We start from the raw sequence: 72,089 nt of genomic DNA, 5'->3' as shown, positions 1-72,089 counted from the left end.
CGCTTATACAATTTTTATTTTTTTCTCTTTGCAAGAACAGCAGGAGACTGAGAGCAGTCGATGGATGGCCTAATGATGCATAGTAGCAATTTCACCCAAAATGATGTTGTACGTTGGTGCTGATGGATCATCAGGAATGTAGCTTCAGCAGTGCTTAATTTGAGCCGGTGCTCGGCACCTGCTCTTAATTGGATTTTAGTCCTCGGCACCGGCACTTAATTGTCATCACCACTCATGTGACACTCTGCCATATGGTAGTGCTGCTCATCTAATTTATAGATAAGCAGAATAGCAGTTGTTTATGAATACAATAAACACCAAAAATACTAACACCTTTAGCTTTGGGGACCAGGAATAATCTGAATTTTCACACTTGCAGGCAAGAGAGATGGTTAGTAGTTGTTTTGGTACCACCATTGGCAGAGATGATGGGGCAAAGGGAAGGTACACGCTGCAGTGGCCTCCTCGTCAGGGTCTTGGCACTTATTATTTTATGAATTAAGCACTGAGGTTGGGGGTTGTTGGGGTGTTACACCACACCAATAAATTCATTTTCTGCTAAATAGTCAGGCAAAGATGCTTTGAGCAGTGTATGATGAGGTGTTTGTCAGTTTTCACCAGAAACTTCTACACACTCACAGACAAAAACACACACACACACTCACTATCTCTCTCTGTTTCGAAAGTGTTCAAAAAATATGTTAGCATACTAAATATTGTGTTTTCTCTCACTTAGGGGTATATTATCAAGAACGGCGTTAAAAATTATCACCAGTTTAGTGGCAGAAAACTGCTGATAAAGCGGCTATAATGGGCTTGATAACATGCCCTTGTGAATTCCCATAGAAGCCCATGTTCTGGTGTGAACATGGGCTTCTATTGGAAGTCTCCACGGTATATTATCAAACCCATTTGCCGCTTTAGAGGGGTTTTCTGCTGCTAAACCGGCGATAAATTTAACACCGTTCTTGATAATTTGCCTTACCAATCCGCATTCCTCTCCCTTTCCACTGCCCCCTAAGCCCTTCTCATGCATTCTGCTGTCGTATAATGTATTTTAACGTTATATACCAGCAGGATTGTTGGAAAAACTGAGTTTCACCCCTTCCAGTCTTACTGCTCACAGTGTAAATATGGAATATTTTAACACAGACTACTCAGTAAGCTGTACAGATGTGTCTATAGCTCGTGCTCTGTATTGTGCTGTCATGCAATGCCGCAGGAGCACTGTCGTAAGGCATAGAGTCCTAATCCCCATAAAACCCTGTATGTTGCTCCCCCTTAATACACCACCGGAGTAGAAATGGAAATAATAAATAGTGGAATGTATAACGGTGCATAGTGTTTTATATAGTGCAGTGCGTTAGCTACTTTGGGTCTATTTTAGTGGCTCCACTTTTTGTTTTCATATTGCAGAGGCTCTGCTTGAGATGTACATTCAACCTTGAATATTCGTCTATGAAACATATGTAGACAAGATTGTTGACTACAACATTCTCTGCCTGGACCTGACTATACACATAGATGCAGACATTGCCTTTGTTTCAGTGTGATGTCCACAAGAACAGTTTCACTCCTCTAGTGTGGTGTGGTCGGGCTGTCAGTCATTGGTACTGCCACCGTGGCACCTCAGGCAAAACAATCAAAGAAGGCACTGACAATGAGGTAAAGCCATTCAATGTTTGTGCTTATGTGCTGTGTTGCATTTTGTTATGGTGGTGGTATATTCTGTTGTTTGGGCTACTGTGTGTTTGTGCTGCATTTTTGCAATGTCATCCTGCTGTGTTCAACTGCAGTTGCTCTGGTGTCAGTTTTGATTGTTTTGTTCCAATGTAGTATGTGTTGTTAGGTTGCTTTTTGCATGATACTGTGTTATGTCATGTTGTTTATATGTCAACATATGCTGCCATTTTACCTGCCAAAAGCAGTGCATTCCTTGATCGTTTTTGTGGCAAGCAACTATGAACCACTGTCCAGGATAGTAAAATAGCGCTGTTCCCGCTCTTTATCTACTCAAGACACTAGCCAACACAAATATGTGTCAGAGGCTGGGTCTTCATCTAGGTCTCCCAGTGCTCAATGTATGTGATACAGCACAAAATCATAAATGAACTGATCACTAATCCTAGACAAACAGAAAATCATTTTAATGAGATATCAAGGTGGGATTTTAAATAACTGCTACTACACAACTGGCAATTGGAGCCCCCTAACTAAGATCACTGCTCACCGGAAAGGTGTGAAGACAGCAGGATACTGTTCGAAACACAGTGACCAGTGTGGGGAGGGTGACACAGGGAAAACGTACATATTTGACAACATAAAGCAACCAGTGGCGGCTCCTCCGCTAAGGTGGAGGTGCGCCGCCCCACTTCTTTTAAGCTGTGTGACAACGGAAAATAAAAATGATAATACCTTGTTGTTATTATCATTTTATTATTTCCAGCTTTTTCACAATGGGCGGGGCTGCTCTGCTCCTAGAGCAGGGGAGGAGTGGTTTTCTCACTTCAAGTGCACATGAATGCTTGGCTGGCCCTTTCTGGGCCAGCCAAACAGTTGTGCACATTTTGCATGTGCTCCGTGCAGACTACATGTAGAACATGCTCAGGCCCCCAGTCTCCATTTGAGCGTCGAATCACAGTGCTCAGACCAATCAAAATAGTGCACTTCAGCATTGTGATTGATCAGGGGGAGCCTGGGTGCTCACCAATCACAACCCTGAGCCTGGGTGTGCTTTGTGTTTTCTGTTCTGCCGAGTCCCACGGAGGAGAGACGAAGCAGAGAGGTGGGATTCGGTAATAAGGTAAGTGGTTACATTCTGGTTTTTTTAGCATTCCCCTTCCTCCTCAAGGCCTCTATTTCACTCTGCAACATGCTATTTTCCATTTCTGCTGACATGACTTTCCCTTGCACACATTCACATACATTGTTAGTTTGAGAATGCAGACAGCACTGTATTAGTGATCAACAACCTGAAAAGAAGATGGAGAACCAGAGATTAACTGAAGAGTCCTATTTAGCAATGTTGCCACAGGGGTTTGGTGGAGCAAGGACGATGTGATTCCCATGTTTAGTGTAGGATATCTTGCAGATGTTTCACTTTACAACGAGAAAATGTAGAAGGGCAATGTAACCCCCGGATGACGTGAACAGAGCATTGTTATATGAACAATTTTAGTGTGAATAACTAGAGTCTACACATTACCTTGGACCTTGAGAGGTTTAGACCTCTTTGCTTACTCCCTTTGATTCTTGCTGAGTGTGGCTTAGGTTAATACTCACAATTCCCTTGGTCAAAGAAGGCTCTTGACCAAGCTTCTGCAATGCTGACACCTTCCTATACTTCATTTTTCACACTTCCCTAGATTTTTTAATTTTTTGGCACTTCCCTGGGTTTTGAGACACCTTAGACTAGTGAACAATCCTCTTAGTTTGAACTTTAATGTAGATGATTCTAGATTTACTCATGTCTATAAGAGAGGACCGAAAATTATCTCTGAGCATCAGATATTATTGTTAATCTTTTGTATTGCTGTAACTGAACTTTTTGTTTGCTTATTATTGGAATGCCTAAAGATCTTTAGCAGGTTGGGTTTCCCATTTGTTATCCTGTTTCTTTACAGCATAGTACTGAGATTTGTGTACCTTAACTCGATTGTATTAATTTGCAATAAATCTTCTTAATCTCAGTTACCGATTCCTCATCCTTATCGTGTAGCCAAATGGGTTACACTGTTAATTGAAATTGATTGTTGTAATGTTACTCTCCTCACTTCTCATTCAGATAAAAAGGTCCACCGGAGGACAAATGATAAGAGGATGGGCCCAATATGCTAATCAGTGTTAACACATGCATTTAACATGTGTTTGAAGCAGGTGGTAAATGCATGCAAGGACCGCTGGGTGAGATGGGGGATGTGGAAGGTGGGTGAGCAGCAGAGGGATTGGGAAGGTGATTTTTTGCAGAAGAACGAGGGGCTTGCCTAGTACTGCAGCAGAAGCATTATGACATATTGTAATTATTGTCTGAAAATACCAGGTTTGGTTTAATCACACCCTGAAAAACAAGTGTGGAGACACCTAGCACCCCAAAAAATAGGCAGAGTGAAATTTCATCCAGCGATTTCCCAATGCTTGATTGTTATGTTATGTTATGTTATGGGTTCTTTTATAGCGCATGACTCACCCAAGGGCATCTCAGCGCTTTACCAATGGAGTCCCGCACACATAAACAGAAAAAGGGTTATAGCATGCCCAAATTAAAATAAAAATGTTTTTAATTGTTTCCTGAAAAGAATGTAAGTGCTAGATTGTCGTAGAGCCACCGGAAGAGAATTCCAATATTTGGGGGCGATGTATGAAAAGGCTATACCGCCTGTACGGGTTAGCCCAATACGCGGAATCTTCAGGAGGGCTAGGTCATTCGATCTTAGGTTACGTTCATGTACTTGTTTAGAAAGTTTATTGTAGAGATATGCTGGCCCCTCGCCTCTAAATGCTTTAAAGGAGAGGCAGCATACCTTAAAAATAGATCTCTTTTGGACAGGGAGCCAGTGTAACTGTCTGATCAGAGGAAGGGAAGGGGATCCGGACGGCGAATTCAGAACCATTCTGGAGGCGGTGTTCTGTATAACCTGTAGTTTTGCCAGTGTGGTGGAGCATATTTCCGCCAACACGGCATTAACATAGTCTAACCTGCTCACTACCATTGCCTGTACAACAGTTCGGCGATGTTCTAGTGGAAGGTAAGGACTAATTCTCCGTAATAGGCGTAGGTTATAGTAGCATGTCCCTGCTATGTTGTTAACATTGTCTTTCATATTGAGCAGGGCATCCAACTGGATTCCCAAGCTTTTTACTGAGTGGGACAGTGTAGGCGCTTCTCCCAACTGGGAGGGCCACCATTCCGGCATCCAAAAATGGACGTTCTTCCCTAAGAGCATAAGCTCTGTTTTCCCGGGGTTGAGTTGTAAACACCGCTCTTTCATCCAATTTGCAATCGCTAGCATTCCACCCGAGAAACGGAGTTTCTCATCCATGATGAGTTTTCCTATGGGGAATAGTAGCTGCGTGTCATCGGCATACGAGACTATCTCGAAGCCAAAGGATTGGACAATCTTCGCCAAGGGGGCTACATACATGTTAAAAAGGGTAGGGCTCAGACAGGAGCCCTGAGGTACCCCCTTGTCCATCAGGAATTTATTTTTTGAGACAAATGGTCCAAGTTAGGTAGTCTGCCATCTGTCCTTTAAAAAATTGGTCAACCACTGAAAGGCTTTACCCCCGATGCCACATTCAATCAGTCTCTCCGCTAGCCGTTGATGAGATATCGTATCGAACGCTGCAGAGAGATCTAAGAGCGTCAAAATTGAAGATCCCCCGGCATCGAGGGTGCGCCTCAGTGAGTCAGTAACAGCCAGAATTGCTGTTTCTGTACTGAAACCAGTACAAAATCCTGATTTGGAGGGATCCAGTATGTCACTGGATTCCAAGTACTGACTGAGCAGGGTGTTTATTGAGGATTCTAATAATTTCGTAGAGGTAGCAGGGATATTGGCCTATAGTTATTCAGCTCCTGAGGGTCTGCAGATGGTTTTTTCAGAATGGGATGGACAGAGGCTTCTTTCCAGGCAGTTGGGATAAGGCTGGTGGAAATAGATGTATTAAAGATGTTTTGGATGATGGGGGCGCAAGTTGGAGATAGGAGAGCCATTACACTGGGTGGACAAATGTCCCTTGGTGAGCCAGATTTTGCTGTTAGTAATAGGTTGTTTATTTCCGCAAGTGAAATGGACTTGAACTGTTTTAGTGTACCTTTGGTGGAAGTTCAGATTTAGACAGGGGATGTTGGGGTTACTAATGGGGAAGTTATCATAGATTTTGGAAATTTTATCATGAAAGAAAAGTGCTATGGAGTCACATAATGATTGGGATTCAAGTGGAATTTGTTTGCAGGCTAAAGGAGAGGAACAATCCTTGACAATCTCAAACAAGGCATTGATGGAATTCCTAGATTGTTGAATTTGTGTGTGGAGATATGAGCAACGGGCTATTTGTATTGATTGATGATATTGGGATAAGGACGCCTTATAGATTTTCCTATCTTCGGGTAATTTATCCTTTCTCCATCTTCTTTCATGTGCTTTGCACTTGGATTTGAGAATTTTGAATTTGCATGAATACCAGGGTGCTGAGGGTCTTCTCTGCGGAAGCTTTCCGCTTTTTAGTGGGATCACTATATCAAATGTTGGGCATTCAACTTAATGTTAAGTGAACACTGATCAAAAGTTTCCTTGAAACTGTCCAGAGTAAGATTGTGCCATGGCCGTTTGTTTTTTGCCATTTTTAAACGTAGGATTAGGCTTGTATTCAGATCCTAATTGCATCTGAATAGAAAATTAGACCATATACTGATCAGACCAGACAAGGGGGAGTGGCTGTGACACTGTCAGTTGTTCTGAGCTGGTAAAAATAAGGTCAAGAGTGTGGCCCGCCATGTGCGTCGGTCCAGACACCATCTGTTTAACCCCAAAGTCGCTCAGATTGGAAAAGAGCCTCATTACATTGGGATTTTTCACTTCCTCTCCGTGAAAATTGAAATCTCCAAGGAGAATAAAGTTATTAGAAGCCATGGCCTGCATGGCAATAAATTCCGTGAGGGCTGTAGCGAAATTGAGTTTGGATTTGGGTCCAGGTGGTCGATAAAGCAAAGCCCCATACCAGGAGGTTGTCGGGGACACAGATGCTTTAAAAATACCCAATTCCATTATATCATTGCTGATAGAGGAGGTCCATAATACATTAAGATGGGCTTTAAAGACAATTCCAATACCTCCTCCCGACTTTCCCTTCCTATCGAGTCGGATGAATTTATACTCCGTAGGTATTGCGAGGTTAATGGCTGGAATGTTAGTGGCATTAAGCCAAGTTTTGGTTAGGAAACATATATCAGGGGAGAGGGTTGAGATAATATCCCAGATTTCAATGGAATGCTTTACCAGAGAACATATATTACATAGGATAAGCGTAAGTGTCAAATGGTTTTGAGTGAACTTAGTAACTGTATTGCTTGTGGAAAACTCCCCCTGGAGGCTTTGAAATTGACATGTCATACATGATGCAGGACCCTCCAAAAGGACCGGAAATTAGTGTTTAAACCGACCTCCTGTGTTGGGTCTGCTGGATGTATTAAGTTCTATTTCCCGCAGAACTGCTCCGGAGTAAATATAGGGCTTAGGTACACAGGTGCTGTTCATCGCCGGGGCAGCATCTCCCGCCTCCCGTCGGGTTCTGGCGCGGATGGGCGCAGACGGGCTCGCCGTTGGCGCACCACCGGCGCGCCCTCTGCGCGTCCGGGCAGGTAGGCTTATCATATAGAAAAGTGAGTAGTTCAGATGCTGTCCCCACAACTAGCCCGCTGACCCTGCACCCACCCAAGATGGCGACTCTGAAATTGCGCGGTCGTTCCCCGTGTTCCAGCAGCCCCAAATCGGCTATAAGGAAGATCAGGAGGGTTGGGTAAGGAGGCGTGCACAGGAGGGCCTCTAACGGTGCAGGCAAGCAGGGCAGGTAAGACAATTGCGGGAGAATAGTGCAATATTTAAAACCACGATTCAAATTTTAAAATTAACTAAGCTGGGTCCCGGCTTCCGCCTCAGGACTCCCAAAGGTGCTGGCGAGTGCAGTGGCTCTCTATTTATGCCACTCACTCAGATGCTGTCCCCACAACTAGCCCACTGACCCTGCACCCACCCAAGATGGCGGCTCCGAAATTGCCCAGTCCTTCCCTGTGTTCCAGCAGCCCCAAATCGGCTAAGGAAGATCGGGAGGGTCGGGTGAGGAGGCGTGCGCAGGAGGGTCTCTAACGGTGCAGGCAAGCAGTGCAGGTAAGACAATTGCGGGAGAATAGTGCAATATTTAAAACCACGATTCAAATTTTAAAATTAACTAAGCTTTGTCCCGGCTTCCGCCTCAGGACTCCCAATTCAGCTTTTAGGCTCTCATAGGTGAAGCCTTGCCTTTCAAAATAATTAAGTGGCATATTTACGAACCCCTTGCGCTACTTGAATGTCATTTTTTGTGACACTCCGGCATCGCAGATTACAAAATCATACCTATGCGGCCACTCAAAGCCTCTTTGAGTGGCTTGGAATGGCCTCATAGATATGGAGCAAGGCAGGGCAGCATAACTTGCTGTGTTGCCGTCCTCTACGCTTGAGAGGCATTCCATTGGCATTACAGTGGGTTTTCCCACACAGCACCTATGGGCTTTGAAACTTCCCCCTCATTTTCAAGAACATGTAAACCTGGGAAAGGGCCAACACCTTACACCTCCTGAGGTGAGGCATAACGAAGGGAGTTATCTTTATTTCTCCTTGTTTTTTCCTCTTTCTATGTGTGCTGCATTCTATATAGAAAGAGAAAACAACTCTTAGTATTGTTTCTGCGCAGGAAAATGCCCCTTTCTGCACAGAAACAATCCTGCTGATAACACAGGCACCCTTGCACCATGGTGCAAGGGTGCCTGCATTGATGTAAGGCTGCCAAAACTGCTCAGCACAGTGGGAAAGGAGAGGAATGCACCATATTGTATGAAAACAGTGCATATCTGCCCTTTCCCTTTGTCGTAGTTCTGTGCAGCAAGCTGAATTTCTGCGCTGCCCTATGCCAAATCCCCATAAAGTAGGGCCTTATTGTTTTGAGAGAATATTCTGAAGACACTTGAGAGAGAGTGCTTGATTTGATGTTGAAACAGTGGCTTCTTTGCCATCTGGGCACCCGAGAACAGTGATACCTTGTGTGGCCTCATGGTTCCTGGGTCTCAAGAAACATCACATTTAGCTTGCAAATGTGGGCTGTGGGCTTTTCTCACCTAGGGCTGCCTTCACTTCTGCCTTTGGGCTCTTAGTTGATGCTCCTTGCTCCTCCTGCTCTAAAATGGCAAACAACTGCCTGAGGGTGAGCAGCTGTCTTTTAAAACATATAGTCAGTTCAGATTTTTGATTGCTTTTCCATTTAATTTTCCAATATAATTGTACCTTCCTTGATTCCTTTATTGTTTTCCCAATCATTTGTGTTTCCTGTCTTGTGATGTAATTTCCTTTTCCTGTTCTTTTGCTATATGGAGACTTCAGTCAAGTCTAGTTGGAGGGTGGATTGTGATAAAGCAGTGTTTTTCGCTTCTTTCTTCTCTCTGTCCACTTGCTGAACCTAACCTTTTACTTCTAAATATTTCCACTAAGAGATTCCAGAATCCTGATTTTTCTTCAAACCTCTGAAATCACCAGTCTCCAGCAAATAGGTTTCTCATGCATTTGGCTTTTTCTTCCTGAGAAGATAGCAGCTTCTTGAGAGCACTTGCCTACCACATATTCTAGTGTGTGGTGACAACATGGCTTTCAGAAACAGATGCCTGCACAGTAGAAGACCTTGAACCGGATTACTATTAAGCATCAAGGCCTGAACAGTTGAAGAATAAAATAAGGGGAACGTGGCTTACACCCAACGAAGATGTTTTTAAGCATTTCTCAGCAAGTTTGTTTCCCCACAACACCTTCTCTCACGCCGTTTCAGGGGTGTATAAACTTAACATGAAGCCTGCCATTTAGTTTAATTTAAATGCAGCAAAGAAATGCTTGTTGGCAACAGAGTCCAGTCTCCAATATTAATATTGTGTAGGTTTAAACTTGATATAGTTCAGCGCTTCTCACTATTGTCTCCTCAATAGCTTCTTCTCTGCTATATCTCAAGAGGAATTACACTCTATATAAAACATTAAACTTGTCATTCAGCTCAAATTAACCCTGCCAAGAGGAGCCTGTCTGTTATAAATGGGATTTTTGGTTGGCTAAGGCATGCACATCAGCCAGGTAGAAACCACCACTCTAGTCAAGGCAAGGGAGTTACATACTAAAGATAACCCCTGCTCACCCCCATGGTAGCTTGTCAGAGCAGTCAGACTTATCCCAGAGGCAATGTGTAAAGAGTGTGCGCAACTCACTCACACAGCAGCGACACACTAGGCACACCACAAAAGAAACTCCACACACGGTTATATAAAAATAGACTTGGTATTATGCCTAAAAAAACATTAGAACACCATCACATGTATACACTGTGCCACCAGGCACTTTTCATGACTTTACAGGGATGATATAAACCAATAGGCCAATCAGGCCACTGTCATAATCATCACAACTCACAGTTAGTGAGGACAACCAGTAACTACTGTTAAGAGTGCACATAGCCCACCAGTTTAGGAATAAAATATCATCAGCAGTGCATCATAGTAAATATTAGTAATGTGTACATATTATTAATATGGGGTGGCGAAGTGAGCTATAGAACAGTGATGGATTAAACCCAGATCAGTTGACTGGGGGTGAGTGTTTGTATTGTCAACGCTCTGTCCATCATCACCTTTGGTTTTTCTTTGTTCGCCCTAAGTTGGCAGGGTATGCTCAGACGTGAGTCCCTTCCTCACTTTGCCACTGGAGTCAAGCAAGCCCGGCTGAAGACGGCTGTAATGCCAGAAACCGGTCATGGGAAGCTTGATTCCGGTCCAGGGAAGACATGGCTTGGCAGTTCGGGCTGGACTGTTCCCATGAGGCACAGGGTCAGACTGATTTGCATATGGCCATGTCTGAACTGGGGTGGCGAAGTGAGCTAAAGAACGGTGATGGATTAAACCCAGATCAGATGACTGGGGGTGAGTGTTTGTATTGTCAACGCTCCGTCCATCATCACCTTTGGTTTTTCTTTGTTCGCCCCAAGTTGGCAGGGTATGCTCAGACGTGAGTCCCTTGCTCATTTTGCCACTGGAGTCAAGCAAGCCCGGCTGTAATGCCAGAAACCGGTCCTGGGAAGCTTGATTCCGGTCCGGGCAAGACATGGCTTGGCAGTTCGGGCTGGACTGTACCAATGGGGCACAGGGTCAGACTGATTTGCATATGGCCATGTCTGAACTGGGGCGACGAAGTGAGCTAAAGAACGGTGAAGGATTAAACCCAGATCAGTGACTGGGGGTGAGTGTTTGTATTGTCAACGCTCCGTCCATCATCACCTCTGGTTTTCCATATTATAATATCACCTTTACAGTACATCTCTCTTGCGTAGGCCACAGAGGCACCAAATCCTCACAGTGTACTCAGGACCGGATCATGAGGCCAGTAGGGCCAAAACACTTTATCATACCCAGTTCGTACCTGCTCTGATACCACAGTTCATACGATATTCAGCCTCTCTCGTGTAGGCTCCTGAGCCATCAGCCCGCTTACAACTGGGAGTGCTGTAACTCCCTTGCACACCTGCCCTTCCAATAGCAGGGCGATACTACATGCTTATACCCACCTCATAGACCGCCGACTGTTGGGCGCGCCAATCCAAGCAAATGTGGTAAGTCCCAGCACCGTGGCGTCACTTGATGATCTGCAGGAAACAAGAATCACCAGCAAGGCAGCTACTCGCGATCACGTTGTGTGGCTGCCTGCCAAATGCAGGGAAGGATGAGGATTCCACACTGGCCTCCACTGGCCGGGACACCCGTCTCCTTGCAGCATTGGACCCCGCCCACAACCAGGCACCGTCACGCCTGGCTTCCATTTGATGTCCTCTCTCTCAATGGAGCCCCTCCCGCAACCAGGCTCAGTCAGGCAGCCTGTCTTCTCTGCCTGGTTTCCGGTTGCAGCTGCAATGAGCGGTGACTCCCTCCTGGCACAAGAATGCAAGGTTGGCTCCCACCCAAACTTTGCATCTGCGGCATCTCCTGCCACAATTTAATTTGAGTGAGTGAGCCCACTTCTTGGGCTTTGGCACTAATTTCAGTCCCAACCATGTGGTGGGTTGTGCAAGTCACCAACGGTCACCACAATGTCGAGTTACCGAGCATGCAGCCCTCCTGTAGACTGCAGGTGCTGGTTTATCTTTGCCAGACTTGCAGCCTGTGCTCAGCAACTCCTAGCACCTAAGAATGCGAGGAAAGGAGCTAGGCGCTGTAGGAAACAGGTAAACAAGAGTGCTCCACCCTTTTCCTGAAGCATGAGCCCACACCTGGGGCTCCAGCAGACTTATTCCTAGTGGTACAGGGCCATGGACCAAGTCCAAACCAGGACCACACTTAGAGGAACACTCATCTACAGGCCCCCAGGCACCCGATCTCAATTCAGTGACGACATCACTGACTTCGTCAGCCCGCACGCCCTCGCCTCCGAGAACTGCATTCTTCTAGGAGACCTCAACTACCACCTTGACAACATTCACGACAACAACACCACCACCCTTCTGGACAACCTGTCCAATCTCGGACTCAAACAACTTGTTGACACCCCCACTCACATAGCCGGACACACGCTCGACCCTATCTTCACCTCCAGCAAGCACATCTCCTTCGATCATACTACAGCCCTCCACTGGACGGATCATAGCTGTGTTCACTTCAGCTACAAAACAACCCTGACCCACAACCGTCTACAACCCATTCCCCGAAGAAAATGGAACAAAATCTCCACCGAACAACTCCTCACATCACTCAGCCAAAACATTCCCACCCTGGCAACGGACCCAGACCTAGCGGCCACCAACCTCAGGCAATGGATTACCCACAGTGCGGACGAACTAGCACCCCTGAAAAAACACCAGTCGAAATCATCCAGCAAAAAAGCTCCCTGGTTCAATGATGACCTTAAAAAATCCAAGAAGACATGCTGCACCCTGGAGAAGAATTGGAGAAAAGAACCAACTTCAGACAACATGGACTCCCTCAAGACAGCCACCCGCAAACACCACCAACTGATCCGATCCGCCAAGAAATCAGCACTTAAGAACCGTCTCGACAACAATTCTCATAACAGCAAGGAACTCTTCAATATCGTCAAAGAATTCACCAACCCTCCCGCAGCATCCAATGACATCACTAACTCCCAAGACCTCTGCGATGCGCTATCCTCGTTCTTCTACAACAAAATTGCCGACATCCACAACAGCTTCAAGAATACTCCCAATGACCAACTCACCCCACCCACTTCAGATCCCACCCCTCCAACTAACTACCTCAACTCCTGGAACCCAATCACCACTGAAGACACCATTCGCCTCATGAACTCAATCCACTCTGGCTCACCTTCTGACCCCTGCCCCCACTTCATCTTCAACAAAGCTGACTCCATCATCGCTCCCCAACTCCGCGATGTCATCAACTGCTCCTTCGACTCCGGCACCTTTCCAGAAATATGGAAACACGCCGAACTCAGCGCCCTTCTGAAAAAACCAACAGCAGACCCCTCAGATCTGAAAAACTACCGACCCATTTCCCTACTCCCTTTCCCGGCCAAAGTCATCGAGAAAGCCGTAAATAGCCAACTAGCAGCCTTCCTTGAATCCAACAACTCCTTGGATCCCTCACAGAACGGCTTTCGAGCCAAACACAGCACCGAAACCGCCCTCATTGCGGCGACCGACGACATCCGAGCACTCCTGGACAACGGTGAAACAGTGGCCCTCATTCTACTCGACCTCTCCGCCGTCTTCGACACTGTCTGTCACAACACCCTCATACAACGCCTCAACAACATCGGCATACAAGGAAAAGCCTTGGACTGGATCATCTCATTCCTAGCCGGGAGAACACAGAGAGTCCGACTCCCCCCATTCTACTCAGAGCCCACCGAAGTCATCTGCGGCGTACCTCAAGGCTCCTCACTCAGTCCCACCCTCTTCAACGTCTACATGAGTCCCCTCGCCTCCATCGCACGTCAACACAACCTCAACATCATCTCCTACGCCGACGACACCCAGCTAATCCTTTCCCTCACCAAAGACCCCAACACCGCCAAAAACAACCTTCACGAAGGTATGAAAGAAGTAGCCGAATGGATGAAACAGAGCCGCTTAAAACTCAACTCAGACAAGACGGAGGTGCTCATCCTAGGATCCTCCCCCTCAGCTTGGGACGACTCCTGGTGGCCTTCCGCTTTGGGATCTGCGCCCACACCCACAGACCATGCACGCAACCTTGGCTTCATTCTAGACTCCTCCCTCTCAATGTCCAGACAAGTCAACGCCGTATCGTCCTCCTGCTTCAACGTCCTTCGCATTCTCAAAAAGATCTTCCGCTGGATCCCCCTCGAAACAAGAAAGACTGTCACCCATGCACTGGTCACGAGTCGACTGGACTATGGCAACACACTCTACGCCGGAATTACAACAAAATTGCAGACAAAACTCCAGCGCATCCAAAACGCATCAGCGAGACTCATATTAGACATCCCGCGTCAAGAGCACATCACCGGTCACTTAAAAAACCTCCACTGGCTTCCCGTCAACAAAAGAATTACTTTCCGCCTTCTTACCCACGCTCACAAGTCCCTTTATAATCTAGGACCCGAATGCCTCAACACCCGACTGTCCTTCTACTATCCCACCCGCCAACTAAGATCATCCAATCAAGCCCTCGCCGCAGTCCCGCGCATCCGAAAAACCACCATGGGTGGCAGATCCTTCTCCTTCCTAGCTGCCAAGACCTGGAACTCACTCCCCACCCACCTCCGCCTTACTCAGAATCACATCTCCTTCAGAAAAGAACTGAAAACATGGCTATTCGATAAAAAGTAAACCCCTCCCTCCAGCGCCTTGAGACCCTCTGGGTGAGTAGTGCGCTTTATAAATACATGAACTTGAACTTGAACATAACTTATAAAAATGCAAAAGTATTTAACAGGAACAAAATAGTTGAAATATCTGGGCAAAACACAATAAAAAACAATCAATTGCAAAAACATTTTCTAGAAAACTTTAATGAGCAAAATGACATCAAAACAACAAAAATCCAATAGGGGATAATTTAGATTTTAAAGATTTAAGAGCAAAAAATACCAGGGTTGATGATTCCCTTACTAGGGCAAAAGTGGTCCTAGGATGCTTGTATTACAGTTCAGGGAGGACCTAGACTAGTAGTTCAGACTGGATTGTTCCCATTGAAGCAGGGTGAAGACTGATATGCATATCCCTGGGTCCAGACTGAGGTGGCATGGTATGTAAAATAACAATGTACTGTGATGCAGCTTTAAGAATTTACCAGTGACTGAAATTTCATTGCACCCATCACTTTTTATATAATTCAGTGTTACACCCTAAGTGCAGTAGGTATGCTTCAGAAGTGTGCCAATGGAACCAAGCTACACACAACTGAAGAGCCCTAACTAGGGAAAAATCGGTCTTGCGTTGTTTGTGTTCTGCCTCAGGGAGCATCTGGCCTGGCACTTCAGGCTGGATTGCTCTTATGGTGCACAGGTGTGTGTGTGGTGCTCGACTCCAGATTGTGTGCTAGGGAGAGAGTAGGATAGTCCATGTCTCTGTAGATATACCCCCAGATTCATCATTGTCCTCTTTTGCGAGTCCTTAATAGCGATTATTAAGGAATCGCTATTAAAGACTCGCAAAACGGGATTCATGTAGAAATCGCAATATTATTTGCGATTTCTACAGCTTCCTTATTTGCGATTAGCAAATTGCTAATCGCAAATAAGGATGCGATTTCAAGGGGTGTCCAAAGGACACACTGTAGCACCCCTGAAATGTAAATGTAGACTGATGTTGCGCACACACATGTCCAAAGGACATGTGTGTGTGTAACATACAACTTAGAAAAATGCACTAAAGTGCATTTTTCTAAGTTTTCGCTATTTACCACGAAGTCAGACTTCGCGGTAAATAGCGGCCAAAAATAGCGATTTCGCAATTCTAAAATGGTTCATGAATTGCATTTAAGGAATCTCAAATAGAGATTCCTTAAATGCAATTCCTCGCTGTTAGATCTGGGGGTCTCTAGTTGGCAGAGGTAGGTACCACTGTCCAAATAGGGACCCTTGCTTCTAGTCAGGGCAAGGAGATAACCCTCTGAGATAACCCCTGCTCACCCTCTAGGTAGCTTGGCACGAGCAGTCTAGGCTAACCAGAGGCAATGCGTAAAGTATTTGTACCAACACTCACCGTAACACAGTGAAAACACCACAAACTGACTCCACAACAGTTTAGAAAAATAAAGGTATTTTTAATCTAAACTACACAAGACCAAAACGACAAAAATCCAACATATACAGTTCAAAAATATGGTTTCAAAAAGAGTTCTTAAGGTTGCGTTAAAATTCTTTAGGTTGCGATAGAATTCTCTACGTTGCGATAGAATTCTCTACTGATGCGTGAAAAGTTCACAGTTGGGTCACGTTTACTCACAGTACCTTTTAGTTGCAACAAAGTTCCAAAAGCAGAAGCTGGTGCGGTGGAAAACAAGCGATGCGTTGCTCCTGAGACCCTGGGGAGGCGATGCGACAGCCCCGCTGCAGCAGCGGGCATGTTGTGGCGAATCCGGTCTGTATGGGGAGGAAGGCCACTTGTATGGATTCTGGTGCGTAGGTTCCGTAGGAAGTCTGTTCACGCAAAGGCACGATGCGACGATCTCGTAGGGGCTGCGACGATCTCCGGGGTGACGATGCGCGGTCCAGCGGTGATCCTCTCTCTCGCAGCTCCTCGATGCGATGGTTCTGCGACGATGCTCGCAGCGACGTGATGCGGTCCGCAAGCAAGCGGTGCGGCGTTCTCACCCAGCGACGACAGGCTCTGCGACGATACTCGCAGCGATGTTCGATTTTCCCGCACCGGTCTGGTGCGTCCCGCAAACGAAGGATGCGACGTCTCTGGCAGCGGCGTCAGGCGCTGCGACGATCTCGACCTCCGTAGCGGCGGGAAACTTCTCGCACTGTCGGGGATGCGCTCCGCAAGCGAGCGATGCGACACTTTTCAAGTTCAAAAGTCACTCAAGCTTAGTTTCAAGCTTCCCAGCTCAGGTACAACTTCCAGAGGCCCCACAACTGGATCAAACACTCTAAGAAGGACAGAACTCTCTCAGCAGAGTTCAGGGAAGCTGGGGATGAAGTCCTTTTGTTCCTGGGACTTCAAAACAGGGAGCCAGCTCTACTCAGGCCCTTGGAGATTCCTTCAAGACAGGGGACACAGCTCAGCAGCAAAGTCCTTCCCCTCTCCTTGGCAGCAAAGCAACAGGTCAGTCCAGCAGAGCAACAGCAGGACAGTCTTCCTTCTTCAGTTTCAGCTTCCTCCTTGGCAGAGGTTCCTTCTTGATTTCCAGGATGATCTAATTTTCTGTTGTCAGGGGTCCTGTACTTATACCCCTAAAGTCTTTGTTCTCTTGGTGCATGTGGGCCCTGAGCCCGGCCTGAACCAGTTCTGGGTGGATCCTGAGCACTTTGTTTTGCTGGCTGCATTTTTCCTTTCAGAGTGAGGGGCAGGGTCCTCAGCCGCCCAGCAGGGGGGTGGAGCCAGCATTGTGGAAGGCAGGCACAGCCCTATTCAGCCCAGGTGCTAACTCCTCCCACCACTCCAGTTGCAAATGCAGTCATTCAGCCTAGTGCTGACTCATCCATCCTGCTGGGGAATTCCCCAGCCCCTGTCACTCACAAACCAGACAGTCAATACACAAACAGGCCCAGGCACACAGAAGGGTCAGACAAGAGAACAGCAACTTTCTAAAAGTGCTGTTCTCAAACCCAGGATTTAAAAACAACCTTTCCTAAAAGATGTGTTATTAAATTCTGAGTTCAGGGATACTAGATACTTATGTCCTATCTTGTTCCTATGGGAAGAAATGCTGTTAACCACTGTAGCCAGCATCCCCCATGTTAATCTATGGAGCAAGATAGCCTTACAATAGTGAAAAACGAAAATGGCTGTAATTCACTACCAGAACATGTTACCTGCACCAGTACATGCTCTACCTTTCACATACACTGCACCCTGCCTAGGGGGATACCTTGGGCCTTCCATAGGGGTGGCTGATGTGCACGAAAAGGGAAGGGTTAGGCCTGGTCAGTGGGGACACTGACCAGGAGGATATGGCAGTTCTAAACTGCCCATAGGCACTGCAGTGGCAGGCCTGAGACACCATTTTAGAACTACTCCTGTGGGTGGCACAATCCGTGCTGCAGGCCCACTAGTAGCATTTGTCATCACCAGCCCTGGCACACCCAGTGCACTTTACTAGGGACTTCATGGTGATACAAATATGCCAAACATGTATATTCAATCAGAATAACAATTTACACAGGGAGCACTTACACTCTGGCACTGATCAGCAGTGGCAGAGTGTCCAAAGTATCTAAACCAGCAAAAACGAAATCCAGCACAGCATCAAAAATACAGGAGGTAGAGGCAAAAAGATAGGGGGAAACCACGCCAAAGATGCCAGGTCTAACACTCGCAATTTAGCGATTTTGCAATTTGAGATTTTTGCATTTGGGGTGATGAATCCCAAATGCAAAAATTGCGCTCGCATTCTGAGAATCTGGCCCTTTGCGAGCCAATTTTCCGTTGATGAATCTGGCTGATAGTGCTTTCCTGCTGTCTCCCTGTCATGCAATGAAGCACAGCAACTGTGAGTGTTGCACTGCGTTCTGTGTCATCTCTGTAAATCTGTACAACTGAGAATCTCCTGAAGGAAAAAAAACCTCTCAGTATCTTGTTTAGGGACACAGTAAAGATATATCAGCTCCCCTTTAACCAGAAAACATCCAGCTCAGTATCTTGTTTAATAGATGCAGTAAAGATATGTCAACTTCCCTTTACACAATATGCAAAAAGTAGCAAGTCAACAGTGGAGTATATCTAATGCAAGTAGTTCTTCTATGCATGTCAACACAAACTGGAATTATTCATCACAGTAGACAAATAAAAGAAGGGTAAAAAACAAATCACACTCTCCTGCTGTCAGAAAAAAGATCACCAAAGCAATGCTTTTTTTTGAGTCCCAGTAGTGATCCAAGACAGGCTGGAGACGACCGAATTATATAGTCCTTCTTGTCTTCAGAGACATTTCCTTGAGAAAAATACTTGCAAATCCTTCCGGTTTGGTAATTGTGGTGGTCGCTACATCAACCTTTCGGTCTCAAAACATCTCAGAACCCCTGAAACCATCCTCAGGACAAAGCATTGGGTTTTCTAAAGGTGTGTAGACCCTTGTAAAGCAGTGTAACAGTGAGTATAACTGTAATCCTTTCCCTTGCACTGGCGCCCTTTTGTCAGGCGAACAACCATGCATGGCACCTTTGCACCATGGTGCAAAGGTGCCTGTTTGGCATCCACAATTGTTTTTGTGCAGGTAGGGGCACGTTCCTGCATAAAAACAGTCCTGGGAGGCATATTCCTATTTCCATGTGTGCTGCAGAATGCAGCACCCATAGAAAGGGAAAGAAACAAGGAGCAATAGAGATATTTATCCTTGTTACGCCCCCACTCTGTTGGTATATTTTGGGTATTTCCAGGTTTACAAGTTTGTGGAAATCTGAGGATGTGTCAAAATCCATAGAAGTTGTGTGGGAACACCCACACAATGCCCATGGAATGCCAACTCAGGGCAGAGTAACGCAGCAGTGAGTTGTGCTGTGTTGCATTACTCCAGGTTTTTGAAGCCAGTCAGAACCACACAAAATGGCTTCAAAAGTCTGACTTAGAAGTTTATGTCACATATTTACCACATTGTGTGGTGCAAATGTGATGCAATTCTCTCATAAATAAGCCCTCAACTGTGCAGTGTTGAAAAAGGGACATACATTTGAACTGAATACACTATTTGACAGTCACGTTACCACAATGAGCTCTGTACATGATATCAGTCCGTCTCTAGCAGGCACTTTATGTGGCTTTTTAAGTGCTGCTGTGTCTTGCAGAATATATGAAGATAATTAAAGATGTGAGAATATTGAGCACTATCCCAATTAAACAGTACTGTACAATCACTTTTTTAACTCAAATATGTGGAGTGACTACAAATATGACATACACTGGTCTGGTCTTGTGATTCATTGGCTTAAATGCTGAACACCATACTCTACAGATGACACAAATAAACCCTAACTGGGCCAACTTGGAATGTTATCACTGACGCATTGAAAAGCCAAGGAATAGAAAAAGGGAAGTGAGACATCATATAAAAAAACTGAGAGCCTCAATAAGGAAAATGACGCATCACTGCGAGAAAACAGCGATGCGTCACTTTTCATTGCACCCTCCTTGCGACACCAATAACACGTCATATTTACAGTATGACGCATCATGTCGTTACAGATACGTCAGTATTTCTGACGTATCTGCAGGCACAAAAATGACACATTGCTGGAATGTGTCACAAAAATGACGCAAATCTAGCAATGGGTCATTACACATGGGCAAGTCCCATGGTAAATGTTCCTGCATCAGTCTTAAGCCTGCCATGAGGCAGGTGTAAGATATTGACGCATTTCAGTCCTAGAAGTGGCGCAGTGAAATCTTATAGATTTCACGGCGTCACTTCTACAACCCTTTCTTGCAACGGAAAGCCCCCCCAGCATACATTATACCAGGCACAAGTATAATGAGGTGCAGGGGTTTACAAAGTGACGCATCTCCCTAGATGCGTCACTTTGTAAATATGACGCAACATGGAGCATTTTTTTACACCGCTGATGCGTCGCAAAAAGTGACACACTGGCGGCATAAAAGTGACGCACCTCATAAATAAGGCCCTGAGATTATAATTATTTACATTACTTTGAAAGAAGATTTTTGATGATGTATGTCAAAGAACTCCGTCCAAATAAATGACTCAAGCTAAGTATGCCTTCTGACAACGAAAGACTTTCGGATTGAATTTCATGTAACTTCTTTTCAAAGAAGTTATGCAACGCAAGTCCATCATTGCCCTCAAGCAGGATGCGAAGCCTTGACAGAAAACTTTCATTTTTTTCCTCCTGTTTTTGAGAGCCTGGCGATTCTTCAATTGAATTTGGCTTGCTGTGTCTTGGGAGATTTGACAAAACCTTAGCAAAGGTCAGGAGTGCCTCACTTGGCACTCTATAAAAAGGGCTATCTGTAATAGTTTTACAGGAAACATTTGACAACAGTCACAAAAAGCGCACATAATTTATATATGACACTTTAAAGTGAATGGCCACAAGGGTCCGACAGCAAGAACCGAGGGAGGGAACTGGAGGGAGCCTTGCTTTAATCCCATCTTTTCCTCCTTTCAACACTGTTGCCTTAACTTTTATTTTCGATAAAACTGTGAAGAAGTGCTCAAGGTCATAACCACATTCACACTTAAAGTGGTGTCATCTTCCGGGGGAATTTCTGCCGTTGTATGCTTCTCATTTGCTAAACTCTCGCTGATTTTACACCTCAGCAATATTGCAATGTATTTTACCATTTAAAATTTAAAACAGCTTCACATATTATTATTTTTAATATTTGAGTCTATTTTGTAAGCAAACACACCATAATCCATCTTTGATACCTTTGACACTGTATAGATTATAACAAATGTAGCGAGTATGTGACAGACAGCACACTTTGGCTAAGGTCTAACAAGAAATGCAAAACTTATTTTCAGTATACTGCCTGATTTAAGTTTGCATGTTAATGTATGATATATATGCATAAGGGTACGTTTAGGTGTCTGGTAATCTTTACAAGGAAAAAATCCCTGTACCACAATCATTTTGATCTCATTACTTTGTGAGATACAAAAGGACATATTTTAAAGAACACGCGCAGGGCAGAGACGCAATTTATTTTGCTGCGCTGCCCTCTGCCAATTATAAGATACAGTGCATTCCTGTCCTTTCAGCCAGTCCCATCGCACAATTAGCAAATGTGCACCAATACAGGCACCCTTGCACTATAGTGCAAGGGTGTCTGTGTTTTTGGCATGATTGTTTTTTTTTGTAGGAATAGACACTATCCTGTGCACAAGTTTAAATAGGAGGTGTTTTCCCTTCCTATGTGAGCTACAAAATGCAGCACACATGGAAAGAGGAAAAACGAAGGGAAATAATGTTATTTTTCTTTGTTACGGCATCGCAGGGGTGGCGCACGGTTTTAATGCATTCCCATATTAACTCCATTTTGAAAATCTGAGAGTATGTCAAAACCTGTGGCCATTGAGTGGGAACACCCACTACAATTTTCATGGCATGTCTCCCCGATGAATATGAGGAATGCAGCGAATTGCGCTACCTCACTCCATAACTACAATGCCATGAAATGCCACGCAGGCTGGCTTTACTTGGCCTTGGGAGTATGGCTAAGCCCTGCACGCCACAGGAATGTCACAAAAAGTGACGTTTCGGCAGGGCACAGGTTTTGTAAATAAGCCCCAAAGGCTGCAATGAGCAACATTCCAAATGAGAAAAAAAGGTAACCATTCCAAACAGGAAAAAAATGTAACATATAATGATTACAAGTTGAAACTCAAATGCAAGAGAAGGAGAAGGGAGTACCTTAACCCCTTCGATGCTGATGACGGAGCGGTTTCGTCATCAGCATCGGTTGGGCTGTGCTGATGACGGAACCGCTCCGTCATCAGTACAGCCCTCGGGGGGAGCGCTGTCGCTCCCCCCCTGGGGCTCCGATCGTGTTTGTTTTTTGGGGGGTGGCAGCGGAAGACTTCGCGCTGCTCCCCCCGCCCCCCCCCGCACTTCCTGGTGACGTCAGTGCGCTGTCGCGCACGCCGACGTCATCAGGAAGTGCTGGACGCGCTGGAAGCCATTTCTTTCCAGCACGTCCAGCTACAAGGTAGGTTTTTGGTCTCCGGTGGGGCGGGGGGGCCATTTCTCGGTGCCTTGAGGCATCGGGGGGGAGGAAACACTGTTTCCTCTTCCCTGATGTCCCAATGCAGGGCATTCCTGGTTCAGGATCGCGCACAGCGTCGCGATCCTGCACCAGTAATGCCCCCACTAGACACCAGGGATGTTTTTGTCTGAAAAGGAAGCGACCCCTTGGGCAAGGGTCGCTTCCAGGGGCTACATTTTTGAAAGTCAGACTTTTCTGCCCCCCCCTGGGTCGAGATTGCTCGTTTTAGCGAGCGATCTCGACCCAGGGGGGGGGGGGCAGAAAAGCCCACTAGACACCAGGGATTTTTTTTTAATAAAAGGAAGCGACCCCTTGGGCAAGGGTCGCTTCCTAGGGCCATAATTTTGTAATTCAGACTTTTCTGCCCCCCCTGGGTCGAGATCGCTCGTTTTTGCGAGCGATCTCGACCCAGGGGGGGGCAGAAAAGCCCACTAGACACCAGGGATTATTTTTTTTGATAAAAGGGTCGCTTCATGGGGCATTTTATATTCATTTAGACTTTTCTGCCCCCCCTGGGGGCAGATCAACCATTTTATTCGGGAATCTGGACCCAGGGGGGGGGGGCAGGAAAGCCCACTAGACACCAGGGATTGTGTTTTTATTCGTAAAGGAAGCGACCCCTTGGGCAAGGGTCGCTTTCAGGGCCATCAAAATGTAGTGTAGACTTTTCTGCCCCCCCTGGGGGCAGATCGCCCATGTTAGCGCGTGATCTGGACCCAGGGGGGGCAGAAAAGCCCACTAGACACCAGGGATTTATTTATAATTGTAAAGGAAGCGACCCCTTGGGGAAGGGTCGCTTCCTAGTGGCCCATCATTTTTTTTTAGACTTGTCTGCCCCCCCTGGGGGCAGATCAGCCGTTTTATGGGCCACATCTGGACCCAGGGGGGGTAGAAAAGCCCACTAGACACCAGGGATTTTAGTATATTTATAAAGGAAGAGACCCCTTGGGCAAGGGTCGCTTCCAGGGGGCATTATAAATATTGTAGACTATTCTGCCCCCCCCCCCCTGGGGGCGGAGTGGCTGTTTTTTTACAGTTTCTGGTCCCAGGGGGGGGGATAGAAAAGCCCACTATACTCCAGGTTTTTGTTTTTTATAGGGAGCGACCCCTTGGCCAAGGGTTGCTTCCTTGGGCCCATTTGTTTTCTGTATGTTCTGCCGTGTCTTTATTTGGCCTCTCTGCCCTCCGTAGGGTTGCTTCCAGGGGGCCCACGTTTATAATGATTTATAATCTTACCCCCTTGTGGACAGACACCCCATTTGTGACATACCCTGTGACATAGCCTGTTGTAATGTGTGTTGTTTGTGTTTCTTCTAATGTGTATTGTTTTTTTTTTCTCTTTAGATTGTTGCAGTGTGCGGTTCTGTTACTGGTGGTTCTGTTGTTCTGCTGTTTCTGTAGTTGCATGTGTTTGGTAAGAGACCTTTTTTTGTTCAATTGTAATGTAATTGTTTATTTTGCAAAGTGTGTAGTAATACGAGTATGTTTTGGTTCTGTTTGTTGTGATTGTAAAACATGTTTTGCATTTGTTTTTGATGTGTCCTTCTGTAGATGTAAGTTTTTTTTTCTTCTTTCTAGTGGGATATCGTTGCCTATTTGCTGTGTCTTTGCAGAGTAGATGCTGGTGAGTGTAGTTGTGTCTTGTAAGTGAATTGTATATTTTTTCTAAATATAGTTTTTTGTGAAAAAGTCTTACATTTTTTATCTTACTTTGCGCAGTGTTGGGGTTGTTGAGTTGTTTGTGCAGACTCCTTTATTTGTAAGGATAATGGCTAGCCGCCGGATTACTGCTCAGCAAGTTGTTGGAATGCTTTTTGATTCTTCCTCTGACCATGGTCCAGAGTCTGACTCTGATTCTGAGCCAGAGGTGGGAGGTGAAGATTCAGGTAGTGAGTTTTCTCAACACATGGCTTCATCTGATGATGAAGACACTTTGAGTGCTGATGAAGCTACTTTTGGTGTGGATGATGTGCCTGTGGTTGGGGAGGACATTGCTGTGGTTACGGTTTGGGAGGACATTGTTGTGCCTGTGGTTGCGGAGGACATTGATGTGCCAATAGTGCGGCAAGAGACATCTGGGCTGCAGCCTGGGGCTGCTAGACTTCCAGTTGGTGTAGTGAGACAAGGGGCAGCTGGGCGGCGGCCTGCGGCTGCAAGACTTGACGATGAAAGTTCTGACCTCTGGGTTGCACCAGGCATGGTGCAGCCGGCATTGCCTGAATTTACTGGTGTTCCAGGGTGTAGGGTGAACACTGAAAACATTTTGCCTATTGATTTTTTCAAGTTGTTTATGGATGATGTGTTTTTGGCAGAGATTGTAGAGCAGACTAATTTGTATGCTGAAAATTTTTTGAGGGTGAACAGTGCCAGCCTTAAGCCCCACGCTAGAGCTACCCGGTGGACTCCCACAAATTTGGAGGAGATGAAAAAGTTTTTGGGTTTAACTTTTTTGATGGGCTCGCTTAGGAAACCATCAATGGCTTCATATTGGTCTACTAGTCCCTTGATGGCAACAGCTATATTTCCGGCAGTCATGAGTCGTGATAGGTATTTGCTTCTGCTGCGGATGATGCATTTTGTTGACAATAGTCTTGCTTTGCCATGAGATCACCCTGATTGTGACCGTCTTTTCAAGATTCGGCCTGTCATTGATCATTTGGTTGATCGATTTTCTGAGATCTTTTATCCTGGTAAAGAAATTGCAGTGGATGAGTCTTTGCTGTTGTTCAAGGGCCGATTGGTATTTCGGCAATACATTCCTAGTAAGAGGGCACGCTATGGAATCAAACTGTATATGCTGTGTGACAGTGAGACTGGATATGTCTCTAATTTCAGGGTGTACACTGGTAAGGAATCCTGGATTAACCCCCCTGGTTGTCCGTCGACTTTTGGAGTGACTGAGAAAATTGTGTGGGAACTTGGTCGTGGATTGTTTAACAAAGGCCATCATTTGTATGTCGATAAATTCTACACTGGTGTGCGGTTGTTCAGGGAATTGGCCAAAGTGGACACTGTTGCTTGTGGCACAATCCGCTCAAACCGTAAAGGTTTCCCAAAAAAACTTGTTTGTCGAAAGCCTGCTCGGGGACAGTGCAGTGCATTGCGTTGTGAGGAGCTTCTAGCTGTGAAGTTTACAGACAGGGGAGATGTCTACATGTTGACTACAATACATGATAAAAGCACTGAACCGCGGACTGTTTGGAGTCAGGTTGCAGAAGTGCGCAAACCTGTGTGCATACTGGACTACAATAAGTACATGGGTGGTGTTGACAGAGTTGATCAGAGGTTGGAACCGTATGCTGCTCTTCGTAAGGCTTACATTTGGTACAAGAAGTTGGCTATCCATCTTTTCCACTTGGCAACCTTTAATGCTTTTATTGTGTTCCAGAAATCTTGTCCCCAGTCAAAGTTGTCTTTTGTAAAGTTTCAGGAGTCTGTAATAGGCAGCCTTGTTTTAGTGGAACAGGCAAGTGTTCCTAGAGTTGGAGTGGTGGAGGATGTTGCCAGATTGAAAGATCGCCACTTTCCTGATACAATTCCTCCTACAACCTCAAAAGACTTTCCCAGTGGGAGATGTAGAGTCTGTTGGCGAAGAGGTTTGCGGAAGGAGGTTCGCATGTACTGCCCCGACTGCCCTTCAAACCCCGGGCTGTGTGTACCTGCTTGTTTTAGATTGTACCACACGCAAAAGAATTTTTGGGAGTATCAATGAGTGGTAAAGTGAACTGGTTGGTCTTTATTCTGTAAAACTTATTGTTCAGTTTCAAAGTTTGTATTTGTGTAGTCTTTTTAGATTTAGTTGTCGAGTTAGTAGATTAGTATCAATTTGCAATTTGTTTTTGTTTCTCTTTTATTTTCAAAAAAAGCTAAAGTATGATGTTGGTTTGCGTGTAGTGTCCATTGTCTGACTGTGTGCATGGTTTGGCGCTTGGCTGCCGGTGTCTGTGGACTGGTGCTTGTCTGGCGGTGTCTGCGGACTGGTGCTTGACTGGCGGTGTGCGTGGTCTGGTGTTTGGTTGGCGGTGTGCATGCTGTTGCGCTTGCCTGGTGTTGTGTTTGGATTTGTCTTTGGCTGGTGGTGTTCGTGGAGTGGTGCTTGGCTGGCGGTGTGTGTGGAGTTGTGCTTGGCTGGTGGTGTGTGTTGAGTGGCGCTTGGCTGGTCGTGTGTGTGGAGTGGCACTTGGCTGGTGGTGTGCGTGGAGTGGTACTTGGCTGTCTGTGCACGGAGTGGCGCTTGGCTGCCGGTGTCTGTGGACTGGTGCTTGTCTGGCGGTGTCTGCGGACTGGTGCTTGACTGGCGGTGTGCGTGGTCTGGTGTTTGGTTGGCGGTGTGCATGCTGTTGCGCTTGCCTGGTGTTGTGTTTGGATTTGTCTTTGGCTGGTGGTGTTCGTGGAGTGGTGCTTGGCTGGCGGTGTGTGTGGAGTTGTGCTTGGCTGGTGGTGTGTGTTGAGTGGCGCTTGGCTGGTCGTGTGTGTGGAGTGGCACTTGGCTGGTGGTGTGCGTGGAGTGGTACTTGGCTGTCTGTGCACGGAGTGGTGCTTGGCTGGTGTTGTGTTTGTGGAGTGGTGCTTGGCTGGTGGTGTGTGTGGAGGGGCGCTTGGCTGGTGGTGTGCGTGGAGTGGTACTTGGCTGTCTGTGCACGGAGTGGTGCTTGGCTGGTGTTGTGTTTGTGGAGTGGCGCTTGGCTGGTGGTGTGTGTGGAGGGGCGCTTGGCTGGTGGTGTGCGTGGAGTGGTACTTGGCTGTCTGTGCACGGAGTGGTGCTTGGCTGGCGGTCTGTGTGGAGTGGCGCTTTGCTGGATGGTGTGCGTGGAGTGGTTCTTGGCTGTCTGTGCACGGAGTGGTGCTTGGCTGGTGTTGTGTTTGTGGAGTGGCGCTTGGCCGGTGGTGTGTGTGGAGGGGCGCTTGGCTGGTGGTGTGCGTGGAGTGGTACTTGGCTGTCTGTGCACGGAGTGGTGCCTGGCTGGTGTTGTGTTTGTGGAGTGGCGCTTGGCTGGTGGTGTGCGTGGAGTGATGCTTGGCTGGTGGTGTGTGTGGAGTGGTACGTGGCTGTCGGTGTGCGCTGAGTGGTGTTTGGCTGGCGGTGTGCATGGTCTGGTGCTTGGATGGTGGTGTGGGTGAACTGGCGCTCGGCAGGCGGTGTGTGAGTAGTTACTTTCTGTTGGTCACTACACACACTGCTAGTTGAGTGACACTCAACACAGTCCATCATTTTGTGTAGTTGCAGTGTCAGAAATGTGGGCGTGTGAAAGTGATGGGCCCTTGAATGGCGCTGTTTGCTGGTGTGAGTGTTGAAATGTGATGGGTCCGCGGCTGGCGGTGTGAATGTTTTGTATGTGTCACGCGTACGAAAGGTGTATGAATGGCCTCTAAAGAGGTTGGTGCCTTGACGTGGCTTTACAGCTCACGAGCTGTGAGTCAGTGGTTCAGTTTATCATACTTTCTATTATACACAGTGTATTTCATTTTTGTGAAATTACTTGCGTATACAATTGTATGTACTGAATCATCACTCACCCTCGTGCGAAATCCAACCAGTATGTGTGTGTGCTTGCGGATTAGATGGGTGTGCAGTAATAATTGTTTTTTTTCTCTTTCTGCAGTAGGGTGTACCTTGTCCCTTATTGTGATTGTTGTTATGTGTTGCTTTTCCATTCGGATGGTGTCAATGGTCTGGTTTGTATCAGGTATGAAAGGTGCGTGAATGGCCTGTAAAACGGTTGGTGCCTTATCTTGGCTTTACAGCTCACGAGTTGCGAGTCACTGGTTCAGTTTTTTTGCATTTATTTATTGACAGAGCATTTCATTTTTTTGAAATATCTTGTTAATAAAATTTTATGTACTGAACCATCACTCGCCCTCGTGCCAAATCCAACCTGTATGTGTATGTCTTTGAGGAATAGATAGCCGTGCTTGAATGTTTTACTTTTGAGTAACTCTGTTAAGGTGTGGTATCATTTTACTCGGGAGAACAAGGGGAACGCTGGGTGGTAGGACATTTTTGCCGGCACGGCGATCCCACGCCAAAAAGTTTTGAAAAGTGCAATTTTTACCTAATTTTAAGGTTTGCAAGGAGTTCTGGGTAGGAAAACATTGGGGGACCCACGCATGCCATACCTCCCTGGACTCTCCCGGGTGTCTAGTTTTCATAACTGTTTGGGTTTGCTACTTTCCAAAGAATTCCACCCAGCCCCGGGCCAAAAACCCAGGTGCCCCCCCCCAAAATCAAAGTTATATTGCTTCAGGGTATTTTGAATTCACCACCGTATGATTTGGACCTTTTCCTGTTGCAGCCACTATGGCTACCCACGCAAGTGAGGTACCGTTTTTATCGGGAGACCTGGGGGCACGCTGGGTGGGAGGTAATTTGTGTGAGCCCACTGATGCCACGCTTTCCCACACTAAAACGTGTGAAAAAATAGATTTTTTCCAGCTAAAAATGAGGTTTGCAAGGGATTCTGGGTAAAGGAACGTTGGAGGATCCACGCAAGCCATACCTCCTTGGAAGCCCCCGGGTGTCTATTTTTCAGAAATGTGTGGGTTTGGTAGGTATCCATAGATGGCTGTCTCGCACGGGGCCAGAAACCCAGGTAACCCCTCTTGCAAAAGCTGGTGAATTTGACAATGGTGACAATGTCAAGTCCACTAGCTTTTGCAAGAGGGGTTACCTGGGGTTTTGGCCCCGTGCGAGACAGCCATCTAGGGAAACCTACCAAACCCACACATTTCTGAAAAGTAGACACCCGGGGGCTTCCAAGGAGGTATGGCTTGCGTGGATCCTCCAACGTTCCTTTACCCAGAATCCCTTGCAAACCTCATTTTTAGCTGGAAAAAATCAATGTTTTCACACGTTTTAGTGTGGGAAAGCGTGGCATCACTGGGCTCACACAAATTACCTCCCACCCAGCGTTCCCCAAGGTCTCCCGATAAAAATGATACCTCACTTGCGTGGGTAGGCATAGTGGCTGCTTTAGGAAAAGGCCCAATTCTTACTGTGAAGACCAAAAAATGTCCTTTAGCCAAACAATCTTATTTTTTGAGGGGGTCACCTGAGGTTTTGGCCCGGGGCTTGGCGGGCATCTTTGCAAACTACCAAACCCAAACAGTTCTGAGAACTAGACACCCGGAGGAGTCCAGGGAGGTATGGCATGCGTGGGTCCCCCAATGTTTTCCTACCCAGAAACCCCTGCAAACCTTAAATTTTGGTCAAAAAACCCACTTTTCCGTACTTTTTTGGGTGGGATCTCGCTGCCGGCACAAATGTCCTACCACCCAGCGTTTCCCTTGTTCTCCCGAGTAAAATGGTACCTCACTTGTGTGGGTGGGCCCAAGGCATGTGACTCAGGCTGGGGGGCTTAATTTGTAAAACTTAAATACTACTTTTTTCACAATTCATTTTTGGCGTGTTCTGCTTTGGGGCACCCACACAAGTGAGGTATCCTTTTACTCGGGAGAACAAGGGGAACGCTGGGTGCTAGGAAATTTTTGCCGGCACGGCGATCCCACGCCAAAAAGTTTGGAAAAGTGCTATTTTTACCTAATTTTAAGGTTTGCAAGGAGTTCTGGGTAGGAAAACATTGGGGGACCCACGCATGCCATACCTCCCTGGACTCCCCCGGGTGTCTAGTTTTCAGAACTGTTTGGGTTTGCTACTTTGCAAAGAATACCACCGAGCCCCGGGCCACAAACTCAGATTGCCCCCCCCCCCAAAATCAAGGTAGTTTTGCAATAGGGTAATGTAAATTCACACCGTACGATTTGAACCGTTTCCTGTTGCAGCCACTATGTCTATCCACGCAAGTGAGGTACCATTTTTTTCAGGAGACCTAGGGGAACGCTGGGTGGGTGGAATTTTGTGGATCCAAGCAGACTCCAGAACTTTCCACCACAGAAATGTGACGAAAATGTGTTTTTTTGGTCAAATTTTTCAGTTTGCAAGGGATTCTGGGTAACAGAACCTGGTGGGAGGCAGTCGAGTCACCCCATCCTGAATTCCCCTGGGTGTCTAGTTTTCAAAAATGTATAGGTTTGCTAGGTTTCCCTAGGTGCTGGCAGAGCTACGGCGCAAAAACAAAAGGTAGTCTTTTTGGCCAAAACGTGCTAGATTTCACTGGGAAATTGAGGTGCAGCCATCTTGCGTATTGCGCTGTTTCATGTCGCAGCCACTATGCCTACCCACGCAAGTGAGGTACAATTTTTTTCGGGGGAACGCTGGGTGGGTGAAAATTTGTTGATCCACGCAGATTCCTGAACTTTCCACCACAGAAATGTGAAGAAAATGTGTTTTTTTTGTCAAACTTTTAGGTTTGCAAGGGATTCTGGGTAACAAAACCTGGGGGTAGGCAGACCAGTCACCCCATCCTCAATTCCCCTGGGTGTCTAGTTTTCAAAAATGTATAGGTTTGCTAGGTTTCCCTAGGTGCTGGCAGAGCTACGGCGCAAAAACAAAAGGTAGTCATTTTGTCCAAAACGTGCTAAATTTCACTGGGAAATTGAGCGGCGACCATGCTGCGTTTTGCGCTGTTTCATGTCGCAGCCACTATGCCTACCCACGCAAGTGAGGTACCATTTTTTTCGGAAAACCTGGGGGCACGCTGGGTGAGTGGAAATTTGTTGATCCACACAGATTCCAGAACTTTCCACCACAGAAATGTGAGGAAAATGTGTTTTTTTTGTCAAATTTTTATGTTTGCAAGGGATTCTGGGTAACAAAACCTGGGGGTAGGCAGACGAGTCACCTAATCCTGAATTCCCCTGGGTGTCTAGTTTTTAAAAATGTATAGGTTTGCTAGGTTTCCCTAGGTGCTGGCAGAGCTACGGCGCAAAAACAAAAGGTAGTCTTTTTGTCCAAAACGTGCTAAATTTCACTGGGAAATTGAGGTGCGACCATGCTGCGTTTTGCGCTGTTTCATGTCGCAGACACTATGCCTACCCACGCAAGTGAGGTACCATTTTTTTCGGGAGACCTGTGGGCACGCTGGGTGGGTGGAAATTTGTTGATCCACACAGATTCCAGAACTTTCCACCACAGAAATGTGAGGAAAATGTGTTTTTTTTGTCAAATTTTTAGGTTTGCAAGGGATTCTGGGTAACAAACCCTGGGGGTAGGCAGACGAGTCACCCCATCCTGAATTCCCCTGGGTGTGTAGTTTTCAAAAATGTATAGGTTTGCTAGGTTTCCCTAGGTGCTGGCAGAGCTACGGCGCAAAAACAAAAGGTAGTCTTTTTGTCCAAAACGTGCTAAATTTCACTGGGAAATTGAGCTGCGATCATGCTGCGTTTTGCGCTGTTTCATGTCGCAGCCACTATGCCTACCCACGCAAATGAGGTACTGTTTTTATCGGGAGACCTGGGGGCACGCTGGGTGAGTGGAAATTTGTTGATCCACACAGATTCCAGAACTTTCCACCACAGAAATGTGAGGAAAATGTGTTTTTTTTGTCAAATTTTTATGTTTGCAAGGGATTCTGGGTAACAAAACCTGGTGATAGGCAGTCGAGTCACCCCATCCTGAATTCCCCTGGGTGTCTACTTTTCAAAAATATATAGGTTTGCTAGGTTTCCCTAGGTGCCGGCTGAGCTAGGGCTCAAAAACAAAAGGTAGTCTCTTTGTCCAAAGAGCGCAAGATTTCACTGGGAAATTGAGGTGCAACCACGTTGCATTTTGTGCCGTTTCCTGTCGTAGGCACAAGGCCGACCCACACAAGTGAGGTACCGTTTTTATCGGGAGACCTGGGGGAATGCTGGGTGGGTGGAAATTCGTTGATCCACGCAGATTCCAGAACTTTCCACCACAGAAATGTGAGGAAAATGTGTTTTTTTGGTCAACTTTTTATGTTTGCAAGGGATTCTGGGTAACAAAACCTGGGGGTAGGCAGACGAGTCACCCCATCCTGAATTCCCCTGGGTGTCTAGTTTTCAAAAATGTATAGGTTTGCTAGGTTTCCCTAGGTGCTGGCAGAGCTACGGTGCAAAAACAAAAGGTAGTCTTTTTGTCCAAAACATGCTAAATTTCACTGGGAAATTGAGGTGCGACCATGCTGCGTTTTGCGCTGTTTCATGTCGCAGCCACTATGCCTACCCACGCAAGTGAGGTACCATTTTTTGCGGGAGACCTGGGGGCAAGCTGGGTGAGTGGAAATTTGTTGATCCACGCAGATTCCAGAACTTTCCACCACAGAAATGTGAGGAAAATGTGTTTTTTTGGTCAAATGTTTATGTTTGCAAGGGATTCTGGGTAACAAAACCTGGGGGTAGGCAGACGAGTCACCCCATCCTAAATTCCCCTGGGTGTCTAGTTTTTAAAAATGTATAGGTTTGCTAGGTTTCCCTAGGTGCTGGCAGAGCTACGGAGCAAAAACAAAAGGTAGTCTTTTTGTCCAAAACGTGCTAAATTTCACTGGGAAATTGAGGTGCGACCATGCTGCATTTTGCGCTGTTTCATGTCGCAGCCACTATGCCTACCCACGCAAGTGAGGTACCATTTTTTTCGGGAGACCTGTGGGCACGCTGGGTGGGTGGAAATTTGTTGATCCACACAGATTCCAGAACTTCCCACCACAGAAATGTGAGGAAAATGTGTTTTTTTTGTCAATTGTTTAGGTTTGCAAGGGATTCTGGGTAACAAAACCTGGTGGTAGGCAGTCGAGTCACTCCATCCTAAATTCCCCTGGGTGTCTACTTTTCAAGAATGTATAGGTTTGCTAGGTTTCCCTAGGTGCCGGCAGAGCTAGGGTGCAAAAACTACAGGTAGGCACTTTGCCAAAAAAGGGTCAATTTGTAACTGCAAAATTTAGGTGTGACCATGTTGCATTTTGCGCCGTTTCCTGTCGCAGGCACAAGGCCGACCCACACAAGTGAGGTACCGTTTTTATCGGGACACTTGGGGTAATTCAGATTTGTAAATCAACTGTTATTACCAATTGAGCTTTCATGCATTTCTCCCTTTCAATGAAAGACATTGTGTAAAAAAAAAATCTTTTTGAAAAATGACCAATAATTCTCATGCTAGTATGAGTATTCCCAATTTTGAAAATGTGCAATTATATACTGTTTCTGAAATCTATAATTTGTATCCAATTCAGAAATACATAGGTGTCTTTCATACAGATTATTCCATGTATACATTTTCCAAGACAAAGTGCTCTATACCCAGTAAATGAAAAAATACAATTGCAAGTTGCTGCTCAGTTTTTGGATCTGGGTTCGTCGGGTTCTTGGTGAAACTACAAGTCCTATATATCCCCACAACCAGGAAGGTCTAAAAAATGTAACGGTATATTGCTTTCCAAGAGCTGTTAAAATTAGAAAAAGTTATAGGTGAAAACGTTGATACAAAAGGCTGTTTTTTTCAACAAATATTCAATTATTCCAATATCTAACTGTTAGTTTCTATAAGGAAACCTTCATGGATTTAGACAAATGACCCCTTTCTGAATTCAGAATGTTATCTACTTTTCGAAAATGTAAAGATTTCCAGGATCCATTATTGCTTTCAAACTCATTTCTACCATTAACTGGAAGGAGGTGGAAAGCTCTAAAAATAGCAAAAATAGGCTATGTCCCAGAAAAATGCCAAAACTGAGTGGAAAATTTCGGTTCTCTGACAAAAGACTGTCATTCCCTAAAAGCTGAGAAAATGGAGATTTCTGCCCCACAAACCCTTTTTTGATACCATTTTCAGGGAAAAACCCAGAGGCCTTCATTTGCAGCCCGTTTTTCCCATTTTTCTAAAAAAAAAAAATCACTATATTTTGGTTAATTTCTGGGACCCCTCCAAGGGAATCCACAAACCCTGGGCGCCTTTAGATTCCACATGATGTTGGAAGAAAAGGACGCAAATGTGGCGTGGATACCTTATGTGGTCAAAAAGTTACAAGGGCCTAAGCGCGCACTACTCCAAAACGCAAAAAAAAGCCTTAGCACAGGAGGGGAAAAGGCCTAGCAGCGAAGGGGTTAATATAACAACACAAAGATGCATTTAAACCCAAGTATTTAGATCAGTACAAGTGTATGGAAATAAATGGAAAAGTAAAACATATCTAAGTCTTCAGATTACAAGATGGTCGCTGGTCTACTGAACCCAGTATTTACAGATACCACAGGCTGTTATTTTAAGTAGCAGGAAATGCCTCTTATTCTGAGCTTTAACTCGAAAAATGGGGAACGACATCCAGAAATTCGTTCTTACCTCACCACATTCCACCTGTATCAGAATTTACTCTATAATTTTAAGGGATAAATTAAGGTGTGGCATGCTGAAATTACCTTAGTAAATTGGAGGAGGTGGTGTAGTTACCACAATGCTTAGATTTCCAATATGTGCAGTTACCACACATATCAGAATTAATCACCCACTCGTAACCTGGGTTTAAATATCAATATTGCTTCAATTACTTACTGATAATGATTTAATTGGAGTTCTCTCACTCCAAAGAATTATAGTGCGAGGCAGATGTACCTTTCAGGCACACCAAGCAATGGCTAGTTTCTCCCGTAAATGCCCCTCCTCCCATCACCAAAACATTTTGGGCCTCATTTATGAAAAGTGACGCATCGCTGCGTGAAAACAGCGATGCGTCACTTTTCACTGCGCCCTCCTGGCAACACCAATGATGCGTCATATTTACAATATGATGCATCATTGCGCAAGGAGTTACAGATACATCACATAGATTTCACTGCGTCACTTCTACGACTCTTTCTTGCGTTAATACGCCCCCCTTGCATACATTATACCTGGTGCAGGTATAATGTGGTGCAGGGGTTTACAAAGTAACGCATCTACCTAGATTCGTCACTTTGTAAATATGGTGCAACAAGGCACATTTTTTGCGCCACTGGTGCGTCACAAAAAGTGACGCGCCAGCGGCGTAAAAGTGACGCATAGCCTCATAAATGAGGCCCTTTGAGTGTTCCAAGCCATGTACCACACAGTTGACCTGGAATAAAATGGAGGGAAGGAAGTAATTACTTAAAGGGTGAGAAAAGTTACCTTCTGGCCCCTCTCGTCTTAATAAATTACAATGTATTATTTACCCAAGAAAAATATCACTGGTCAGCATGTTTGATAAGTAACTTGTTTGCTCATCTTCACCTCATATAAAAACATTTAAACCAAAATCATCATGTAAATCTACTTGCAATATCCTATAACCCTTAGGAAATATAGATGGAGCAGGACAAGTAGCTGTCCTACAAATCTCCTCTAGAGAAGATCCCTACACCTCCCCTAATGAAGCCGACACCACCTACGGTTATCACTCAGTAAGCTAGGGTTAACAATGAGTAAATTCTCTTGCTAAAGGTCTAATCTGTAAGTTTAAACAACTTCTTAGCTTCTTAGCAGGTGCAAAATAAACAAAAAGAGAGGATCAGAATTTAAACATCAAGACTATATCATACTGACAACCAGAGTGTGAAGACTAAACTCCTCCGGCATTTAAGGAACAGGGTAAAAGCCTGGAAGAATCATATTCTTCTTCTTATGGAGAGGAGTTGCACATATAGGATGTTCCTATATTTTTTTAAGGGAACCTATGACGACCTTAAAGAAAATCTCCAGAGGTAAAATCTTATGGCCTGATTAATATCTTGATGGAGATGGTAGACAGGCTGTTGGCCAAATTATAAATCAGACCCTTAAACTCCATTGATTCCAACGGCTCAAAGGGAGAGTTCCCAGAAAGGAGACAAAGAATCAATCGGAGGGTGAATGCTATTGAACTCCCTGAACAACCTGTAAACCAAGCCTTTCTTGTCCCAGGAAGTTCTAAAGGCCTTTATGACTTCTCATTAAATCATTAGATTTGACCTATTGAGAGTAGGGCTATGAGAAATGTGCCTAATATACTTTAATGTAATTACACAAAATTATGCAAATCCATCAATTCTTGACTGAAATGCATCCTTGCATCAACTTTTGCTATGAGGATGGATTTAAACAAGACTCCGGTGAACACCAGCTGTTGTTTCTGAGCATTCAAAGTCATGTTTTACCATGAAGTACCACAAATTGTGCTATTTATAGTAAATGTTTACCACAGATGGCAAAAATTACTTAAAATGAATTAAGCTGAATGTGCATTTTGCGTAACAAGCATAATGCAAAATCCCCCAAAATGTGCAAATTATATAAAATTACATAATTTTATGTTTTGCTCAGGCATAGTTGACACTCAAAGGAAATGCATCCAGCCCCCCTGCCAGCCACCACTTACTAAAAATGGTCCAGTCCTTCACATACGAGCCACGTATAGAAGAACTTTAGCAAGATTGAATAGAAATAGCAAACTATTGAATAGAAATAGCAAATTGATCTGAAAGACCTTAATTTTTCAAACCTGCCCTTTCAATTTCCAGGCTGTTAGTCTCAGACATGTTAAAATGTGGGGTGGAGCCGAGAAAGGGAGAGAGGAGACGTAACAATCAGTAAGATCCAATCTTGTTCGCTCCTCATAGGTATCAGACGAATATACAGTAAGAAAGTTGGCTATAGGTTGACTAGGGTGTGACCCCTGAACAAGTTGCAACTACATTCACTGTCGGAGTAAGGCTCACGCAAACCCCAAATGAATCTGCTCCCCCCACCCATAACTTAGAGTCAATTTGTAAATTATTTGGGCAACACTTCAAACAGCAACACACGAACAACAGACTACAAAAGGAGCCCACACCAGTGGTAAAATAATATAGCAGTTTTAGTAAATAACACAAGACAGAAACAACAAAAATTAATTCAATCAGTAGAACCAGAGATATTGACTTTTAAAGAAAATAGCACTAAACATGGTAAAGGGCCAAATGTGGACAACCAGTCACACCAGACAGAGACAGAGTTATAACTTCAGGCTGACTTCAATGGAAGGTGGGCCAACTATTGGGCCCCAGTTAGATCCACAGAACAAAAGTTCTACAACCCTGGTTTGTGGAGCATTGCATGGATGCGTGTCGAAGATGCGTCACACAGTCGAGGCAATACATTGGTTCCGAGACTGCAGTGCAAGGTCCTGTTGTGTGGACGGGCCTTGCAATGCGAAGTCTGATGCTGGGATAGGATGTGCATTAGGGCGATGCATTGGTTTAGAAGAGCGGAGTCTAGCATTGTCGTTGAGGCTGCCATTGACAAGAAATGCAAGGCCTTGCACTGAAGATGTGTCATGCAGTGGTGGTTCCTAAGGCAATGCGCGCTGCAGCGGCAATGCAACTCTTTGCGACGGTTCCAATCTGCATAGCAGCAGCAATGCAATAGTTCTTCTGGGTTTGCCCACACAGTAGAGGAGATGGGTCCGATCTGCTGGATTGACAGGCTGGCAGAGTCCAAGTTTAGATACAAGGTTGCTGGAAACCTGTTGTGCCCTGAAGTTTCAGATTAGGAGGCCGACCACCTAGCCCTTAATCTGCATTTTTGGTTTAAAAGATACAGGTTAAGTCCTTCTCACTCAGTCAGGAGGGCAGCAGGTCAGCATTGCAAAGTATGAGCCAGCAGAGTGCAGTCCAGCAGATTGGCAGTCCTTCAGCACAGCAATCATTCTTTCTGGCAGAGTATTCACTGGTCTAGAAGTGTACTGAAGAGGAGGTTTCTGATGTCCATCTTTTATGCCCTGGAGTCCTGTTTCAGGACAGAGGGAGAAGCTTCTGAACAGTGACTTTGAAGTGAAAGGTATTCCCTGCCTTCCGTACCCAGGCTCCAAGCTAGCTGAGGTGTCAATGTAGGGTTTTTAGGCCCTTTGAGAGGAGACAAAACACATGCTATTCAGGTGTAAGTGAGGCTGGGTCAAACTATGCTCTCACATGCTGCCAGTGATGGCCCATCTAGTCACATCTAAGCTCTCATTCAGTATGGCTGTCTTGGAGGAATACACAAATCCCAACTACCATCTACACCCTGTGATGTGGCCGGCGGCAGCCTGCATGCAACAGATGGCTAAGCAAGCAAATGCCAACTATCTATAAGTGGAATTTTCAGAGTTGCAATTTAAAATCCCACTTAACCATTGAGGGATTTTAAAATGTGATTACAGAGACACCAAACATGGACATGTTATCTCTTCCCATTTAGAAATTACACTTATAAAATGTAATTAGGCAACAATAGTGTTAATGTGAGATTTTCTATCAAATGTACAACTTAAATTTACTTGTCCTATTTTTTTAAATGTATTACACCCTGTCCTCTGGCCTGTCCAGGGCCTTCCCTAGATCAGAATTACATGTATTAAATAAGAAGGTTTTGACCTGGCAAAAACTTTTTTTCGCCAGGTCGTAATGGTAGTTTAATACTGCACACACAGGGCTACCTAAGTGTGTTGCACAATCAGTGCTAGTGATCCTCTAGTAGCATTAAATGTATAGGCCCCTTTTTGGCCATATTATCATATATGCAAATTGCGGATGGCCAACATTACCATGTTTATAGGACAGACTGCAAGCACTTTAGAACTGGTTGGCAGCGGTAAAGTGTGCAGAGTCCAAGGTCATGAGTTGGCAAATGTTTTTAAGTAAAAAACATTACAATAAAATTCCCAAACCAATTAAGAAAATAGTGGACAGTTTAAGTAGCAGAAAAGCACAAATATCTTTTAAATATTAGAAGGGGAACAGGAGACATATAGTTTAATATTTAAAAAGGCAAAAAACAGCTAAAAAATAAAAGCATTATTGTAAATAACGGTTTGCTGTTAACTGAAGGGTAGGCGAGATTTCTGGCTGACCAGGATGAGTAAAAGGTCGGACACAACAAACAGGTCATCCAAGTCAACCTTTTTTTTTTCGGTCGCAGTCTTTGAATTTGAGTTCTTGTTCTTCCAGTTGGGCATACTCCAAGTCTAGGGAAAGGAGGACAAGGCTCCTTACTAGCTAAGAGTAGAAGACATTGGGATATTGTGACCGCTAAGGATGCTTCATCTGTCTGATACATTTGTCACTTTGCCCTCATCCAAGGTTTTACCTTCGGATTTCTTCACATTTTTGAAAGTCAAAATCATTCATTGGGGTCTTGTGTCCACTAAGGATGCTTCATCTGTCTTATACATTTGTCACTTTGCACTGGTTCAAGGATTTACCTTCTGATTTCTTCACATTTTTGAAAGTCAAAATCATTCATTGGGGCAAGGCAGGAAGTAGTAGAGAGCAGGTCTCCACATGGCTGTATACCTTCACTGTGAGGTCCTGCTGAATCTGTTTCCAGCATGGAAAAAAGCCCTGAGCGAGAAAAACATGGGTTCCTTGATCACCTATGGTTTAATCTTCCTGGGCAAGCCTCAACACCTTGCCTTGGTCCTCCATAGGTGGGAAAAACAGATTAATTCCACTTTTCTGAAACAGGTGGGAATGTTCTTTCTGGACAGCATCTCCTATCTCCTCATTGCATGCTTCTAGGCACAATGTCTCAAAACAGGGTTCCTGCTGGGTGATTGGGATCAGAAGTCCTTCTTATTTTAGGGTTCTTGAAACAGGCAAACATGAAGCCAACTACTCAGCCCTTGGAGATCACCTACAATTCTGAGTGCCAGCAGAAGCCAAAAGTCCTTGAGTCCATGAGGGAGTCCTCTTCTTCCAGCAGGAGTTAGGAGTCTTCTTTCTTTCAGTAGTGTCTCTTTCTTTAGGTGGAGACTTCCCACACTAAAGATTGTTCATAGGAAGCAGTGGTTGAGATGGCAGATTTATTCTGTGCACTAACAATCAACTGGAACAAAATCTGGCTCCTAATCTAAATGTCATAGTCCCCACTAACTTTGTAGTTCTTCCTCTTAACCCTACTTTAAAATTAACCAGAAGCCTTTATTTCAATATGGCAGAACCATTCAGCCAACAGGCAGGTCTGTCATCAGCTCCTTGGCTACTCTTCTATATATCTCTCATCCTACTTGACAGAACCCATACTGGTTCTCCCCCCCACTCTGATTGTAGCTTCTATCTAGGATGGTCCTGGGAATGAAGAGGCCTCTCTAGCATCTTCAAGTAAAACAAGGTAGTGTTAAGGGGGAAACATCCTTTACAATGCAACTTTTACCACGCAGTGCCTTTACGGCGCAACTTTTACAACGCAAACCATTACAACGCATTGCGCTGGGGGGTGCTCTAGGATAGGGAATAGGTTTAATTTACTATCCAACACCTTCCCTACTATCCACGGGGACTGGATTTGGAATAGTAAATTAAACTATTCACTATCCAGCGCCCCAAAGCACTATGCGTTGTAAAGGCATGCATTGTAAAAACAGCGTTGTAAAGGCATGCGATGTAAAAGCATGCGTTGTAATGTCATACATCCGTGTTAAGGCTATCCTGTCTTCTGCTAACTATATCAGTCAATTTTTAAACAACATACCTCAGCTATGAGTCAACAGTTAACATATTCTTTCTGGACTTAGAGATAAACCACTGAGCAAGGGCTGTTAACTCAACCAGCCAAGGATATATATTCCAGCTCTTGGTTGTCCTAACTGGCTGAATGGAATTCAAGCCATTTCTGGCTTAAGCATGCTAAAGTCCATTTTCCAAGTTACATTTCCACTTACGTTATCAGAAAATCAAATTCACTGATATACCAGATTTTTAAAACTAAGTGAGAAATAGTGCTGAAAGACTCTGGCAGATGTGAAATTAAATATTATAAACACAACTGGACCTAGACATGATAATATCATTATGGTCTTCAGTCACTGTCAGGGCAAATTATTTCATTATGAAGTGTGCACCTTTTTAAAAATAGTAAACACCATACCATGTGGGCTTAAAAGGCACACTTTTAATGGGAACTTAATAATATATATATATAAATAGGTTTTCCTTCATGACAAAAGCACTTACCTTGCCATGTGATACTAAGATGCCATAAGACTTCATCCCAGCCAGAGCCAAGAATTGCTCTTGGTAGGCATATTTACATCAAAGCACAATTAACCTTCCATACCATAGTTTTTTTTTAGGCAGCCGCTACAGTGGAGTTATAAAGTAGGTAAATAGGTCAAACAGGGAGTTCAAATCGCACAAGGCAAATTTTAGGAAGACGCACAGGGGCTTTATTGCTGTTTAGGGAAGTCTGCCACCAAATGGCAACTATTTTCTCACAGTCCAGTCCTATCCTCTTGCAGCTCATCCTCTGTGCCTTACTGTTAGATTATTCATAAGCCACTGCTTCAAGGTGGCAGACCCCTTCGGCCACCAGGCACATCTGTCTTCAACTCTTTGGTAACTCCCTTATTTAAACACACTTGCTGCCCATCTGCTAGAATTCCACCTGGGACTCTCCCCCACTGTGACTGGATCCTGGCTGTATAGGAGGTATGAAGAGGAGAAGCACTTTCTCCAATTCAAAAGAGGTAGTGATAAGGCTGCCCATTGTTCTGCCAACTTTTCCTTTCCATTCCCAAATCGCTAATCCTGCATTTAATATCCATCTGACCTTACTGAGCTCAGATGAGCTCCATTACTTTCCGAGCCATGCTCATTAACTTTTCCAGTCAAGATCATCTGGAGGTGTGATGAGTTGTAGAACTGGTTTTCAGCCAGTTCTGGGTCAAAATATGTTTTCACTGTCAAATCATATTTTGAAAATAATTAAGTGAGAAATAATGACTTTACTGTCATTTAAACAAGCATAAATATATATATAAAATAAAACGAGTTTTAATCAAAACAAGGCTCCTTCCCTGGCAAATGTAATTAGACTTACACAGTAAAATAGCTGTTTGGCCATTGGTCACTTTGAAGGCACACATTTTAAATATGAGGTGTGTCTCTTTTCTATAGATTAAGCACCCTGCTTTGCCTGCCTACAAGGATGCTTGGTTCAGGTCCAGAGAGCTTTTTCCCAGTCATTCCTTTATATAATCTGTAATATTTTTAACTAAACAAACGTAAAGGCTATTTTCACTTACTTTCTAGTAAGTCAGATGAGGTGTGCCTGGACTGAGTGGAAAGTGTTGGAGATACCATCTGTTGGCCAGGTGCATGATTGGTCTCACCAGAATTGCAGTTGCACTATTGGGTTTGTGGTTCTGATGTGGTGAGAACTCAAAGTTGGGTACTACATAAAACATGCAACATGCTTTGTTGTGCCACTCACTTCTCAGCAGAAATTAAAATCAAGCAAATCCCTTAATTAGACATTTGCTGGCTTAATATTTTACTCAGCAAAGAGACAGCAGGATCACTGGTGAGGATTTTTCTATATGTACGTATGTTTTTGTATTTATAAAGTGTGAATGTAGCTGGCTGGTAACTGAGCTGTGTACATAGGGCAGACCCCATAGGGGATACACTGGGAGAGGGTGAAGGTAGAGCCAGTGAATCAGTTGAGAAGTCAGCCTTTTAGAGATAATGTTCCTTGAAGAGGTGAGTTTTCAGTTTCTTCCAGAATTGTAGGTGGGTTGATGCCGTTCTGATGCAGGACGGGATGTTGTTCCAGATCCTGGGGAATAGACTGAGAAGACTTCTTTTCACCACTGTTTAGTCTCTAATCTAGCAATATCAGAGCTCCTTGGTGGCGGCGACCTCCAAATATTGTTAGAAATAGCACCTCATGCGTATTAACTGAAAAGTAGCCTATCGTATTGCTGATATCGCCGCTTAGGTCAACTCTGTGACATATATATATAGGTTACTCTGTTCGTGTGGGTAATTCTGTATCTCAGTTGTGGTAGGTTAGTAAGTAGGATTTAGGAATTGCTTCAAAAATATGTTTCTCTCTTTGAGGAATTAATTTTATTCAATCAAGGGTGTGTTTTAGAAACAATGAGTGTGATTTAGATCAACTGTGTGCTGTGGGTTAGCTACTGTTGTGCAATTGGTGGTAACCTTGGTGTGGGAGCTTTATCCTGGTGTTCTATAGCAGTGCCTTCATTGGTCTGGTCAATTGAAGCCACACAAATGGGCTTCACAATGCAGCAAATTTGAGATGTGGTTCCCCTAAAGTGAGTTGGAAGGTCTAATTAAGGTAGACTAATCATTGATGTCACTCTGGTGAATCAGTCTAATGAGCCAACAGCTGGGGCTGTCAGGCAGCAGATTCCTTGTGGGACACATTCTCTCAGTGCCCACTGGAATCCTCCTTGAGAGCTATAGTATGCATATGAACAACTGAGGAGAAGAGCAATACAATGGGGAAGCATAAGGATGGAGGGTCAAACACTTAATTCAGTGATCATGGCTGCCACACAATAGGCCCTGCTGTGAAGAAAACATTTTAGAAGAGGTGGTCCCACTCCTAGGTGAAATCAGTGACAGGACCAAACAACAGGTGGTCTGGGAGCACATATCCTGCGGAATACAGATCCTACTGCCCGCCAGCGGTGTAACACAGGCCCTTGCAGCCCCTGAGGTGTGGGGGGGCCCTCTAGGGGCCCAAACTCCAGGGGGCCCCCTCAGCACAGCCCTCAGGCTGTAAAGCCGGGCAGGTTTGCACAGTCGATGACCTTCTGCAGGTCAGGCAAGCACATGGGCTTTCTGCAAAGTGCTTTATCCTCCCAGAATGCTATAACAGTCCTTTCGGATTCGGAGGAATATTTAGCAGAAACTTTTTTTGTATTCCATTGTTGAAACTCTAACAAAAGTAAATCAGAGAGAATGACAAAGTACCCTGCTTTCACAATAAATCTTTCTTTTAAATGTCAGATTTTGGGCAGCATGTCTGCGAGTAATGTTTGGAATGCTGATGACAATTCTGACCTTTACTACATTCCATGCAATCTCCTCCCTCAGATGCCATCCCTTCCTAAACCTACATCACTTTGACAATACAAATCTATCCTCACCTGTTGCACCTCTAGGCACCTTGCAGGATTGGGTACGTGATCTATAACACCCCCTAAGTCCTAAAACACTTCCTGGCAAGTCCCTGAGATCCTTTCTCCTGGCGCACCCCCTTAATGAAGTTGAAGTTGAAGTTGAAAATATTTCTAAAGCGCACTGCGACCAAGCGGCTTCCTGGCGCTAGGAGATAGAAAGTATCAGATGGAAAGGGCGGCCAGGGAATTACAGGATTGTAAAAGCTTGGGCATACAGATGAGTTTTGAGCGCCTTGCGAAAGTGTGAGTAAACAGAAATGGACCTGATGGTAATTGGAAGGCTGTTCCAGAAGCGGGGGCCAGAATAGAAAATCTGGTACCACCAGTTCGGGACTTACGGAAGCGGGGGACATTGAGAAGTACCTGACTGGAAGAGCGGAGATTGCGGCTGGGGTGGTAGTGAGTGATCAGAGAATTGATAAAAATAGGGGCAGTGCGGGCCCGGGCCATAAAAACCAGGCATCCCATCTTGAAGAGAGTTCTCTGCAGGATGGGGAGCCAGTGAAGGGACTTCAGGAGGGGGGTGGTGTGATGATACTTGGGGAGTCCGTGGACAAGGCGGGCTGCCTGGTTTTGGATGGTCTGAAGGCGCCGAAGCTCATAAGCCGGAATGCCCGCATAAACGCAGTTTCCGTAGTCCAGCCGGGATAGAATCATAGCTAGGATAATTATTTTGAGGGCATCAAAGAAAAAAAAACGGGAAACCTTGCGGATGATCCTAAGGGACAGGAAGCAGGATGACACAACAGAGCTAACCTAAGGGCGCATGGAGAGGTCCTGGCTGATTTTAATGCCAAGGGTTCTAACTGCTGCCGAGGGAACCGGAGAAGGGCCGAAGGTGGAAGGCCAAAAGGCAGGGGTCCAAGGGCTGACGGCTCCACCAGTCAGGACTAATTCCGTTTTTTCCGGGTTGAGCTTAAGGTGGTTTTGGTTTATCCAGTCCGAAATAAAAATAAGTACAGATTGGAATTTGTGAAGGGAACCGGGGACAGGGGAGAGATCAAAGACAAGCTGGAGGTCATCTACGTAGTTATACACAGAGACCTCCATGCTGAGCAAAGAAATAATGAGGGATAGATATAAAGATTGAAAAGGAGAGGGGATAAGGAGGAGCCCCACAAGGCACCGGCCTGGGGGGCGCAGAAAAACCAGAAAGACGATCGGCCTGCGTCCTGCCTTGGAGAAAGGAGGAGAGCCAAGAGAAGGCGGTGCCCCGAATGCCCGCTGCCCTGTCACGGTCGAGAAGGATGGAATGGTCGACCGTGTCAAAAACAACAGACAAATCAAGAAGCACCAAGGCCTGGGGAGAGTTGGAATCAGCCTTGCTCTTCAGTTCATCCAGAACAGAAATAACCACAGATTCGGTCGAGTGGACCGGGCGAAAGCCAGCTTGATGAGAAGCAAAAAGATGATTGGCCTCTATGTAGGCCGACAAGCATGAGGTGATATGGCTCTCCAAGATCTTACCAAGATAAGGGAGCAGGGAAATGGGCCTGAAGTTAGCAGGGAGGGTGGGGTCGGAGCCCGTTTTTTTAAGGATAGGAATGACAATGGCGGATTTAAACTGTGATGGAACTGAACCCTGGGAGATGGACGCATTAAGGAGGGATAAGGGGGGTCAGGACAGCCAGAGAACAGCTCCCTTAATATACGGGCCGGTCCACAGTCAGCGGGAGAACCTGATTTGACCTTCTCGAGCAACTCGAGAAAAGATTCCTTCGAAATGGGGGGATAATGGTCAAGGGAAGAAAGCAAAGGGGGGGGGAAGCAGCGGCAAGAAGGGAGGGTGCTGGGGGGATGTTGCGTTTGATATTGGTGATTTTCTCAAGGAAAAAATAATTCAGGGAAAGGCAAAGGGATTCTGAGGGAGTCGGATTAGGATTAGCTCTGTCAGATGTAGCCAAGTTGTGGATGATAGAGAAAATCTCCCTAGATTTATTTGTCGCTAATAAGATTTTGCCCGAAAAATATTCCAACTTGGCTGAGAGGAAGGCTCTCTTGTAATTTTTCAGGAGAGACCTGAATCGATCCCTCAGGAGGGGGCAATACTCACGCCTGCACTGACGCTCTGACGGCCGAAGAGCCAATTTGAGGGCTTTAAGATCGCCAGAGAACCATTTATTAGCATTGTGGGGATGACAAACCTTGACCCTCCTGAGGGGGGCGACCAGGTCGCAAGAAGAGGATAGCCAGGAGTTAATAGCGTTGACTTGTGTGTCAAGGGGGAGATCAGATAGGACGGGAAGAGAGGTCACCAGGGAGGAACGGAGAGTGTTAAAATCCACCCAGTTCCAGTTTCGTGCTAGGACATTCTTGGGCAGGAGGGGCTTGTCAGTAACTGAGAGATCAATGGAAAAGGAAATAATCGAGTGATCTGACCAGGTGCAGGGGAGGATAGTGGTGAGCGATATACTTCGACCAGCTGACCATATCTGATCAAGAACATGGCCGCGGGTATGGGTGGGGACGTGAATATGAGAGGTAAAATTAAGACAGCGGAGCGTTTCAGAGAAATCTTTAGAGGTCTGGTCTTCCCTAGGGTCGCCAGGCCAGTAATTAAAGTCCCCCAGTAGGAGAACAGACGAGTTGTTAACTGCAAGAGTGGCCAGATTATCTTGTAATGCAGGCACAACGTGGGGCATAGCTTGAGGAGGACGGTATAGGAGAACTATAGTGAGGGGAGCCAAGAGATTAGTAGAACGGGCAACTAGGAAGTCCACGTTGTGTATAGGAGGATGGTCCAAAAGTTGGAACTGTAGGTGCGACCGAACAATCAAAGCCACACCTCCACCAGTTTTCCCATCAGGACGATCTGCCCGAAGGATGTAGTACGGGGCAGGTAGTGCAGATAGGACATCAGGCATGGAGTCAGCAGAAAACCAAGTTTCCGTGAGGAACAGAAAATTGGAGGACTCTGTGTCGAGAAGATTAAACAGTTCCAGTTGGTGTTTACCAGCCGAGCGGGTATTAAGGAGGTAGGCAGAAGCCAATGTGGGCGTAGGAGAGGGGGAGATAGGGGAACATACCAAGTGAGGGACAGGCATGGGTTTAAGTGGCGAAACAGTAATAGGAGTGGAGGGAAGAGTAGAGATGCCAGAGGCCACTATACGGTCCAGCGTCAAAGGGCTAATGGGTCAATTGCCCTGATGGGCGAGGAGCTGCGCCGAAGTATACACCGAGAAAGGAGCAGGGTCGGTGGCCCCTGGTCCCGGTCGGTCGCGGACGGGCGCAGACGGGCTCGCCTTTGGCGCGCCGCCGGCACGCCCGCTGCGCCCGTTCGCTGCGCTTCCGGGGGGGAGTGCCATTTTGTAGTGGTAAGGGTGGGAGGGCAGAGCAAGTAATCTGCTTGCCCTCTGACTCACCCAAGATGGCGCTGGTGTATCTCTAAGCCGCGTTAGATCGGCAGCTGTGGACCCAACATCAAGCGCAAGCATGAGCCGTCAAAGGTAGGGAGTGCACAGGGGATCGTTTCCCAAATTAATGACACAAAAATAAGATGTATTCAATTTTTAAAACATTCGTTTTTAAAATAAGCCACTGTTCCCGGCTCACGCCTCAGGAACCAAATGAGCGATCTATCAATGCAGTTTTCTCTTTTAGGCTCCTGTCAGTGAGTAAGGCAAAAAAATCGCCGCTTTGGCAGTGCACCCACAGTACAACCGGGCTTTTTTCTAGGCCCACACATCCTGACTTGAAACTGCAATGCCAAATGTCAGGCCCTGTAAACACTGCCTGCCAGCGCATTTGATTGCTGAATTACAACATCCCTCTCTTCACTGGACAGTGCAGAACATCTGTGTGTATACAGGTGTGTGCTCTGTACAAATATTAAGATGCTCTGACCTAATCAATGAACTCAGATTTCCGCAGGTCAGAGTCTCTGTCAAGCACATTCCAAGGATTTGAATATTGGCACCCCCGTGACCTATCGTACCTTCGCCAGCCCCCACTACCGAACTGTATTAAGGATTACAGAGCAACCATGTGACATATTAATGTGATATAAAATGTTTGGGCAATCCCTGTTCACTGTCACTCTCACAGGGGACCAGGGAAGGCTTGATTGCAGCAACCTTTCTGATGGTGTAGCTTCAGTCCAGGATTCAGCCTCCGGCTTTGTTTCACATAGCGCAATCTTGTCCCAATGGCATTGGCACACTCTTTATGAATGCCAATTATATTACACAAGATCACATTCACATTCAATTTTTAAGGCACAGTAAGATTAAGTGATTTGCCCAGAATCACTGGATGTTTAGTTGACTTGGGGCTTTCAACATAGGCATCGAAACCCAGTAGTGGCTCCTCCGCTACCCAGGGGGATAACACAGGCGTCCCACAGCCCCCTCGGTGGTGGGGGGAGGCAAGCTCCAGAGTCCCCCTCAGCAGAGTACTCTGGCCGAAGAGCTCCTGACTGTGTCCTGAAGGGGCCCCTCCACATACCTTGCAGGGGGGCTCCTCAAGTTTCGTTACACCACTGCTGCCCACATGTCCTCCTGGCCAAAAAACAGTCTTCAGGTAAAGAACTGGAGAAAGCAGTACAGTCAGAAGGTAAAATCACTCAGCATACAAATGGCGCACATTTTGTATAGTTTGATAGCATTACTGTTTTTTTAATCTATTTTTGTATATTTAAGCCTTTTTGGTGTGTCAATGAGGGATAACATGTTTGTTATTTTACAATTCCACATCGCCACGGTTGCCAAATCCATATTCCAATTTCCTGTATTAAATGCAAAGAGAACGACCCATCTTCACACAGAGACTCTAGGTCCAAAAACCTGAACAGACGCTCATGCCCTCCAAGATGGTATTTTGTCTTCTACCTCACCAAAGACCTGCTTATTCACTATATAAGCATGACATTCCATGCCACGCCTATTGCATTCAACTGTATTTTTTTCTTTCTTGTTGAGCCTCCAAAAAGAGATGCCGCATTTCATAAAAGTCCAAAGTTTTCACTGATGCATGATAAATAGAATTTATAGGCGAAAGACCCATGAATCAAGAAGTAACTAACATAGTGCATAGAATTTGCAGGTGCAAAATAACACCATCATATGTGTTTATTATGGTTCTATAATTTGTTTTATGCTCCCACGTCCAACTGTTTTGGTTTGGATGCCAACAAGCAGTACAACAGTGCAAGCTTTACCGTGACCAAGTCTTAACAGCAAAACGCGTCGGTTTGTGACTTCTTGTTGCCAATAAAATTACAGATGCATCCTGGAGTGTCCGGAGTACCTTTTTTGGAAAAGAAGAGGTGGTTGTTATATAAATATATATATATATAAATATATAAAACAACTCCTCCTTGACAAAGGATTGTCGACGCCTTGTCTTTGTAAAAAACTATGTTTTTATTTTGTCAGCTCCAACGAAATGCCAGACGCATTTCACCTGCCATGCAGGCTTGTTCACGAGCAATTACACATAAAGTTTCCACCATTTTTAACTTACATTCCCCGTATCACGTGCAGAGTTCTTTTCCACAAACAGTAAAAACAGACTCGTAATTTCTCACGCGCTTTGAAAGTTGATCACAAAAATATACACATTTTATTTACACTGAAGAGTGGCGCGCAATCCGGCGGAGTAAACCGGCAAATTGATCCAAACAGTATAGCACAGGTCAACGCACTCTCAGGAAAGTGAAGAAACCAGCATTTCAGTGATGTCAGTGTTTGGATATATATATATATTTACCATTTTGTTCACTCATAAAAACAAGTTTCAGGGACGTTACAGTTAGGTTTTAGCATTTAAAAAACCTTAGATATTCAGTGAAAAAAAATACAGTTTACAGGAACGTTATAGTTAGGATGACATTTCACTTATATGTAACCAGAGAGTATCAATGATTATAGTTAGCTGAGCTAACAATAACTTGCGCCCCAGCAATGCACTGCTGATGAAGGCACATATTACATCACTCATGACATGGTCAGTGACATCACTGTTGGCATCTCAAATTACATCACTGATGACATCATCCACATAATCTCTGAAGCACCTAATCACACTCCAAAATAACCATTCATACACCCACTCTAAATTTCAGACTACCATTCTTGAAACAATTGACACACCAATACCAGTATGTAAATACCCACTCACTGATTCATAGGTCTACATACACATCCTGACCCATACAGGGTCTTCTGCGGCCATATTTTTATATCAAAGAAATATTTAAATTGCTCAGCAACTACTGAACGGATTTACACCTTTTAACATAAAGAGTCCTTTCTGAACCAAAAGCTACATTTTTGCCAAATTTGGTATAATTGTGTTATGCAGTTCAGGCTGTAGCGGTATCTAAAGTTGCCTTTTGAAATTAACATGGAGAAACATGTTTTGGGACCGCTGCTATTTCTCGGCCACTGCTTGACGAATCACCCCGAAGCTTTCAACACAATAGCTGAAGTGAGTAGGCCATTAGTTTTGTAAATTTTGCAAGAATTTGTCATTCCGCACTAAAGATATTTGCATTTGCAAAAGAAAAAACCCTTTTTGAACAGAAACAAGGTTGTAACTATAACTACCTTCTGGCGAGACCGCTAGTAGGTAATAGATGCATATATTTATATGTATATATTCACTGAAAAAACCATAGGTTTCACACCAGTTATTGTTAGCTGAACATTTTACTCATACAAAACCATTGAAATTCCCACGTTATACTTAGTTAGTTGGACTCACTATAACTCGCGCGCCCGCAATCCACTGCTGATGATGTCACATATTACATCATTCATGACATGGTCAGTGACATCACTGATGACTTCACTGAAAAAAAGAAATCTTTTTTGGAGCCGAGCGTGGTGATATATATATATATATATATATATATATATATATATATATATATATATATATATTCACTGAAAAAACCATAGGTTATAGACCTTATATAGTTAAGAATTAGCATTTACAAAAACTTGAAAATTCACTGAAAAAAACCATAGGTTATAGACCATATATAGTTAGGAATTAGCATTTACAAAACCTTATTTTACTCACACAAACCATTGAAATTCGCATATATAGTTAGTTGCACTAACTATATATCGCGCACCCGCAATCCACTGCTGATCATGTCACATATTACATCATTCATGACATGGTCAGGACATCACTGATGACATCACTGATGACATCTCAAATGACATCACTGATGACATCACTGATGACATCTCAAATGACATCACTGATGACAACATCCAGTGACTGTGTATTTCTGTAAAGTTAAAATATGTCTTACATATTGAAGAATGAGTGGATGTATAGGTGTCTGGATGAAGGATTTAGTAGGTGCATGACTGACTGTATGAGTGAGTGATTAAATGTGTCTCACTGAGTGCATGGGTTTGTGACTAAAGTGTCTTAATTTGTGCATCATTATGTCTGTTGTTCTATAAAATGCTGCATGTGTTGATCAGTAGCTATATGAGTAACTATATGGGTTATTGATTGGTTGCCCAAGTATTTGTATGGGAGACTGAGTGTGTGTGTGGGTGGCTGGGAGGTGTATGACTCTGTGCATAGATGTGTGAGCAGTGGATTCACTAGATGTATGGGTTCAAAAGTGCATGTGGAAACAGCTGTATGGGCAGTTGACTGTGTGCATGAGTGTATTGGTGAGTGAATGGATATCTCAGTGCTACATGTCAAAGTAAATACATATGTAAAACACCGTACATGTGAGAGTTGACATATATAAATAACTGTGGATAAGAGCTAGTGAATGTGTGAGTGGCTGTATGGATCATTGTGAACTTGTATCAGGGATTGTATAAGAGAGTAAATATGTGTTAGTATATGTTTGAATAAGTAAGGTGTGTATAACTGTATCGTTGAGAAAATGGAGGTGTGATTGATTCTTTGCATGACTGAATAGGTGTGTGAGTAACTCCATGGATGAGTGACAGTCTGTGAGTGTCTGTTTACACTGAGTGTATCTAAGGTTATATTAGAGTCTGAAGAGGTTCATCATAATATCACATGAATAATGTCATCAGTGATGTGCTCAGTAATGTCATCAGTGATGTCATTTGAGATGTCATCAGTGATGTCATCAGTGATGTCATTTGAGATGTCATCAGTGATGTTATCAGTGATGTCACTGACCATGTCATGAATGATGTAATATGTGACATGATCAGCAGTGGATTGCGGGTGCGCGATATATAGTTAGTGCAACTAACTATGCGAATTTCAATGGTTTTGTGTGAGTAAAATAAGGTTTTGTAAATGCTAATTCCTAACTATATATGGTCTATAACCTATGGTTTTTTCAGGGAATTTTCACGGTTTTGTAAATGCTAATTCCTAACTATATATGGTCTATAACCTATGGTTTTTTCAGTGAATTTCAATGGTTTTTTAATAGCAAATATCAAAAGCTTTAAAATGTATTCTTCTTTAATTCGAAAAATATATGTTATATGTTTTTAATACAATTTTTTTATGTATTTTTTTTAATAATTTTTTTTTGTTTCGCTCCCGGTCCGCGAACCGGGTAGCTTCCCGTTAGCTCAATTTGGTGACGCGCCCCGGTCCGCGAACCGGTAAACGTTCTGTTTGCGCAACTTCCATGTTAGAAAACAACATCGTGGCGCGTCGCGTAATCGCGACGTATGGCGTTCTCGCGTAATGCGTCTTATGACGCGCCGCGTTAGCGCACCCGGAAGTGCTCCGGAGCAGGAACCGAGGCGCGAAGCGCAGCGCCCCGGAAGCGATCCGGGGCGCGGCGCGCAGCGCGTAACGTAAGCGTAACAGGTCATGTAACTTGTTATCAAAACTTTTTATTGGTTCATTTCACTTTTGGTTTCCTAATGATGTAAGGCTAGGTCATGTGACCTAAAAATAACACTTTTCATTGGTTTGGAACTATTTTTTTTCCCAAATGATGAAAACCCCTCCTTGTTTCCTCACTCTGACTTTCAACTTTGTGAGAGGAAGACCTTTTTTGATTACTTAGAAATGGCAAGTCTTGTAGCTGCAGCTGGTGCACCCCACCACCACCACCACCTCCTAGGAAGAGAGGACCACCTCCTCAGATTATCATTCAGCAAGAGGAGGAAGAAGAGGAAGAAGAGGAAGAGACGCAAGGGGAGAGGCAGTTTTTGCCTGAGGAGCCAAGAATTTCTCATGTAAAGGAAGATTTCATATGGCAATTTTATTCATTTCCCCAGGGCCAAAAGAAAGTGAATGCCCGTTATGTTACTTGCCTTATCTGCAAGAAAGATCTGTCCAGAGGGACAGACAAGAAATATAGCTATGGCAATTATACCATGCATCGCCATATGCAGAGTTGGCACCCTATTAATTATAGTGCTGCGCAGGTACGTCACCTGCAGGATAACCCCCCTCCTGTGGCCAGAACATCAAATGTAGAGGCAGTGACGGGACCAGAGGCGAGGGAGACGGTCCCAAATATACAGATGAAGTTTGGGAGTGTCAAACAAGTCTGCGTTTATTGCGGCCAATTGATTTGCTACAGGGAAAGTAGCATCACTCTAATCAACAGAGCTATCGACAATCATAATTGTCCAAAACTCCCCAGAAAATAAATTATCTTTTTTTTTTGTTGCTCCTGTTGAGCCCTTTATAATGAATCATTTTCGTTTCTCCCCCCAAAAAAAACCAAAATAAATATAAAATCGTTCAAAAAATACAAAAAAAGTAAAAAAATGTTCAGAAAAATAATAAAAAAATATAAAACAACAAAAATAATTAAAAAAAAGTTATTTTCAGAACTACCTCCCCTTTATAAAAAATTGCTAGAATGTTTAGCACTCTGGCAACCTCTATTTCTTTTGATTCCCTTCCCGTTTCGCGCGCCGGTACGCGAACCGGAAGCGAACCAAAATTTTTTTTTTTAAAAAGAAGAGTAAGTGTAAGGGAAGGAAACAGAGAGTAATGTTAAAAGAAAGACAGCTAGAGGGAGTAACACAGAGATACTGTTTAATAGATCTATTTACCGAAGAAAAGATGGAAGAGGGTATAATTGTGAAAAACAAAATAGATAAGGAAGTGAAAGAAAAAAAGGAGAGTAGAAGAATAATAAACAAGAGTTTCTTAGAGAATGTGAGTGAATGTTCAAAATAAGAAGAAAAATAGTAAAGGATGTGGAATGAGAGGTAGGGATAGAACCGGACTAAAAGAACAATCCTGAGGGAAAGTGTTAAGAAAACAGTGAGCAAAAGTAAATAGGAATAAAACAAGATGTATGATAGTGACTAAGGTTAAAACATGTGGAATAACAGAGAGAAAAAACAGAAAGCAGAAAAGAAGAAGTGACAGAAAAGGAATGATTGAAACAGCAAAGAAATGTAAATAACATAGGGGCATATTATCAACACAGGCGATAAAATTATCGCTGCTTTTATCGGCAGAAAACTGCCGCTAAAGCCGCTTTTGCAGCAGTTTTCTGCCAATAAAAGCAGCGATAATTTTATCGCCTGTGTTGATAATATACCCCTTAGTGTGCTTGAACTACAGGGAGAAAGCATAATGAACAAGTAGTGAAAGAGTGATCAGTCAGAGACAGTGAGAGTAATATAGACGGAGTGAGTGAACAGGAGTGAGGAACTATGAGAACAGAGGAACTGAGAAAAGGAGTGGAAGGAGTAGAGTAAGTAAGTAATAGAGAAAGGAATGAGGGAAGTAGCAAAGGCAGGAAACTGAGGGTTAAAGAAATGAAGCAGTGGAACTAATAGAAGTTAAATGTGATAGAAATGTAACGAAAAGAGTACAAAACATTTACCTTAAAATTGTCGTTAACTTAGTCACTTGTTATTTTTATACTTTCAATCTGTGAAAGAAAGAACAAAAATTTGAAAAATATTAAAACATGTATTTAAAAATTAGAAAAGACAAGGGAAAAGATTGACAATCATTCAATTTTACAAAGAAATAAAGTTAGAGATAAACATGCAGAAAAAAAGAGAAAGAAACGGTGATAGACAGTCAGAGACAAAAAGAAATTGAAATAGAGTAAATTACTAAGAGAAAAAAAAAGATACTTTCAGTGACAGAAAAGAAGGATAGAAGAGAAAACTAAATTGAAGTTGTGTAAGCTACTAAAAGAAAGTGAGTAAGGTAAACTATATAAGGAAAGGGTGAATAAGGAAAAGAGAGTGAGGGAGAGAGGAGACAAAGGAAAGAGTGTCAGATACAGACTGAGTGAGGCATCTACACAATGTGATTCATAATGTTAGGAAACACAGGTAATGTAATTGAAAAACGTTCAATTTTTTTTGCTCATTCCACAATCACATCACCTGTGTTTCCTTTGCTTAGGTATCTCATTGTGCAGATGTAGTCTAGCATATGAAAGACTACGCAGAAGGTGAGCACTGTATGCAACAACTTTGACACTTACAGAAGCCTCTGCTTCTCCATGCCCCCTACACAGTCGTAAATATATACATTTTAAACTGACGGTATCTTGTTGCAGATGAAGTGAGGCCTATCTTGCAACATGGTGCATCTTTTGCACTGCTGCTATGTCACAAAAGTGACGCAACGGCGGCGCAAAAGAGGCGCACGGCCATCATAAAACTGCCCCTAACATTTTAAATGATTGTTTCAGGATGCCGATAAGGTGTGGCCTATCCAGAGATTTGTTTGAGGTGAGGCCTACTCAGAGTTACAGATTAAATTTAGGCTTGTTGAAGAGTACAGAGGAGATAATACATGTGCAGGCCTACCAACGAAGTGAGTCATGTCCACTGCACTCTTGAACAAAGGCCAGACCTCCTCTGTCTCCCTGGACAGGCCTAAACCTCATCTGCACAATGTGATTCGTAATGTTAGGAAACACAGGTGATATAATTGAAAAAAGTGCAAATATTTTTGCTCATTTAACAATCACATCACCTGTATTTCCTCAGCTTAGGTATCTCATTGTACAGATGTAGTCTAGCATATCCAAGAGTACGCAGAAGGTGAGGACTGTATGCAACAGAGCAATGTACATTACTCACCTCCCTTGACACTTACAGAAGCCTCAGTTTCTTCATGGCTCCTACACAGTTCTAAATGTATATCATAAATACAAAAAGTACAGAATTAATTATACATGTTAAATGGTTTATTTTTGCTGTTCTCAGAATATATCAAATTTCACTAAAAACAGGGACTTGAAGGTATTCATCATATAACAGCGGGGAAAAAAAAACACAATCAAAATGATTGTGTTTAAAAAACCCATATAACATAACCAATCAGAAATCAGAACTCCTCAAAAGAAACTTACTTTCCATGATGTCGAAGGATGTCCTATGAACAGCTTATACTCTGTTGTGCTGTTATTATTTTCAGCCCGCCACTTTCTGAAAGAAAATCTCCATCGTTTTGACAAATATGTTACATACAATAAATGACTTCTCGCTCTCTACCACACTTCTCCTCAAGGCCAAATCGTGTAAGAGCCATTTATAACTCTTGGAATTCTTCTAAGCAAATCCCGTCATTTTCTTTTTCCGCAACTATCAGAAAGAAAACGTTCAAGATCACTTTCACAATCCTGTACTAGTAATATCTCACCCTTCTTGCTCACTCATGTTCCACATTTCCTATGACACTGATACTGCTTACTATGAAGCAGACTTACACTACCTCTATGACTACTACAATTATTTAATTCTCTACATCACTTTTAATCACAAAGCAATTTAAAACAGTACATAAAATTATATCAACCCCTAGAATCATTATAGGCCAGTTACCTACCCTAAATTCTTTCTTCTGAAAACAGAAAGTAAGAATATTTTTAAATCAAAAGGCAACATTGTTTCATAGTCAAATGTGAATCATTTCCGAAACATCAGCTTTTTTTACATTTTCAATAAGCTGTGTAATAAGCGGATGTTGTCAAAGGACCATCATGTCATATAATAGCTGCAGTTAGAAATGTTCTTCCTAAAATCAACAACTGTGTAGCCACAACATTTGTAATTAAAGTTGAAAACTTACTTTCATCATGTTTATATAGTTGGAATTTTAAAATGACATTATAACCAAAAGTTTGTTCAAAAAATGTGAACAGCATTGCAGACTTACATTACCTCTACTTCATGTTTTGATTGGCTGCTTGAATTAGCTTATTAAAAGAAACAGTTTTTCTGAACTCATTCATAGTGCAGTTATTTTTCCATGACGTCAAGTGTTATGGTAAGAACACCGTTTGCTTTGGGGAATACTCTGTTGTCTTTTAACTAATCTGTGCCCACCACTTTCTGTAAGAAAACCTTCTTTTTTTTCAGGAACTACTTATAATTCAAAAATAACTTTTTACTCTGTACTACACTTATCCTCAAGGCCAAATAGTGTAGGAGCCATTAGAACCTCTTGAAATTCCTCAGAGCAAATCCCGAGATTCTTTCCCTAAAATTTTGGTTGTAAAAACACCAGGTAAGAATTTTTAAGGTCAAAAGGCAATTTTTTTTTTAAATTTAAAACAGAATCATTGCAGAATGACCAGCCGTTTCTAGACTTCAAATAAGCTGTGTAATGTCCTGAAATTGTTGAAGGACCGTCATGCTATATAATTGCTGCAGTTACAAAAGTCCTTCCTGATATTGACAACTGCGAAGCCACAACATTTTTAATTAAAGTTGTCAATTTTGTTCCATCAGGCCTACATCGTTGGAACATTAAAATGACATACTGGCCATATGTTCGTATAAATAATGTGGACAACATTGCAGACTTACATTGGCTACACTCCATGTTGTGATCAGCTGCTTTTACTAGCTTATTAAAGGACACTGATTTACTGTCTGGCAAAGTTAAATATATAAATCTTTCTGAGTCTACACTAGTAGTACTTGATAACCTACAGTTCTCGCAGTCATGCTGCCATTGATAAGAAAGGCCAAACAGATGATCTACATCTACACCTTCATCTTGCAATACATCAAGCATATACATTAAAAACTCCTGACAAGCTTGCTGAATATTTTGAGAGAATTGCGTTTGACCTGAACATTTGTCTAACGGATTTCGAATTTCAGACACACTTTCTATTTCTATTCTATCAGTGCTACATTTCTCTAACACAGAATTCAACAAACTGCAAAATCTTTGATCCAAATTGATCACAATCTCTTCTTTTAAAGTTTCTAGAGAAAAGACAACATTAACCACTACATTAGCATAGCAGTTGACACCAGAACTATTTTCAAATTGAAAACCAACACCATCTTCAACAGAATCCATTTTTTTTCTGCTTATAATTTTGGGTTCATCGACTTTTCGTCTTTTTGCTACAACCTCCCTACTATTGGTCACATTTCTTCGTTTCCGGCCTACCACACGTTTCTCAAACAAAGGATATTGAGGCAAATGTGGCGCATACTCTCTTCTTAACCTATTGTATTCCTTAATACAATGTAGATCCGCACAAATGTTTGTGACATCACACTCAATCAAGTACAATCCCAATAAAGTTCTGACTCGTGACAATGCCACATATGCCATACCGTCCTTGAACACAGAACTGCCAATATTCACCATTGCACTGTCTACACTTAAACCTTGCGATTTATGGATTGTCACCGCATATGCCAAGCAAACAGGAAACTGCTTACGGCGAACATATAAGTCTTTTACAAGCAAAAACCTAGCAGAGCAACGACCAATTAGCTGTACTTCCTCAATGCCATCAAATTTAATTTTTAAAAATTCAATTCCATCTCTATTTCTGTATTTCTCAAAATCAACAACATTACCCATTGATCCATTTACCAGACCTCTTTCAACATGTAAATTTCTTCTTAAAATTATACGGCAATTTAAGCACACATTCAGAGTCTTTTCAAAACCAGCAGTTTTAGATATAGTCTTCTCTAATGAATCCAATTTTGATTTCAAATTCTCAGACAAAATAATTGTTGCTCCCATATGCTCTATTCTGTCAATAGCTTCCAGTTTCACAATCTCTTGGTTTTCTAAATTCAACATTTTATTGTTGAAGATGGCACATTCTACAAGAGTTGGCATCAAACATATTCCAGATTTCTTCTCAGTAATTTTCCGAAAAATATTCTCAGGCACAACGTCTTCTTCTGGATACAAATTTGACAGTAATCGTGCATGTAAAGCTTCTTTCCCATGCTCGGTCACTTTTCCGATTCTAACATCTTGTAGAATATTCTTATAATCTTCATCCTTCGCTTGACGCATATTTTCACGCAGTTCAGCATAATTGAAGTTTAACCATATATTAACGTTGCCAATGCTCCCTAGGCACTTCCTGGTATCTTCATGTGTAAGTAGTTTAAACACTGGTTGTCCTTTCACTGGTGTCAGCTGCAGAAGATCACCGAAAACAATGATGTGTTTGCCACCAAATAACACATCATACTCTGTTTTAAGAACTTCTTGCATTCTCAAATGGACAAAGGCAAGCATGACATTGGAAACCATGCTTACTTCGTCAATGATAAGAAGTTACATTTTTCCTCAAGACTCTTGAAACTACACAACAAGCATCTCCAGATAACTTGTGGTATTGTAATTTGTTATCATGCTCCACTGGCAGCATCAGTAGACGATGCAAAGTAATACCTTTAATGTTATGTGCTGCCAGTCCAGTTGGAGCGGTGACAACACAAGACAGCGATGACTCAGTCCTTTTCTGCAAATAATATGAAATTGCTTTAATGAGGAAACTTTTTCCAGTTCCCGCTTCTCCACTCACGTACAGTCGGACAGGCTTCAACGACGTACATGAGCACTCTTTCTTCTCGTGACTTAATCCATGATCAATTTGGTGTGTAACTTCGTCATATATTTTCCTCTGCTCAACGTTGAGTTGTCTTTCCAAGTCTTCTAAGTTAACCGCATCCTCCTGAGCATGTGCCATGGCTCTTTCCACTTCAATCATGGCAGTGGCAGCTTCATTTTCGATAACTGGTCCTCCTAGTGGATCCTGACTCAATGAAACAGAACTTTGACTGTCCTGAGAACTGTCTCTAGCAATCTCGGCTGCAATCGTTGCTTCCTGCTCGATTTCCGCATTCAACATTTCTAGATATTTGGGAAAAACAGGACATTCTATGGTCTCCTTGGCGGCATTGGAAGAGTCTTCGTAACAGAGGAAATCTCCAAGCAGTTCCTCTTCTGCACGCCAAGGCTTGAAAAGTTGCAAAAGTGCTAAATAGAAAAACTCTTTTCTTTCAGGAGATTCGCCACTCAATTTTCGATGGTTTACCAAGTGGCATTTTCTTTGCTTGACCAGACATCCCTCACTTCCAATTACAGCATACACTCCTTTATCAATATCTTCTTTGATGTTCCTCTTGAATATGTAATTTTGTAGAACCTCATACAGACAAACATTCTCGAGGTGACTGCTTCTATTTGGATAATATGTATCCAACATGTTGGTCTTCAAAATATCTGTACTGTTTGGCTCCTTTTTCGCCAAATACTAAATTTCCCGCACAGGTTTCAGAACTCGATTACGCGTTGCAGCAAGACCAAGACTCGCCCAAATGATACTCCCAGATTTGGCATAGAGACTTGCTGAAGACAATCGGTCAGAACATTCGTAAGCTCCGATTTCTCGATGCGACAACATCTTCAGACTGAAACTGTACAACTTGTTACTGAGGCTCTTTTCATGGGAAATGTCCTCCCACATATCCTTCAATTCTGTCTTTTCTTTTTTGGTGATGTAAGATGTCACATACCGAGCCACAGCCATACAGTTATCAGCCACAAACTGTATATCCATGTTAGCATTCCACATGGACAAAATCACTGGGTTGTAGTCGTTGATGTACTTGGACTCTTCGTTCCTTTTCAAATTGTATGTATTTTTGGGTGATTTCCTCGTCACATTATGTCGCAGCAAAGACATCAAACTGTTCACTCTTCCTTTAGAAATCACCGGTCGTGGAAAGGCGAAACGACATTTTGTGTAGAACTTGTCCTTGTTTCTGAATTTACGACGACAGTACTTTCCACAACGATGGCTTTGGAAGCGTAAAACTTGTTCTCTTAGGCTTTTGTCTTCCTTTGTCTTTGGAACAGCACATGTAGAATACTGTTCTATGAAACTCATCACTAAGTCATCCGGATCTGTTACAAATTTGGGTGCATCTTTGATCCATAGCAGCATATGTATATGAGGAGCACCTCTTGCTTGGTACTCCTTCCTCCAGAAGAAATCCAACACCTCTCCAAGAGGTGGATTTTTCTTGTTCATGATGAAAGACATCATAGCTTCAAATCTATGATTGAAGTACCTGCATACATTCACTGGATCCAAAGAGCACAGTTCTCCAGGTGTCTTGAATTCGATATTTTCAATGTTTCCATTTGCCTTTCGTAGAAATTCAAGTAAGTCTTCCCAGCCATACTCGGCACAGCTGAGAGTGAGGAACCATGTGGGAGTTCCTAAGTTCCTCAGCATACATTTTAAATCTCCATGTCGACGGTACCAGTACTCATTAGTACCACGCTGACATGCCATGAGATTAATCAGGTGATAATCCAAAATACTGTCTTGCACATTGACTTTATCCATAAAGTCCCTTGCTGAGATATTTTGCATCTGTATACCACTTTTCAAGATGTGGTTCACTGCATATGACAGTCCAGACAGATCGCTTTCAAACAGTAGATGAAACAAATAGGGAATGCATTGACGAAACCTAGGATCTTCTGCATACAATCATAAAGTCCGGTATTCAGAAGCAGGAATTTGATCAGGTCACTCATCATATCTTCCTCCTTGACCTGTTGGAAATAGTTGTGGGAAACACCGAGCTTCCAAACTTTCCTCCCAAACACTAATGGGACTCCCTTTGGCTTGTTTCATTTGAAACAACTCAATAGCATTCCCCATGACTTCCTTGGAATGCAAAGGATGAACACTATAATGTTCATATATTTCTTCATTTTTAGAGGCTTCTACTTTCTCAATTTGTCCAGCACACAAATCGCTGTCCTCTTCTTCACTTACTTCCTCTTCTGCAACATATACATTCTTGTAGTACTTATTGTTTTTCATCAAATACAATGTTGCCTTTTTGACTTTCCTAACATCAACTAAATCTTGCCAGATTTTCTTACTCTTTGTTGGAACCCCATTAACTAAGATAACCAGAGGTTCCTCTTCCACTTTCTCTACTCCAATTGTATTAATGTTGTTCTTGAAATCTAGAGGCAAATAAACAACTCTTACCTTTAATCCTCTCTGTGAATCTGATGGAGGCAATTTCCCTGTCTTTGGCTCCATTCGTACAATAGCCTGAAAGGGATGGACACTTTGAATCAAAATAGATTCATAAGTATTTAAATCCTTCAATTCAGAAGGAATCTTAACCAATTCCAGAATATTATGAACCGCTCTAGCAGGCATCTGGTTTTGATTTAATTTGTTACAACAATAAGTACACACACGTTGATCCGATCCCAAATCAAAACAATTTTCTACCATCAAGTATGTTGCGAAATCCTTCCATTCACTATTATTTTCCCTTTCACTTTTTGCATATAAATCCACTAACTTAGTCTGATTCTTATATTAAGTGCGTCGACAACACACACAAGTGAAATTAGGCCTCTCACTTGATTTCACCTGAAACGTGGCAATTTCCTTCTGAAAATTATCTGTACTGGAAACCTGTACACTCTCTTCCACATTACGTTCTTCTTCTGGGTCAATTTCAACATTCTTCTCTTTACTTGCAAAGTAACAAAACTCAATTTCTTCACAAATATTCTTCACATCTACTTCAGAACCATGCAAAAGAGCAGTGCATAATTGTTTAAGCATAATTGCTGGACTCTTAGCATAATACAACATTCTAACTAATTTCCTCACTTTATTATGATGCACTGCTAGCATCCTGAAATGATGAAAAACACTCTGGCATACTCTCCTGGAAAGACAAGCCAGTGAATGACCATGCAAACCGGTCACTTCTCTCACTCTGCAAGGATCTAATTCTTGCAACAACTTGATTTTCTGTTTTAAAGTTTTCTTATTAAATGTCCGTACAAAATCACAAAGCAAATTGATGGAATCCTGTCGCACACTGCAAATACTACTACACTTCCAGGTGTACACTGGTCCCTTAGGACGTCTTCCTAAAACCTCATTACCTAACACCTCTTCTGCCTCTGTTGACACAAGTTTTTCTTTTTCAACCGGACAACCATCTTTCACCTCATATGCTCAACCACTGGTGTCAACTGCATGCACCAAATCATTATCCTGGAAATAACTCTCCTCATTAAAAAATGCCTCACAACTTGAACTATGCATCCATTCTCCTGAAAAAACTTCACAAAAGTTACTACGATTAACTGTTCTCTTCCATCTACTATTTGTTTTGAAATCATAAATTACCTTGTTTAGTTTCCTAATTCTATTGATTATCAAAATAAATAACTTTCGCTTAATTTCGAATGCCTGATCAATAATTTTCTCAATGTTTCTCTTTCTCTTATAAAAAGCCACTTTCTGTTGACGTTTCTTAACCTTTTTTTAACAAATTGCCAATTATCCTGTTGCGAAACATTCGTCTACGAATGTCCCTAAACTGATTTTTCCTTCTACTACCATGCACAGAGTTATCTCCTGCTCTAGCAGTAACATTTTTGATTGGCCTTTCCTTTCCGTTTAAATTGGCTCTCTTTTTCTGGACTAAAACATGTTCTGTACTGATATTTTTTTTTCTGCAAATGTTTCTTAGGAATGATTTCGTTGTCTTACCCGGAGGTTTCTTGGTGACTTGACGAGTTTTTATTGTAGAGGACTGCTGCAGGCATGTAGTAAGCTGCTGTCTTTGACGTTTTGTTGCCTTTCGGCTTCTTTGCTTCGATGGCATACTGTAGTTTTTAAATGATCTGCAGTTGAATCTGTGGTAAAATATAATAAAAATTTTTATTAACGACTATTACCAAACAGTAAATCAATAACAGTCGTCAAAAAATTAACACACTAATTGTCAATTCTACATACAATAATTTTTAGTGCATTGGCAAATTTAGAACTCACAAATAGTAGCAAAGAAATAGAATGCTTCTACATTTGACCTTTGCTCTTTTATATGTGAATCTGAACTAATTTTATTAGCATATTTCACTATTTTATTAAAGACACTTCACACAAGCTGTTTTTGAAGTTGTGTTTAATTTTAAATGAAACGGTTAACATGGTTACTTTTCATTTCCAGTAACTTTTAAAAATAACTGTTTATAGTTACATAGGCTCGAGCAGGTCAGCTTCCCACCCTATGTCATACAATTCTGACAAATCGGCATCCACATCATGTTCTTCATCATCCTCAGGATTTAAATCATCCAAGGGATCTACTTCCACTGATGTTTCAATGACAATTTCAATGATAATATCGAGATCAACAGTTTGCTCATTATCACTCATGCTTGATGTTGTCGTTATCTTTAAAAAAAGAGAACAACAATGAGATGTTGCAGAGTAAGAGACAAATCTCAGAGACTATAATAGTAAAATTGTTTAACAAGAGTAACATTTTGCACATATTATTTAGCCATGTCCAGCGATGCTAAGGAGGTGAGGCCTATGTCCAGGTTTTCAGTGAACAGGACTCATCTCTTCTTAACCTTGGATAAGCCTCACCAACTCTGTGTCCCCTGCTCATACTTAAATGTAAAGGGGCAGATTTATGTTAACTGGCGCATCCGCAGGGATGCAACAGTTAACGTGCGCTGCTGCTCTGCCACCCATGATGTGCCGTATTTACAATGTGGAGCACCATTGAACAAAAATAGCACAGATGCGTCACGCATCTGTGCCGCAAAAGCGGCACATTGCAGGAATCACGTCATAAGCGTGACATGTCTACTACAATGCACAGGGGCAAGCCACACATTGCATGGTGCGTCACTCCTTATGGCTGTTTCAAACAGGCGTAAGTATTTGATTCAGCAATGCCATAAAGCTGACTCAGTGAAATGTTCTAAATTTCACCGTGTTAGTTTTATAGGGCTTTCATGCAAATGAATGCCCACCCTGCAACAAAATGCCCACATGAAACCTGACGCAGGTTTCATGTGGCACAGGACTTTACACCGTGACACATCTGCCTAGATGCATCAAGTTGTAAATATGTCTCAACATAGCGCATCTTTTGCGCCGCCGCTGCGTCACAAAAATGACGCAACAGCGACGCAAAAGAGGCACACAGCCATCATAAATCTGCCCCTAACATTTTAAATGATTGGTTCAGGATGCCAATAAGGTGTGGCGTATCCAGGGGTTTGTTTGACGTGAGGCCTACTCAGGGTTACAGATGAAATTTATGTTTGTTGAAGAGTACAGACGAGATAATACATGTGCATGCCTACCAATGAAGTGAGTCATGTCTACTGCATTCTTTAACAAAGGCCAGACCTCCTCTGTCTCCCTGGACAGGCCTAAACCCGATCTCCACAATGTGATTCATAATGTTAGGAAACAAAGGATGATGTAATTGAAAAACGTGCAATTTTTTTTGCTCATTTCACAATCACATCACTTGTGTTTCCTTTGCTTAGGTATCTCATTGTGCAGATGTAGTCTAGCATATCGAAGAGTACGCAGAAGGTGAGCACTGTATGCAACAATTTTGACACTTACAGAAGATTCAGCTTCTCCATGCCCCCTACACAGTCCTAAATGTATACAGTTTAAAGTGACGGTATCTTGTTGCAGATGAAGTGAGGCCTATCTTGCAACATGGTGCATCTTTTGCACCACTGCTGCGTCACAAAAGTGACGCAACAGCGGCGCAAAAGAGGCGCACGGCCATCATAAATTTGCCCCTAACATTTTAAATGATTGATTCAGGATGGCGATAACATGTGGCCTATCCAGAGGTTTGTTTGAGGTGAGGCCTACTCAGGGTTGCAGATGAAATTTAGGCTTGTTGAAGAGTACAGAGGAGATAATACATGTGCAGGCCTACCAATGAAGTGAGTCATGTCCACTGCACTCTTGAACAAAGGCCAGACCTCCTCTGTCTCCCTGGACAGACCTAAACCTCATCTGCACAATGTGATTCGTAATGTTAGAAAACACAGGTGATGTAATTGAAAAACGTGCAAATATTTATGCTCAATTCACAATCACATCACCTGTGTTTCCTCAGCTTAGGTATCTCATTGTGCAGATGTAGTCTAGCATATCCAAGAGTACGCAGAAGATGAGGACTGTATGCAACAGACCAATGTACATTACTCACAATAAAGCATTTTTTTTAAAAAAACGATTTTCTGCTCATAATTTGAAAACACAACACAGCTCCTATGTAGAAGCACACCCTGTCAGTACTTAAATTTGCCAAGCACACATGGGTGCGTATTTACAAGGACCTTGCACCACGGGGAAATGACTTAAATTAAAATGGGGAAATTTACATCAAAGTGACTCAAAGGCCATGTAAATATGCCCCAAGCAGCCTATGAAACTCTAGCAGTACATATCAAGAAACCTAATTGACATCAAGAAGTGTACACGGCCATCATAAATCTGCCCCTAACATTTTAAATGATTGGTTCAGGATGCCGATAAGGTGAGGCCTATCCAGGTGTTTGTTTGACGTGAGGCCTACTCAGGGTTACAGATGAAATTTAGGCTTGTTGAAGAGTACAGAGGAGATAATACATGTGCAGGCCTACCAATGAAGTGAGTCATATCCACTGCACTCTTGAACAAAGGCCAGACCTCCTCTGTCTCCCTGCACAGACCTAAACCTCATCTGCACAATGTGATTCGTAATGTCAGAAAACACAGGTGATGTAATTGAAAAACGTGCAAATATTTATGCTCAATTCACAATCACATCACCTGTGTTTCCTCAGCTTAGGTATCTCATTGTGCAGATGTAGTCTAGCATATCCAAGAGTACGCAGAAGATGAGGACTGTATGCAACAGAGCAATGTACATTACTCACAATAAAGCATTTCTTTTTTTTTAAAAACGATTTTCTGGTCATAATTTGAAAACACAACACAGCTCCTATGTAGAAGCACACCCTGTCAGTACTTAAATTTGCCAAGCACACATGGGGGCGTATTTACAAGGACCTTGCACCACGGGGAAATGACTTAAATTAAAATGGGGAAAATAACGTCAAAGTGACTCAAAGACCTTGTAAATATGCCCCAAGCAGTCTATGAAACTCTAGCAGTACATTTCAAGAAACCTAATTGACTTCAAGAAACGTTTTTAAACACATGAAGTAAACTATTTATTCACCCACATTCATGGGGAAGTGACTTAAAATGCCCTAACACACATGAAAGCGTATTTTTAAGGCCCTTGCACCATTTTTGCGTCACTTTTAACATGGCTATGTAACTCAAAGAAACAAAGTCTAAATTTGCCAAGCACACATGGGGGCGTATTTACAAGGACTTTGCACCACGGGGAAATGTCTTAAATTAAAATGTGGAAAATAACATCAAAGTGACTCAAAGGCCTTGTAAATATGCGTCAAGCAGCCTATGAAACTCTAGCAGTACATATCAAGAAACCTAATTGATTTCAAAAAACGTTTTTAAACACATCAAAAAAACAAATTATTTTCCCACATTCTTAAGGAAGTGACTTAAAATGCCCTAACACACATGAAAGCGTATTTTTAAGGCCCTTCCACCACTTTTGCGTCACTTTTAACATGGCTATGTAACTCAAAGAAACAAAGTCTAAATTTGCCAAGCACACATGGCAGCGTATTTACAAAGACTTTGCAGCACGGGGAAATGTCTTAAATTAAAATGGGGAAAATAACATCAAAGTGACTCAAAGGCCTTGTAAATATGCCTCAAGCAGCCTATGAAACTCTAGCAGTACATATCAAGAAACCTAATTGATTTCAAAAAACGTTTTTAAACACATCAAGTAAATCACTTATTTACCCACATTCATGGGGAAGTGACTTAAAATGCCCTAACACACATGAAAGCGTATTTTTAAAGCCCTTCCACCACTTTTGCGTCACTTTTAACATGGCTATGAAACTCAATGAAAATAAATCTATTTGTAAAACACTTGACACAAAGCAACATTTTAAATACACAACTTTCTTCATAAATGTATCCCTAAAGCATAATATTCTCTATCTAAATTAAATGAATCTTTTCTCACCTTAGCAAATACTTTTTGAGTTTCAAAACAGTCTCAGACACACACCAATTTTTCTTTAGCAGAGCAAAAGGTATGCACTCCAGAGGCTGCAACCATCAATGGCACAGAAATGCTGTAATTCATAACACATATCTCTCATGTCACCCAATCAAAACTCTTCCCTCACTTTTTTCAAATCAACACCCTTCCCCCCTCTGCCCTTTCTGCCTTTTTTCCATAGCAACCACCTCCTGAAAGACCTGTCATGTTTACAAGTTCACACAACAATGTTTCAATTGAACTCTGAACTCTCAGTACACCTGCATATCCAGTGCAATCTTTCATAAAATGATTTTTTCTTGACCATTCAAATTACATCTTTCAAAGAACTCATCCATGCACCCTAACTTTCTGTTTTCAGCAATCAAAATCCACCAATCACTGCTACTGAATCATTAGCACAGAAACTCCACAGTTTTTTTCATTACATACTCCTACTATTTCAACTGCCATTTCATTCCCACACTTCATCTGACTGCAGCAGAACCTCCTCTCACCATGTTTTCTGTGTGGATTGTTGGACATAGTTACATTCACTGGGCTCAAAGGTATGCTGATAACAGAAATTTACACAACCTCAATTTACAAAATGTGGAAATCAACTGGATTGGTCACAGAGGATTAAGATGTCACCAATTGATACCATTGGTGAAAACCTTTTTGCATTTGCCAAACCCTGACCTGTTAATTGTGCACTGTGGAGGAAATGACTTGGGTATTTTGACTGGGGTCGGTCTGGAAATGCTTTTAAAGGACACCTTTGAGCAATTGATGGCACTTTTTCCTCAAACTGCCTTGGTATATTCAAATATATGCCAAAGACAGAAATGGAAGTGGTCCAACCAATTTTGTCCATAAATTGAGAAATCGAGGAAGCATGTAAATAAGTCTGTTTCAGCTTACATGAGAGACCATGGAATGGGCTCCATCTACAACAATAACTTGCGTTACTACATACAAGATATCTACAGAGGAGATGGAGTTCACTTCTCAGATGAGGGGAACAGAGTTTTCATCCTGAATTTAAGACTATGTATTGGTACCTACTTATAAGTACCTAAATCTACCACATACCCAAAAGCTCTTCTCAGAGCTACCCTAACTATGATCACTCTAAACAAATTTTAAATGTAACTTTTTTTTTACTCATTTTCACGATTTACGCTTTCCGGAGCGCTACCCGGTACGCGCACCGGACGCTAACCGCGCAAAAATTTGAAAAAAAAAATGTTTTTTTTCCGCACATATGGGCCTCCTCAGCCACCCTCAGAAAACCTAGGGGGTCAGGATACGTCTACCGTGCCCCCTTCTACCCATTCTGAACATTATTTGCCCTCCATCTTGTATCTCAATTCTACCGAAACACAAAATGGAGGACTCCCGTAACGCTGCCGGTTCGCGTACCGGGGCGCTCACTTAAAAAAGGTGGGAAAGTAATTCACAGAAAAACCACTGGAGACACTTTCACCAAATATAGATTAGCTCATACTACATACCAATCCCTACCATTTTCACAAATTTGATTGGAATTCCATTTAGCCATTTAGCCTGTAGACCTCTCTAAATACCCTGAGGTAAATTACTTCACAAAACACATCTGAAGTGTTGGAATTGACAACCAATTAAAATGTTACTTTCATTTTCTACTTTTTTTTACCTGACATTTGATTGGTTATGTACCTGAATATATATAAAGAAAGAGAGAGAAACACAGCCATTTTGACTACTACTTCCTGAAGTACATTGCAAGAGCATTTTCACTGACAACTTAAACTTGTTTTTAAAAGGTAAGATGTTATTTTGAAAACTGAAGTATATTGTGCACTTTAAGTTAATATGGAAAACTTTTTCTGATAGTTATATACTATCCCTCTGTAATAGTTATAGATTTAGATAGACTTCTCTGTTATAGTTATGGATGGATTTAGGCTTGTCTTGTATAATTATGAATTTACTAAGGTTTCATCACATACACATTTTTATATTTCTACTACCAGTCTGATACCATACACTGCCCAAAGATAAATTCACTGTTAAATTAATCCCAACAGTGCCCTATCTCTACTGATATATATATATTTTTTTATGCACATTTCAGGCAAAATGGAAGGAGAACAAAAAGTGTCATTTGAAATTGTCCTTGAAGAGACCAATCAAGAAAACATTGAACCAAATGACATTGAATTCATGGATGAATCACAAGACCATGAACTACTACAATGTGTACAATCTGTAGATTTCCTCCTTCAAAATGAGGACATTTCAGACGCTCAAATGTTGCAAGTTATGGTCACTGAAAATGACGACATTTCGGACAGTCAAATGTTAGACGTTCTATTAAATTTTGAAAAACAATCACAAAAATAAAAAACAACAAAAAAACCAACAAAACGAACAATCAATAAACATACAATATTTGAAAAGTCTATCATTCTTTTTTCCTCATAGTACGCTCCCCGGACTGCTTCCCGGTGCGCGTACCGGGCGCTCCCCACGCAAAAAAAACGGAAAAAAAAGTTGTTGTTTTTTTTGCCCCGCGGGGCCCTTTTAAAGCCTCCACATCAAACCTAGGGGGTCAGGGAGGATCTACTATGCCCCCTTATGGTCATTTCCCCCTTTGTTTTGGCCTCCTCTTGTCTCTCGATCCTACCGAGAGACAAGATGGCGGCCGCTCCGGACTGTTTAGAATGTTGACAGACACCGGAGAGCCAATCAGCTTCGCTTCGCGAAGTTCCGTTACGCGTCAAGTACGCGAACCGGGGCGCTAACCGGGGCGCGCTTACAGATATATATTTTTTTTTAACGTTAATTTCTCAAAATCCACTGGAGCACATATATTGAGACCTAGCAAAGGCACATCGGGCAAACAATATCTACAATTTTGCCAAGTTTCATGTAAATCCATTCAGCCGTTCAAGCTAAAAGTGAGTCCAACCGCCCTATGGGAAATTGCATGGTAAAAACGCGTTTTGGGACCCCCCTTTTTTCTCGGCCCCCCCTTGACGAAACCCCCCCAAAATTTCAGGGGCTGCTCAGAAACAAAATGTTCAATTTTCCTGAAAATTTCAGCCAATTCCGTCCTTAAACGCCAAAGTTATTCGACATAGAATTTTCAAAAATCCCATAGAGAAAAAATCCTAACTATATATACCTATATATAGATATAAGGAGCTAGACAGACACACAGACAGACAGATAGACAGATAGTCGGATAGACGAATAGACAGATAGACAGACAGACAGACAGACAGATAGACAGACATACAAATAGATGGATAGATAGATAGATAGATAGATAGATAGATAGATAGATAGATAGATAGATAGATAGATAGAAAGATAGATAGATAGATAGATAGATAGATAGATAGATAGATAGATAGATAGATAGATAGATAGATAGATAGATAGATAGATAGATAGATAGATAGATAGATAGATAGATAGATAG

This window comes from Lissotriton helveticus, chromosome 2_2, assembly GCF_964261635.1.
Source record: "Lissotriton helveticus chromosome 2_2, aLisHel1.1, whole genome shotgun sequence".
In the NCBI taxonomy this organism is placed as follows: Eukaryota; Metazoa; Chordata; class Amphibia; order Caudata; family Salamandridae; genus Lissotriton; species Lissotriton helveticus.
This window is presented reverse-complemented; position numbering follows the sequence as displayed.